At 39.9% G+C, this 72,089-nt stretch overlaps 5 protein-coding genes across 5 annotated transcripts in view; 3 read left to right on the top strand and 2 right to left on the bottom strand.

Moving 5' to 3' along the window:
- Positions 1 to 5,493: 5,493 nt before the first annotated feature.
- On the top strand, positions 5,494 to 8,345 carry LOC117470069 (homeobox protein otx5-A-like). The gene is made up of 3 exons (XM_034114592.1): positions 5,494 to 5,590; positions 6,772 to 6,923; positions 7,707 to 8,345. Exons 1-3 carry the CDS (start codon positions 5,494 to 5,496, stop codon positions 8,343 to 8,345), a joined length of 888 nt encoding a protein of 295 aa, XP_033970483.1.
- A 20,728-nt stretch (positions 8,346 to 29,073) lies between these two features.
- On the bottom strand, positions 29,074 to 32,509 carry LOC117470054 (histone H3.3A). The gene is made up of 4 exons (XM_034114578.1): positions 32,403 to 32,509; positions 31,241 to 31,384; positions 30,924 to 31,077; positions 29,074 to 30,450 (listed from the first exon to the last, which is right to left on the bottom strand). The coding sequence occupies exons 2-4, from the start codon at positions 31,366 to 31,368 to the stop codon at positions 30,322 to 30,324; spliced, it is 411 nt and encodes a 136-aa protein (XP_033970469.1). The 5' UTR covers positions 31,369 to 31,384; positions 32,403 to 32,509; the 3' UTR covers positions 29,074 to 30,321.
- Positions 32,510 to 35,035: 2,526 nt separating this feature from the next.
- LOC117470055 (histone H3.3A) lies at positions 35,036 to 38,225 on the bottom strand. Its single transcript, XM_034114579.1, has 4 exons — positions 38,088 to 38,225; positions 36,974 to 37,117; positions 36,314 to 36,467; positions 35,036 to 35,919 (listed from the first exon to the last, which is right to left on the bottom strand). Exons 2-4 carry the CDS (start codon positions 37,099 to 37,101, stop codon positions 35,791 to 35,793), a joined length of 411 nt encoding a protein of 136 aa, XP_033970470.1. The 5' UTR covers positions 37,102 to 37,117; positions 38,088 to 38,225; the 3' UTR covers positions 35,036 to 35,790.
- A 1,783-nt stretch (positions 38,226 to 40,008) lies between these two features.
- On the top strand, positions 40,009 to 49,574 carry nop53 (NOP53 ribosome biogenesis factor). Its single transcript, XM_034114577.1, has 12 exons — positions 40,009 to 40,232; positions 41,382 to 41,458; positions 41,595 to 41,694; positions 42,372 to 42,574; positions 42,972 to 43,027; positions 43,157 to 43,252; positions 44,467 to 44,568; positions 44,663 to 44,830; positions 46,896 to 47,071; positions 48,641 to 48,707; positions 49,083 to 49,159; positions 49,263 to 49,574. The coding sequence occupies exons 1-12, from the start codon at positions 40,027 to 40,029 to the stop codon at positions 49,321 to 49,323; spliced, it is 1,389 nt and encodes a 462-aa protein (XP_033970468.1). The 5' UTR covers positions 40,009 to 40,026; the 3' UTR covers positions 49,324 to 49,574.
- A 5,841-nt stretch (positions 49,575 to 55,415) lies between these two features.
- The window catches only part of LOC117469939 (gap junction delta-2 protein), a 43,801-nt gene continuing 27,127 nt past the window's right edge, over positions 55,416 to 72,089 (top strand). Inside the window, exon 1 of the mRNA XM_034114429.1 lies at positions 55,416 to 55,541. Within this exon, the coding sequence (XP_033970320.1) occupies positions 55,453 to 55,541 (89 nt within the window). The 5' untranslated portion in view covers positions 55,416 to 55,452. The remainder of the gene's footprint in view (positions 55,542 to 72,089) is intronic.

The following is a 72,089-nucleotide window of genomic DNA, read 5'->3' as shown; positions in this document are numbered from 1 at the left end:
AAATACAGTGTGTGTGTGTATCGAACAACATGATGTCAGAGGTACTTAACAGCTGGAAAAGTGTTTATATAATGCGTGTGTGTGTGTACGTTTTGGGACGGCATTAATTATTTAATAATGGAGACAATTGATTAGGAGCTTTTCATGTTTTCATCATCAGGGTGTGCCTGCATCATACACACAAACAAAGGCACATTGTAGAGGTTGGATTGCCAGGGAGGATGTTGGGAAAATGACTCAATTTTGTGAAACGTATTAGGAATAAAAAGGCCTTTATTTTCCGTTAATAAAAAGGACCCATAAGAGCTTCATCAAAAGTCTGACTTTGTTCCAATTTTAATTAAAAAACCCTTTCAGTTTTTGATCTGTTGGCTTTGGTTTTACAGCTGACATGAAAGTAAAACACGCTGATGAGAAACTCAGATTGCACTGAGAGCAGTGATTGAGTTTTTCCTTTTTTACTCTAATGATTGCTCTCTGAGTTGTGTTGTCATATTGAAAGACACGTAACACACGTTTGCTAAGGAGAAACGGAGCATATGGGCAAATGTTCTCCAACAAAGTGGGTCAACGAGGGGAATACAAAAAGAGTTTAGAGAAAATGAAAACTAAATGAAAATACAATGGGTGTGTTTGCCTCTGGGACGTGTATGCGTGCTTGTTTTAAAATGGGATGTTTGTGACATGCTCTCTGTGTGTGTGTGTGTGTGTGTGTGTGTGTGTGTGTGTGTGTGGGAGTTTAGATTAGATGCAGTAAGCCTCTTATGTGCTGGTTGTCCTTAATGTGCGTCTGCTCTGGGTCCTAGTGCCTCCAATCAACCACCAGCAGAAGCAGAAAGAAGTCGCTCAAACAAACCAAATCATCATGACGTGCACAAATAAAATGCATGCTTTTGATTATTTTAGATAAGGGTTAAACTTTTCAAACTAAATAATGACTCAAACAAATACAAACGATGCCATTAATACAATTAATTTCTGTCTCGTGAAAAACCATGAAGGCAGATGGGCTGGTTGCTTTTTTCATAATATCATCGCAAAGATAATACAACCTGAGCACAGTGTGTAACGTCAGGTTAGAAATGTGGGCCTATCAATTATTAATCACTTGGTTAATTGACTCTAAAGCAACATTCATATCCTTTTCTCTGCCATTTTATTTTACAATTAAACCATATTTAAGCGAAATAGAGCGCCAAGGATACGTTTAATTGCAGTGAACAAACGGCTCATATTTAATCTTAAGGAAGTGTGTTGTCCTCTGTGCAATTTCTCTTGATGGATTTGGCCTATTACTCGTTTAAATGCTCCTTTGACTATTTTTCGATACTTCGTATTATTTTTAACGTGAGCTTTTATTTAACAACGGCTAAAGAGACAGCTCCTCAAGATCACTTCCAAGCAAAAAGCCAAGTGCTAGGACTGACTTAGGTACGAAAGCTTTTATGTGCGCAGCTCCCCTCGCTTGGAACAGTCTTAAAAAATAATTGAAACTGAGCCATTTGGTTCCACTGCATGATTTTAAAGCTCGGATCGATGCTATGGTGAAATGCTCTTTGATACTTGTAAATGTCGATAGGTACGTCCTGTAATGTTACATTACATGTTACTTGTTAGACGCTTTTATCCAAAGCGACATACTCAATACTGTCTTGCCCAGGGACACAACGACATGCTGACTGCAGTGGGACTCGAACTTGCTATCCCCTGATTTGAAGTCCACCACACTATCCACTGAGCCACAGCCTCCCAATATATATAATATATATTATATGTTGTTTTATGTTTCATGTGTAACCTACTTGCTGCAGGTCTCTCTTGAAAAGGAGATCAATGATCGGGACCTACATGGTTAAATAAAGGTTTGAAATGAAATGAAATTATAACAAAATAAATAAAAAATAGGTTAACTTATAATTAAATTGGTAATGTTTTAGTCTTTTCACGGTCTTGCCATGAACTTTAAATAAAACGTAGCACGTAAACTTGGTAAAATGCATGGAAAAGTTTGTTGACATATAAGAGGCTATGCTATTCAAGGTTAAAGGCCTCTAATTGAAACTTAAGTGTGTTTTCCTGCAATTTCACTCCATGGATTATAGCTTAATACTCGATTAGATGCTCCTTTTTCCGTACTCTTATTTAACGAAGTATATGCTTTTATTTAATATAGGCTAAAGGGGCAGCTGCTGATAATTTCTGAGACAAAAGTCCATGTATTATAACTAAATTAATGAAATAAAAAGGTTAACTTATAACTGAATTGTTGAACAAAACTGTATCATTACTAAAAAACATTGGTCTTCCATTGATCTGTTGGTATGTTTAGTTTTTTCACTGTCTTGTCATGGCCTTTACATAAAACGTACACAAATCTGTAATTGTTTAAAAATGCATCATGTTGTAATATGAAGGAGGTGGCTGCTAAAATACTAGACAAAAGCCATAAATAAAATAAAAAATATTAGCCTAGAAATGATTTATGTTCTTAATAAAGCGTGTTTAAAGTCTTAGCTTTTAAATTAAACATTGCTCAAAACTGCTACTGCATTAAAGTGCGTGAAAATGCATGTTTACATATAAAGAGCACACATCAACATAAAACACAAGAGTCTGCGGGAGGCAGGTGCGTGAAGTGTGCGCGTTCACAGCTCAGTTACGCGCAGGGTCGCGCGCTCTGAGGCATATATCTGAGGTCTCTCCCGCTGTTTTTTTTTCTCCTCTTTCTCTCAGTTGGAGGTCTCGAGACATCCGTGACTCCGACAGAGTAAACTACACGAGTTAACAACCACACATCAACAAACAAACAAACAAACAAACAAACAAACAAACAAACAAACAAACAAACAAACAAACAAAGTGCGTACCTGAAGTGAGGCGCGTCCTCTGGAGACGGGAGGTATCCAAACGTCAACACACACAAACACACACGCTCTTACAGGCCTCAAACACTCACATAGCTCGACACACACTCACACTCACCTGTGCAGTTTCACTGAGTTTTAGAAAGCTTCACACACGCCGGTAAAGAGTCTCTGTCGCTGTGTGTGTCTTTATATCTCCGCTTTGGCTTTACACAGCTAGATAAACCCCTTATACAGTTTGGGCTGTAGCTATGGGTCTGTGTGTGTGAGTGTGTGTGTGTACGTGTGTGTGTGTGTGTGTGTGTGTGTGTGTGTGTGTGTGTGTGGATTTTAAACTATAAGAAATCCGATTCAATTAACCAGCGCAGAGAATCGGCTTTGGACACTGCATGTGAAATTGTCTCCTGGCAGAGGACACACACTATCACAGAGAGAGTGTGTGTGTGTGTGTGTGTGTGTGTGTGTGTGTGTGTGCTGTGTGTGTGTGTGAGCATACACACGGCCTGTGCGAGAAGAGTGTGTGTGGAAATTAATAAAACGATCAGACAAAATGTATTATCCTCAGATCTGACGTTTTAACCAGGATTTAACACTGGAAATATCCCTCATGTATAGCTGTTAGGCTAAGATTAAGAATATATATATATTTATTTATAGGTTTAATCCTGATAGAAACTATAACAAATAAAACCTGATGTGTTCTTTTCTACATCAAATAACTGCAGTACAACAAAATTGTTTTAAAAATATATGTTTTAGTGATTTAAAACGTACCTTTGAACTTTTTACCCAGTATTATTCTTTTTTTTTTATATCAAATATCTGTAATGTACAATTCTTAATTGACTTCAATGATCTACCAAACAATTGTAAAAATATTAATAATCACAAATAATAAAAGGCAGAACATTATTATTATTATTTGTATTATTATTATTATTATTTGTATTATTATTATTATTATTATTATTATTATTATTATTATTATTATTATTATTATTATTATTATTATTATTATTATTATTATTATTATTGACTGTATAGTGGGTGAATGAATGTGCCTGAGGGGGCATGTTGGGGATCAGAAGGGGATTTAATGGCAGAACAACGCGCTCTTTGTGTGCCTTTAATCCGGCCTGTACCCCCTCTCCGCCTCACTGTGGCTCTACCTCTGACTCCACACTCTGCAAAGGGTCGCCTAATTATTACTAAGGGGCCAATTTCGAAAAAAGGTTCATCACAATAAAAACCTGCAAAAGCCTCAATAAGACTAAAAGGGTTTTATATACACTCACATTGTTCTGTGAAGTAACTTGCCAGGTGCCAAACACTTAGTATTTCTGTCTTTATTTCCTTTTTTGTGAACTTATGCGTTGTTTAAATTGCTTTAAAAAACGGTTCATAACAATGAAACCTGATGGGTTACGAAACATTCACCATACTTGTGTAAAGTAACGCAAGGTGTCAAACACATTGTGTCTTTATTTCCTTTTTTTACGTTGTTTAAAACAACTTTTAAATAGTTATATGTAACAACAGGTGTCAGTGTGACTGCAAGTATCTTTCTTGAATCATTAAACGAGAGAAAATGAAGCGTAAAACTTCATATTCAGCATTATAGGCCCTGCGTGGATACATAACAGGTTGTGCGTGCATTTGCTTGAGCGTGGCCAATAGAGAAAGAGAGAGAGAGACAGAGAGCGAGGGAGAGAGAGAGAGAGAGAGAGAGAGAGAGAGAGAGAGAGAAGAGAGAGAAGAGAGAATAGAGAGAGACGCGCTCGAGATTAGGTGAGGCTCCGTGTGTCTACCTTGGGTTAAGAAGTTAACTTCTAATTAGCCCGCTAGCCTCCTCTTGCTCGCCTCACTTGTCCACCGTGCAGGTCCAAATCCTCTCTCCACACCAGTCTCCTCTCCTCAACTTAGGCACCAGAAGAAACTCTCCTTTCCAACCACACCGCCTCCCAGCTCCCATCAGCCCGCAGACGGTCGAACTGTTGCGGAACTGCCCCTGCTTTGGGCACCTGTCACCTGGTCCGAAACCGTGGATGCGCACCTCATGCCTCATTACGCACGACTTGGATGGAGAAACCGCACCATTGCAAGGGTGTCTATTAGTGAGCTGTCATTTGTTTATGTGGAGTCTTGATTTTTTAGCCTTGGGTTGATTTATAGCTATTGTTTTTGCTTCTTATCTTGTTAGAGGGAGGTTCAAATATAAACACAGTGTCTGTATTTTGTGTTTTACGCACCTGATCCAGCGCTTTTACACCTGACAGCACAGGTGTATACATCGAAGGCAGTATAGCTAAAGGGAAAAACAACTAATTGACAAACAACCCAAGGTAAAAAAAAAAAAACAGAGGGAGGGAGTAACAGAAAACATACGGGAGTAGGGAGAAAGAGAGCTGTGAGCTGAGAGCTCTAGAGAGATCGAGAGAGCGAGACGAGAGAGTAGAGAGACTGAGTAGAGAGATGAGAGAGCACGCGATGAGAGAGAGAGAGAGAGAGAGAGAGAGAGAGAGAGAGAGAGAGACACCCCCCTAGAGACTAGCTCGGAGACCCGGCCCCCGGCCTGAGAGAAGGAGAGAGAGTGAGGTAGTGAGGGAGTGTTTTAAAGCCAGCAGGAGGCATGATGTCCTACATTAAGCAACCCCATTACTCCGTGAACGGGTTAACGCTGTCCGGCCCGGGCATGGATCTGCTCCACTCCGCCGTTGGATACCCCAGTGAGTACCTTTAACTTGTTTTGTTTTTAAATACTTCAAATATGTCGTTAAATTGTAGTTTTCTTCTTTTTTTTAAAGTGTATTTTCTAATACAGAAACTGAAAAAAAAATGACAATCTTTTTTGTATATCTTGTGCGTAAAAGAACACATTCTCTTGTATTTAAAATTTTTTTTTTACAAGTAAGGTTATGAGTATGAATACATGTCTCTGATTCTTCATCCATCGGAACATGTGTTCACTTGACCTATAAATGCAACGGATTACAGAGTCAAAAGACAATAAGAAAAACGTGTGAAAGGAAACGCAGCTTGTTCTCACACCGACTTAACTTTAAACCAGTCTCCAATCTGTTGCTCTTATCGTGTACTAACCTATTTACTTAAGGATGAGCATTGTATTTTATTTGGTGCCATAATGTAGTTTCTATGAATGAACACTTCTTATATTGTTCGGATGGATCAGCATCTGTCACCTCCGAGAAGAAGAAGAAGAAGGAGAGACTTTGAGTAAAGGGACGCCGAGGTTTGGCACCGATGGCAGAAGGCGTGAGATAAAGCTTGGCCTTCTTCTAGCAGATTAGATTTTACATTTAAAATATGTATGGTTTTGGAGTCACTTTCGTTTCTTTGTTTTGCATATTTCGATTCAAACGGTCTCGGTTATGAAGCTATAACCACAACACCTTCTATAAATGTTCACGAAACCTGGTAAAATACACAAAACATCTTTGACTAACACTCAGTTTCTTCTAATACGACACGAGTTGCCATTATAATCCCACAAAAAAACATTTAATTATATTAAACTTCACCCGGTTAATTTCTAGACGTGTTCTGTAACATAATATAAATTAAAAATGACATTTTAAGCTATTTATAAAATAAAGAACCGGACTGTAGTTAAGTTTTATTCCTGCAAATTTAAGAGAAATAACTCTGATTATTTTACTTTTACATTTTTCGTATTCAAATAGCCTTTTAAATGTACTCAAGGGATTTTAATAGCAATGCGAGCACTATTTCCAATCTATTGACCCTGTTCATGTGTTTTACTTCTGAGTTAAACCTGCTGTGAACCAACACAGACAAAGCAATGTTATTTAAAATAAAAAAACAACCGAAGAATAATAATAAAAATAATAATAATAATAATGTTTTTCGTTTTTTGGTTTTTTTCTAGACACACCGCGCAAACAGCGTCGAGAGCGCACCACCTTCACGCGCGCACAGCTGGATATCCTCGAGGCTCTGTTCTCCAAAACGCGCTACCCGGACATCTTCATGCGCGAGGAGGTGGCCCTCAAGATCAACCTGCCGGAGTCCCGAGTCCAGGTAAATATTTAAAGAAATACAAAGTAAATGTACTCAAGTATAGTTATTTTTAAATGTTGAGGTACTTGTACTTGAGTGTAAATAAGTTATGCTTCTTTATACTTCTGCTTCAAAACAGTTTGAAGGCAAATATTGCACTTGTTTCCTCTTTTTCATTTATTTTACTTTACAGATGCAGATATAAGCTATTACAAAATGTTATTAAAAAAGGTTAAACATCCAGCAGTAGAATATGAAATACCTAAAATAAGCTCCACCTTAACCAGCTGTGATGAACACATTAATGCATCAATAATAATACACAGTAATGTAATATGTGATTCTGCACTGGGCCACCAAGTACTTTTACTTTTGGAACATCAAGTATTTTGATGCCAATGTACTTTTACTTATTTAAGATTTTGAATGCAGTACTTATACCTGTAACAGAGTATTTTTAAGATTTAGTACTGCTACATTTGGTTAAATAAAAGATCTTCCTCAACCTCTGTTTACAATGACGTTTAATGTATGTGTCCTCTTTTGATGGATGTCTTTTATAACAGAAAATGTCTGTATGAAAGCTTATTTTCTCACAATAGCAGCTTTCTCTTTTTTCATAAAGTAGTCATTTTATAATTCATATTTAATATAATATATTGATAAATGTCTTTTATAATAACTTTAAAGCACAGAACATGCCTGTGTAAGAGGTTATTTTCTCACAATAGCAGCTCCTATAGTCTTTTATCATAAAGTAGTCATATTTAATAATCAACCTCCTCTCTGATGCCATCCCTCCAGGTTTGGTTCAAGAACCGCCGTGCAAAGTGCCGCCAGCAGCAGCAGCAGAGCACCGGTCAGTCCAAACCGCGGCCCCCTAAGAAGAAGGCGTCTCCGGCCCGCGACAACCACTCTGAGGCCAGCGTCAACGCCCCCAACGGGTCCTACAGCCCCCAGCCGCCTCCACCCGGCACCTCCATCACGCCCAGCTCCAGCGCTGCCAGTGCCACGGTGTCCATCTGGAGCCCGGCGTCCATCTCCCCGCTGCCGGACCCCCTGTCTGTGTCCGGGACCCCCTGCATGCAGCGCACCGCCACCTACCCCATGGCCTACAGCCAGGCGCCGGCCTACAGCCAGAGCTACGCAGGCTCCTCTTCCTACTTCACGGGCCTGGACTGCAGCTCCTACCTGTCCCCGATGCACCCCCAGCTGTCGGGCACCGGAGGAGCCCTGAGCCCCATCACGGCCTCCTCCATGGGGGGTCCTCTCAGCCAGTCTCCAGCCTCACTCTCCTCCCAAGGGTACACGGCCGCATCACTGGGCTTCGGAGCCGTCGACTGTCTAGACTACAAGGACCAAGCTGCCTGGAAGCTCAATTTCAATGCCACTGACTGTCTGGACTACAAAGACCAGAACTCCTGGAAGTTCCAGGTCTTGTAAAATGTGGAAGAAGTGGGTCAATGGGGAGGGAAAGGGGGGTTAGAGGAAGTGAGTTTTAGGAAATGGAAGAGATCTTTGGACACAGAAATCAATGAATCAGCTGAAATAAATCATTTTGTGTGGAAGGAAACTGATCTGCTGATGCTCCGCTTGGTGATTGTAACAAAGAGATCACAGTGTAGGTTTAAGCGACATAGAAATCAGCCTTGAAATCATTGAGCGGCTGTGTAAAAGGAGAACAAACTTCCTATTTTTTGTACAATAAAATCAAATTAGTGACAACAGATTTCATTGTCCAGCTCTGTGGTATTGTGATGATTAAGATACAGTTTGTTACTGATGAGAGTTTAAAGTGAAATGCATTAGCAAAGGTGGATACTCCTCACATGCTGAATGCTTTCGGTTGATTACTCAATCATATCGAGCTGAAACTACTTTTCACATTTGAAGCAGATTGGGTGACGTACAGGTTTACTTTGCATAGACAGCCTTTGAAATGGACGTGTTAAATCATAAGAACTGACCCACGCTCATGTTTATTTCTTCCTTCTAGACTTTGTCTCGTATTTTCTGTGATGTATTTCTTTTATAACGCTGCTTTTCATCAGCGAGCTGGCTCAAGAAGCTTTGAGTCAAACATCTATTGAGTAGATGTCTCTAATGGCGCATTTCCACTACACGGCCTCGCTCGGTATGGCTAGGCCTCATTAGGACTGGCTCACTTTATGGCGCATTTCCATTACAGTTTAGGAACTGGGGTAGTATCTATAGTAACGCAGTGTAGGCGGAGCCGTGACGTCATCTTCAATGAGAACCCCAGAAAAACAACACAGCCGTTAGCTGTTAGCACTCAGAGCTCACAGCTCCTCATATCTGTTCAGAAACTAGACAAAAGTTAAACAAGTACAAACCACAGACTGTCTGTGTCATGGCGAATACAGTCGCTGGTTTATTTATGTCTGTATAGGCCGTTGTTGTGAGTGTGGACGGTCGGAGCATATACTGCGTTAGCTTAGCCGATCTCCATTCAGAAAACACGCATTTTAAAAGGTTTTTCGCCTGCCGTCTGTCTGCAGACTTGTCAAAGCATTAATTCATGGTTTTTACTAACCGGTATCAGTATGTTGTTACTTCGGCATCATTTTGAAACGTGTATTACAATTAAATCACGGTCAAATATGTTCATCTTGTTGTAGTTGTAGCCCCCTTGCCAGCGATTCTCTCTCTAGTTTAGCATACTCAGCCCGACTCAGCCTGTTTGTTGGCCCGGAAAAAACCTCGATTTTATGGGGCCAGAAAATCCGGAAATAGTACCCGCTAGCCGGTACTACGCCAAGTGGAAATGCAACCAAAAACGGGCCCCGCACGGCTCGGCACGCTTAAAGCGAGCTCTGCGCTGTAGTGGAAATGCGCCATAACAGGGTGGCCACTAATTAGAAACCATGTAAAAAATAAAAATAACTTTAGCAGACAGAAGCTGATGATTCCCAGTAGCCTTTGTGTGATACTGACCCTCTGCAGCCTGAGTGTGATAAACGCGGAGGGGGTAGAGTTGCTCACCGAAGCGACTGCAGTACAAACCTGTTGCCTTTGAGCAAATCATTAGCAGAATGGCTCGTGCATTGTTAGTTTAATAGGATCACTTCCACACAATTTGTGCAACAATGGTGGCATTGTGGCAGCCGAGTACTCCCCCCACCACCCACCCACCCACCCGACTCCATCTCACAGTGTTTGCATGAGGTTAGCAGATTGTTGGAGCAGTTTTTGAATGACTTTATGATAAAAAGATGTTGCTGGTAAACTGCTGCAGGAGGTATGTGATGGAGAGGAGGCTGCACCAGAGAAAGGGAAGGGTCTGGGCCGCCATGCAGCCCCCCTTTGCACAGAGAGTTTGGTGCCTCTCTCAACTCCAACCTGTAAAGATGTGATGGCTACCACTTTATGTGTTTGATGTATCGTTTGATTTTTTTTTTTTTTGTATTAGACTTTAACAATATTATGTTTCTTTAAAAAAAAAAAATTGTGAATTCGTTGAAGTAAAAATTGTGGTAATTTGTTTTGAAGTTCAGTATTAATATTATGTCTTCAGCTGACATGGACGTTGCTAATATACTTTTGTTTCTTTTGTAAATATTAAAACTTGAAAATGCAATCACGTCTGGTACCAGGCGCTCCACCCAACAGAATCTCTCTCTTTCTTAATTTCTAGAAAACTGCCAACTTTTCTTTGTTTTTGTTTATATTTTTCTGGTTTCTTCTTCTTCTTCTTCTTCTTTTTTTTCAAACTCAGGGGTTTATCCAATAAAAGTAGCAGTAGTAGGATACAATGCTGTTTATGCTTCTTTATCACTTACTGTACTTTTAAGTTTTGCATTGCTATAATCTTCTCTGCTTATTTTTTCTGACATGAATTATTTTGTATATTTCATTCGTCTCCTGTGTTCGACCAGTCTCACCACTACCATGCTAGATAGCCATGATGTTTCTGAGACATTAAACAACTTCATTAAAACACTCTGGGGTCATTCTGTTCTTAAGTCTGAAGTCACGGTTCCTCCGAAAATGCAACGTATACTTAAAGGGGCCCTATAAAGCTTTTTGGCGTTTTCCCTCTCATGTGTTGTATAGGTTTTAGTGCATGTAAATACGATACGATACGATATACTTTATTGTCCCCGTAAGGAAATTTGTTCTGGACTCCGTCCTGCAGTTCCGCATACATGTACATATACATGGACATTAAGAGACATACACATATCATCAGTCATACACCGTTTGAACAAACACAATACACAGACGCACATACTGACAATGGCGACCTATTGCACAACCCTCATGGCCAACATTTAAAAAGTACATTTCATTACATTTGACGACATTTCATTTCATGTGAATGTTAAGAAGCTTAATGGACATAGGTAGGAATGAGTGCTTATAGCGGTTCAGCCTGCTCTTGGGAACCCTGAATCTTCTACCAGAAGGTAGGAGCTGGAATTCTGGGTGGAGTATGTGGGTGGGATCAGACACAATTAGTGTTGCCTGTCTGATAATGGACTGCTCGTATATGATTTGGAGAGATGGGTGTTTTGGTCTAAAAAGGCTTAAATCCCAAAGTTTCTCTCCCCCCTGCCTGAAACGCCTCCATTGGACTAATTTGTTCACTTCTGTAACATAGTGACATCACTATGCAACACTCGGTTTCTATTAGCTAGCGCTCAAACACTTTGTACGTGATGGGTTAAGGGGCGGGACATCTTTAAGCGGTTTACCAATCACAACCGAGCTGGCCAGCTAACCAATCAGAGCAGACTGGGCTCTGGTTTCAGACAGAGGGTGAAAAGAGGTGCTGCAGCACAGGCAGTATGAGAAAAATAAAGAGCTTTTTGAACATTGAAGCATGGAGACATGTCGCAGTAGAGACACTAAATACTAACTTGAAACGTAGCACAATAAGACCACTTTAAGAAATGTTTACAAATAACAAACACAGAAGTAGGTAAAACCGAAATATGAAAAATGACCTTGGGAAATAAAATATGTGTATCAGAATTTAATTTAATGGGGAAATAAAAAGAGGTAGCATTGAACAAAAATGTACACAAATATTCAGAGGCAAGTTATAATGTAGTGAAGTAAAAAGTACAATAAATCAAATGGAATTGTTACATGGAAAGAAAATATTTAGTGTAGCTGACGCTCAAAGGTCCCTTATTTATTGTTTTGTCTTTTTTGAAGAGTGTTTAATGTATGCTTGAACTTTGTTTTATTTTGTAAAAATGATAAGAGTTGTCTTTCCGGAAGTCATGTGACCTCTAGCCCCGGATGTTCATATTGTGTTTGTGAGAGAGTAAAATGGCGCTAAAAGTGTCAACGATGTAATAACGTAATTCTACTGCTGGTCTACTAGGCGAACACGTTTTCACGGTGTTTCATAATTGTACAAATCAGAAAATAAACGTGATTGTGGACATCAGTTCGATGCATAATGTTCTTTCAAGACCAGAGTAGTTACATTTAGGGAACCTACAAGTACCTCAAATATGCAAATAAGTACAGTACTTGAGTAAATGTACTCAGTTACATTACACCACGGATGTTATCCATCATTTTTCAGCTACACTAGAAAAGGTAGAGATCTGGACTCAGTTTCTGGGAGCGTTTCCACTAATCCTTACAGGAGGTTGAGTGCGAGGCAGAGATGAGAGGCAGCAGGGCAGAGAGGACAGAAAACAGATTAGAACAAACAATAATACAGAGTCCCAAACTGAAGTACCCAAAAAGTGCAGATTATTTTGGATTGCTGAATGTTTCTGTGTGTTCCTGCCACCGGGTCAGAAACACAGGGGTCGGCAGGAGGGCACTGGAGGAAAGGTCTCAGGGAGGTTAGCTTATGGTGTGGTGAAAATCAGGAAAAATTGAACTTCAGGTACACATCTCAAAGACACAATACACCTGTGAGAAAAAAAATTCAACATCATTTTATTTACATAATACCCAATAGAACAAATTACACGTGTAACCCTTTGTCCTTAGACCCTTGCATAGAGGTAATGTGAATAGAATAAACAACATTACAACTTGGACAATCCAAATGACAACAATTTAAATGTAGACATATTTGAAATGTAGGCATCAAGCAGAACCACAGCCACAGACTCAGTTTTCATGGATTCATGATCCAAATGCAACTTTTAATAGTGGCAATGGGTCAGATAATAGAGCACCACAAAATGAAAGCAAGAAGAAAGACAAACACAACGGTAAAACAAACTGCTGTTCTGTAATAGGTACACGTAACACAATTTGATAGATAGATAGATAGATAGATAGATAGATAGATAGATAGATAGATAGATAGATAGATAGATAGATAGATAGATAGATAGATAGATAGATAGATAGACAGACAGACAGATAGATAGATAGATAGATAGATAGATAGATAGATAGATAGATAGATAGATAGATAGATAGATAGATAGATAGATAGATAGATAGATAGATAGATAGATAGATAGATAGATAGATAGATAGATAGATAGATAGAGTGTGCTCCTGTAATCCCCAAGCAGCAGCATATGGACTCAGAAGCAGAGAGATACAGACTCAGATACACTCAGGACTTAGAAATATGATTCATTTCTTTCCTCGCTCTAATCCCCAACAAACAAGCTGGTGGCCAGCCTGCTCCGGAGGCACACAGTAATCATGCCACAGGCTGCTGACCAGCCCCCCCCCCCCCCCTCCCTCCCTCCATTCATTCCTCCCTGCCTCCCTTCTTCCTCCCTCCCTCCTTCCTGCAGTCCATTTTCCTCTTAATCGATTCCTAATCCCAACGCCGCCAAGCATGCACGCGCCAAGCACACGCCAAAACACACAATTATGACACACACAGACACACTCACGCATACATACACATGCAAACAAACAATCATCATCACACCAGCCTGCAGGCAAAATGTAATTCAAAGACAATGGGACACAGAGTTCACAAATTCATTTTTCTTAGTTTTTTTTGTTTTGCTTGGGTTTCAAGATGAAAAGGAATCCATGATGAAACTGAGTTGAACTGAGGTCGTTTCAGAGAGAGGGACATTTGGTGCTGTTGATTGGAAACAAAACAAAGCCAGGACCAGGTCATAATGCTTTCTGAAAACCCTTTTTGTAGTCTGGTTTGTTCTTTTTAATTGAGGGTCAGTTCCCAAAGTCCCCGAGATTATTTCTCAAGCTGTCTCCGCCCATTCATGTGTAACACAGAATGGGTTCATATAACTCTTGGTAGCTTTGAAAGTATGAATTATTCGGACATTATTTAAAACTTTCTAGATTGTTTTTATATTTTAATAATAGATGATTAAGGCCAAAGGATGTACCATTCTATCCACTAGTCACAGCCTTTGATTGAGGGGCTGTCTCCAAAATGTCCTGTTCCTCAAAAAGGCTGCACTCTTTTAAATGGCCAGCAGGGGGTAACTCCCCTGGTTGCAAAAGGAAGGCCATCAACAAGAAGTCTATGAGAAAATTACTCCACTCCTTACTATAGTTTTTCATTTAGTAAACATTTTCCCAATACATTTATGGTCTCAGTCGCTAGTTTCCAGTTTTCTTTAAAGGTCACCTATCATGCTATTTTTAGGCAATAGCATATGTCTCAGATATATAAAAATATATAAAAAAACATGTCTATGAAGTGTTTTGCTCAAAATACCAAACAGATCACCCATTCTAGCCATGCCTCATATCCCTCTATTTCACTTCCTGTTTCAAGAGTGCTGATTTTGGGTATAAAGCTTTAAAAAATAAATGTTTTGATAAAAAATAAAAAGGAGGGGGCTGAGCTCATGCGGGACCCGGCAGCTACTGTCTAAACTAAATACTGCCGTGATGAAACGCCATATCATGGATTATCACAATATGGAGCTCAAAGGCTTTCTCTCTTGCCGGTTATACCACAAGGTGAGTTCCTTTTTATTTCCTGCTTCTTCACACACATGCTCTCCAGTACAGGTTAGCTCTGAGTGTTAGCGATGCTAATGTAAACATGCACCGACCATATTACATCCAAAACAGTCGGGCATTGTTTCTGATAGCAACGTTTCTGATAGGGCTGTGGGTGTAAAGCCAGCCTACATTTCAGATATTACGTCATATCGGACGCAAATCTGGATCAGCTCCGTTGTAGCCCCGTTTTTAGAGATTTGGGTACGGAGGAAAAGAGAGAGGGTTTTATTTTCTGACACTGCGTGAGTTCCCTGACACACCGGGGACACATATTGATGTATAAAAGACATAAAAAAGTGCATTTTGCATGATAGGTCCCCTTTAAAACAACATTATGTTCATTTTGTAAATTATGGTTCCATTTAGAATTTTTTTTGATAAAGAAGCAGCTTATAATATAACTGTGTTGCCACCATTGAGTTTGTGGACTTTGGATTTCAACCCTCGAGTTGGCATTTTGGCCATCACCATCTATTTTTGAAATCACTGTAATGTAACTAATACCGGAGCTGAACTGAGAACTGCTTTGTTTATTTTACAACAAATGGGACCATAATTCCCGGAATAAACATCACTCTGTATTTTCTGTATTCATAAAGACTTAAAACGTTGTAATTGGGGTTGTTTTGAAAATCTTACTGAGGTAATGAATCAAGCAAAATGTAAAGTAATTTTTTCATAGACTTCCATTCAATGGGACTTCCACCAGTGAACATCATTTAACTTCAATGACTTTAGTCCAGAGTTGAAAACTGTATTATTTTATCAACATGGAACTCAGTAACCTGCTCTTAAATGACTGTCTTACATTTGCATATCCTGGCACAATCATTTAAAAATAGAATATTTCTACAATTAATTGAACACAAAATTGGTTGTTTTATAAGTATAATATAAGTATTCATTTGTAGTCAATCAATAGAATCAGTTGTATTTTAGTTTGCCCCAACGTTGAACAATGTAAAGTTATTTAAAACATATCAGAACTGTTTTGAATTTGGTTTGAATGTTTTCAATTGGTTTTATTAATCAACCAATCTGACATTACATTAAAAACAGACTTTATAATTTGCATTAGTCATTAAATAAGAGTGCAGTAATGCTGCTAAATCACACAGTACTGCAGTGTAAGTAGGTGTGAGTGATCTGCAGATACTAGTGGTAACAGGATCAGTATTACAGTATGAATGGATCAACCAGCCTCTGTCAACCTCAGCATTCACTTCTGCTGGAGGCTTTACCACAGATTACAATTTAACACCTAGTTAATATGACTAATAGTAAAAGTCAGAGTTTAGAGCTACAGATTAATGATATGTCGAATTTAAGCTATGTTGTGGATTATGGGGTGCACAAATGTTATCAGAGGAACCCAGTGAGTGTTTTCATGTTTTGCTGATCTTGTAATGAGCCCTTTGCTTTTCAAAATTGGAGATACATGCAAAGGTCTCAATAAGTAACATTCTTTATCTTTGAGCTACTTGGGGGTTGAATGCCTTGCTCAATGGCTCAAATTGTAACATTGTTTGTAAAGTTTGTATTTCTCACTGTTAAAATGACACCAAAACTTTTTTTAAATAAAGCATTTTCTTCTGTTGCTTCCTCAGAAATGTCATGCCATTTTCTTTATGCATGTTACCCATATCTTCTTCCAGCATACCCACTTCATGCCACCTTCCCTTCCTTGGTGCCACCTTCCCTTCCTTGGTGCTACCTTCCCTTCCTTGGTGCCACCTTCCCTTCCCTGATGCCACCTTCCTTTTCCTCTTCCGCTCCACCTCTACTTGCAGTTTGTTATTCTTGCTGATCTAATTTAGAGAATGTCCCAAATCCTCTTAGTGTCCTGCTCCCTCAGCGCAACACTAAGTGAATTAGACAGGATTACAGTCTCCCTCTTCCTCCTCCTTCTCGTCCTCCTCTTCATCGTCTCCGTGTTCTCTCCTCATTATGCCACTTGCCCTATCCCTTCTCCACTTGTATTTCCATCTTTCTCTGGACATTTTCTCTTTTCATCGGCAGGATTAAAACCCTCTTCCTCTCCAGATGACAAATTGGTTCCAATGTTCCCCGCCGGTGACAGATGCTCTCGCAGGGCCCAGGGCATCATGGGACATAAAGTATCATTAATTAAACTTTGACCTCTTGCAAATAAAAATAGAAAAAAAGAACTCTGACATAACACAGATGAAGTGTACCAAACATCAGCATGTACAGCTCGTACACGGAGATGAAATTAAAAGTTAAAGTTAAGACATTATTCTTCCTTCTTTCTACTCGTTGTGTGAACCGGAAGAACCACATGTCCAGTCAGGACGTCCAGTTCCAGTTTCATACCAATGAAATCTAGACTAATCTGTAGTCTCACGGTTCACCCTGTTCTCTACCGTGTAAGTACAGGTTTAAATTGGTGTCCCCATTGTTAACCAAGATACTGTGAGGTCAATTAATTGTGTCAGATTACGTTCTCTTTGTTAAAGATTTCCTGTTACCATGCAGGATTGACTCTAGACTTTATTAGATACCTTATTTCCATTTATATAATGTTAGAATAGAATTGGGAGGGATGAACCCCTCTTTAATGGTCACACATGCAGAGCACACAGCACACACAGTGAAATGTATCCTAGTACCAGGAGTCTAGTACTAGGAGCAGTGGGCAGCTATTGTACAGCACCCGGGGAGCAATGGGAGAGAGGGGGGAAGGGGGGTGTCCGGTGCCTTGCTCAAGGGCACCACGGCAGGGCAGGAGGTGAACTGGGACCTCTCCAAGTAAAAGTCCACACTCCATATTTTAGATCTGGTCGGGGACTTGAACCGGCGACCCTACGGCTCACAGTCCAAGCCCCTACTGACTGAGCCACTGCCGGCATTGCTCTCGACAATAAGCAATTGGATTTTTCTATTGCCTTTTGAAATATTGCAGAAAATAAGCTCTGTGGCAAACAAACTTTCATGATCCTGACATGTTTTGGTAAGCAAGTCACCACTTTTATGTCGTTTTTTTGGAACTCAAAGCGAGTGGTAGAACTAAAAAGCTAACATTAGGCTATAAACTAATTACGCCACACTTGCATGACTCCCCGTCAAAACCTCTAAGCTTAAGGTGGTATTGTGTGCACAGTGAGGACATTTCTCATTTGAAATCCCCTTTTATAGATATGATGATGCTTAAAAGTGAGGGGTATTTACCGACCTATTTTATGTGTTTAACTTAATCCCTTTTTTGTACCAGTATACTGTAAAAAAAAAAAAGGAAGCTCTTTAACGAGGTGATCACTCTTTAACCTGTTTCACGCCTTCCCCCCGGTACCGGGCGGATAAACGCGTCATTTGCAGGAAACAACGTCTAAGGAATCTTAATATTGAATAAAACTATGAATGTGTTATATCCATGTAACGGGAAGAAACTCAGCTAACTGATCTTTTTAATTTTTTTTTTCAAAAAAAACCCCACAATGCTAGCACTCAGCCTCTGAATTAGCCTCGATCGAAAAAACGGGACCGACAAAGGCACATAAACTCACTCAGAACTCCCTTATTACTTATCCTAGATGCACAACCAAACACTATTTCTTGGTGTCCTGGAGACACTGAATCTAACGGTGCCCACCTCAACACTCAGTGATAAACATTCGCGACGCTATCAACGAAAGCGTACATCATCACATGTGGAGCCAAGAAGCTAAACATGTAAATATGGCTTACCTTGGTCAAAAGTGGTCTTCAATGGCATTAAAACGATAAAAAAACGATGCTGCAGTTAATCCATAGGTTCATCCTATGTGTCTGTGCCTTCTTTGAAATTATTTCTGATAATCCATAAGCAATACAACTCCGTTTTAGTTTCCAAACTCCAGAAGGAGACATTCCTCCAGTTTAGTTTCGCTTTCCACACGCGAAGCGGCAACATTTTTTCTTTACAATGTGTGTCTATGTGAGTCTCCTCCTTCGATTCTATTGGCTCTAACGGTCACAAGGGTATGTCAACCAACCAGATCGAGCAAGGGGGGCCAGAGATAGGTCAAATCCACCCAAATGACCCCAGATGGCCCAGTTTTTGGCTAAATCTCTCTAAAAAGGTCAAATTTCACTTGTTTTGCATCAATCTTGATACAGGGTACTTATTATATGTTGTACTTTGGATTCCTAAAGCTTTTAGTCTACTAACCCATCATCCAAGGGTAGTTTTCACTATCTGTAAAAAATAATTTTTGGACGGACACTATAATTTACAGTTTTTTACTATGTAAAATCTGAATTTTCTTTAAAATAAAAAACATTTATATTGATTCTGACACTTCTACATCCAACTCACAGGTTTATCATTACTTTGAGAAAAGATTATTAATTTAACCCTTTTAGAAGGGAAGATATGGTCATTTGTTCTGGGAATGTCATTTTCGAGCCTGAGACCTGAAAAACAGGCTCAGAGTGGAACAGGTTAAAACTGGTAACAGCCATGGACGTATGCACCGGACAATGAGAGGTCGCAAGTACACTTAACATCATTTTAGAAATTTAGGAAGCATTGATTTACAATTTTAGTGAAACAAAAATGTATTAATTCATCATACACTCGTGTTAGTCTAGCATTGTTTTCTTTATGTTGGCTATGAAATACTACCTCGAGTTAATACAAAGTTGATAAATGGGAATGTTTTTGTAGGACTTAAACCCAACAGTGAAAACAAATGACATGTTTCTCACAATAAGTGTGTATTTTGATTATTTATTTAAGTTTATATCTTCATTCTGTATGTTTCGAAGAATGTTGCAACTGACAATTTTAAGATGCTTCTCTTACAGATACTCTCAAAAGTGTATTGTATTTCAGATTTTGCACTTGAACTCTATATTTGTTGTAATCTGATTGCGAGATTGAATTAAATGTATTGCAACTATTGGCCTTTCAAGTGTCACATAGCTGAATCCAAACTTTAATATTATTTTCTAGAACAAATGGATGGAGACTTTTCTATTTCAGTCACTCTGCCAACAAGTTTTAAACATCAGCATTACATGTGGAGAGTAAGAATATTCCAAGTTTTTAAAAATCCAGCAGGTTTCTCTTTCCTCACCTTTTTGCCATTGAATGATAACATATATTCTTCATTGCTCAAAATAGACTTTATGCTATTGGATGTAACAACATTTTGAAAAACTAAGAGGTACTTTCTACATTAACACTCACGTATAGAGACTCTAAAGAAAAACAGACTGTGAGCTCCTGCTAAGCTTTTGAACTTTTCCCCTCTTTACTCCACACGTACGCCTGCTGTTTCCTTTATCTGATTTACTGCATTTTGAATACATCTTTTCACATTCTGCAAAAATATTTATCACAAACACTTTATTCTTTGAGAGCTCCACTTTGTCCAACATTAGGCCATTAGTTAGGACATTTGCATTTTTCAAATCCCCCTTTTAGTGTAAACCCCTGCATATCTTCATCCCCCCTTTATCTGCCTTCCTCTGTTCCTTTTTCCTTTGTCCCAATCTCTGAATATCTCCCTTCTCTCTTCCCTTCTTTCTCTTTCTCATCTGCAGGCCATCTAAACTACCCCCCCCCCCTCCATTTACTCCCCTCCTACATCTCCTCCCTCACTTTCAGTAATTCCAGCGTTGCCTCTCTCGCTTGCGTCGCTCACCCTAATCCAGCTCTGACCTCAATCCCGTGATGTAACGGATCATGTGATGTAGGGAAGGAAGAGAGAGAAATAAAAAAAAGGAGAGAGAGGGGACGTAAAGTGGGGAAACATGGTCTAATCCCCGATGCTGGAGCTACAGACCAATCACAAACGGATGGGTAGGGGGTCAAGGGGTGCCTCCATTAAGTTACAAAATGTTAGTCAGACACACACTGGTACACACACACATACCAGCACACACAACCACATAGGAGCAAACACACACGCCCCTTCTGGAAACAACAAGTCAACATGTTTGTTTCATCTCTGTGACTCAGTTTACATGCCAATTTGTCAGCGCACTGCCAACAACAACACATCAACCACTCTGTTTATGACTGACAGGCAGCCTCACACACATAAATATTTACTGTGGGAGATATGATTAAATTATATAAGCATTTATATACCTAGTCGCAGAAAAACACAGTTTTCTGTGTACTAAACCACAGGCTGAAAGGTGAAGTCTCTTATATACTCACATAGTTTTCAAATGATATTCTATAGATTTACATAAAAGCACAGTTAAATCACCATATAGCTGATCGTCTTAATATAATGAAACTTCAAAAATCATATAGTTTCCCTTCAAACAACTTAATTCCTCTTATTTTGTTAATGTAAGCACAAATACAAATCGGAGCAAATATCTTGCATGTGTAAACCTACTTCGCAATAAACCTGATTCTGATTCTAAATGTGGGTTGAATATAAATATACAATCCTAAATAAATATAACCTATACAAACCTTTTGAGAAATGCTTTTTATGTGTGACATGTGCTTAGTGTGTTGTCTTCTATGATCATTTAAACTTTTGTAAAGAGTCTTTAAGAACTGCTCCATGTATAAATGGAGCCTAAATAAAATCTAAGTTAAAAAATAATAAAAGACGTGTGAATTCACATACATACCTAGTTTCAAATGGCCTTTTAACACACTGTTAATCAGGTGAAATTGATTTAATTAACATAAAATGTGGTGCATGTTGAAATGTGTTTCTTTAGTTTTCACCTGCCTGTGTCTTGTGTCATGTAATGCCATAACTGGTCATTAGGGGGAGCTGTTGAGAAACAACACAGCATAATGACAGAAGAAAGAAAGAAAGATACTCTGTATGTTTGCCTCTCCTTCTCTCTTGTTCCTAGTAGAATAAAAAAATAGAGAAACACGTGGCCTGCAAGACACAGGCCAGTAATCAAGATGAGTCCCCACAATGTGAGTGTGTAAACAGATGTGTGTCCCCACAACACCCCAATACAAACATAGTTATACACACATTTTCTTGCCCACAAGGGGTAAGTTCAGTTTCAGGTAGGCTGTGGTCTTTGTGGTGTGTTCAGGCCTTTGTGTTTTGCCTTTAGTTTGTATGGTTGCTAGAGAGCTTAACCAAACACTATTGATAATGCAACTCCTTCACTCTCTGTTCTGTTGACATGAGTTGTTGACAGATATGTCAGCTGAGAGGCATGTTTGAATTTCTGTCTTGTTAGTTGACACATAACAACTTAACTCAAGATAAGTTGGATCACTCAAACAGTTCTGTAGACTTAAACTTGAATTAAGTGATACCTCTTTTTTTTGTAATTTTCACTGAATCCAGTTGTGGCAATTCCTCATTCTGTGGTGCTTGTTGTAATTTTTCCTTTTCCTAATTCATCCGAGCCAATTGTCCCAGTTCCCCAGAGTTAATTGGAGGGTTATTCAGATCACCTGTTGCACGGGGTATGGGAACTAGCTGCTAATTAGGAATTGTTGGTATTTAGGCCGTCTTTATTTTTGCTATGTAAACATTTCTGATTGAAGATGATTCTGAAATTCATGCTGGAATGAATAGAAAAAACAACAACAAGTAGGCAACAACCAGGTAGGCTTAACTATATATATTTTTTTGTGGTTGGAGCTGGTGCTCAGATATTTTCCTGAGGAATCTGTGATGCCACATAATTGTCAACGTTGTCACTCATAGCAACATTTTTCAAATAAGGACATTAAGTGTGGGGTCCGATTGTTTGCTGTGTGTCTATCAGGAATATTTATTGAGTGTCTGTTCTTGAATTGTTTATACGAATGGTATTTTAAGTCAAATAAAATATAATTAAGCGACTTTGAGCATGTTGTTTTGGTTTTCCAACTTCACAAAAGCAGTGGTTAAGTCTTACAGCACTCACCCATTTTACATACTGTATAGACACACTGTAGAATATAGTAGATATAACCAATCAGACATTATGTGCTGTCAGTGTCAGTTCTTGTTAAACAGTCGAGGTGGCTTTACTGAACCCTGCTGTGCGGCTAGTTGTCTTCCAGGTTGTGCTAATGGCTAAACACGGTTAATCCCTGGGAGCAATGCCCGACCCGATGCCCCCCCCCCCCCCCCCCCCCCCTCGGGTCCTGCAGCCCCCCCACTCACCATGTCTCTTTGTGCACTCCTACATTACATTAATCTCAGTGCTGAGCTCATCTAGTCTGAACCCACTCACCCCCCCCCCCCCCCCCCCCCCCCCCTGCCATGCCACTACCCTACCACCATGACTACAACCCCCACTATAAAATACCCCACCTGTACTTTTGTAACTTTTCAATAACTAACACTCAGAAAATACCATACGATGACACTTCATTGTCAGATCAAGTGCAACATTTTTCTTGCATCACAGCAGCTCTATTTGCAACATGAACCAAGGACAGATATTATGACACGATACAAGGACAACAGACATTTAACATAACAAAATGTGTGATTCTGTGTATATATATACATATTTGCACACATCTTTTTATATACATTTGTTTTTATATTCGGGATTGTGGGAAACGGTATTTCAATCTCTCTGTCTGTACACACAAACTGGAGGATTGACAATAAAGTTGACTTTGACTTTGATCACAATCACTGAAGAGAAAACAGGCTCAAGACCCTCTAACATACATTGGATCTGGGATTTAACTCTGTATTTGATTGGTGCACAACGGAGTGCTTTAGTCTCACTTTATTAAATCGTGGGACCCACTTAATATTCATTACCTGCAGATATAGTTTAGTTTTGTCGAAGTGCAGACAGCTTTGTCATTTACGGTTTGAGGGAAACATCATTTAAACTGGAGTTTGTTTATTTTCATTTGTTTGTTTAGAATTAAAGTCTGAGTAGATCAGCTTAGGGCAGATGTCGGGGTAAATAGACTTGTCCCATGTTTATTTATTTAAATCACGTAATGTACTTAAAGTGGACCTATCATGCTATATTTGAATAATATAGTGTAGGACCATACCTATATAAGGCATATTTATACTTTTTTTTTTGCAAAATACCAAACAGATCATGCATTTTAGCCATGCCTCATTTTGCTCAATTTGACATTTTTTAGCTCTGTGTTTGTAAGGGCAGATAAGGGCAGAACAGCACCATCTACAGGCCTGGCATATGTACTACAGCGTCTCCAGCGCTTTCGAACGGCAATGTCCGTGGCTGTCTCCTCCTGATTGGTGGAGTTGGCCCAATAGCCGTAGCGCCACCGTCCTGACGTCAGGACAGTGTTCAAATCTGGATCAGTTTTTATCAGATCCGTTGCAGCCCCTTTTTTAGAGATTTGGGTATGGAGGAAAATAGAGAGGGTTGTGTTTTCTGACACTTGGTGAGTTCCCTGGAACACCGGGGACACATATTCATGTATAAAAGACGTACAAAAGTGCATTTTGCATGATAGGTCCCCTTTAACTTACATCATATACATAACATACTTAACTTACATACATCACTTAAGTTACATGACAAACACATTTGTTTCCCTCAAAACCGTTGTAATTTAAAACCGAGTTGACTTTTGTCACTTTTTGTGCAGCACTGTGAATGAGTGCCAGGAAAGGCAGTTGTTGTTGCGGTTGAAATCAAATGTTTAATGTTCATTACGACTCTCCTTTGTGATGGCAGGCTTTTTAAATGTTGCCTTTTGGTAGAAGAGACACCATCAGAAATGTTTGGACAACACTTTGTACAAAGTTTGATTCAAGCGAACCCTGAAATATATTATATTTCAGATATTTATATTGTAATTTATGAGTTTCGTCACTTGTTTAATTAAAGATGCCAAATTAATACATTTTTATCATATGTTTAATCATAGAAATTAAAGAAGGAAAGGACTTTTTTATTTGTAATTTCCCAAAGCTGACATTTGGGGGTTTTCTCCAGACAATTTTGATATGATTTGTTTTTATTATATGCAAATACTAATCTCCCTTTCTATTTCTAATGGGATGGTACCTTCCAAAATATTGGAACGTTATTGGGAAACATTTTTGACCTTTTTCCTGAACTAGCCCCTTCAACACTGGACAGAAACAAACACTTTGTGCATTGTGAGTTTCCTTTTGCAAACATTTCATCCAGCAATCAACAATCAATGTATTGGTTTCTGATATTTATTCATATTTACCAAAAATGCCAACAAAACTCTTTAAGTGAGGGGGAGGAAGAGACGGAGAAAGATAATTGTGCCAAATAAGAGATATTAATAAAACACAATAAGGCTTGACTGATCTGTCCTTTGAAACACAAACAAAAAGCCCTCACTAACTTCTCTACAAATGCAAATAAAACAAATGGGTGGCACCAATCAGTGTGTAACAGTACAATTACCTACGTGTTGCAAAATGTAAAGGGTACCCCAAATGTACAGTCCTCAGCCTCAACATGTACAGGTGATGGTGTTTCATAAACATGCCGTAACGTCTACCTGTGTGTATCTTTGCTCTGTTCTCCACTCTAAATGACATGAATACATTCCTGTCTCAGCGACTACTCGTCCCACAGAGTTGTGTGCCAATTACGACCCCCATCTATCCACCAACTACATACTGTACATCTGTCTCTCTTCCTTCCTTCCTCCCCTTCTGTCCATAAGCCCCCTCCCCCCCCCCACACACACACACCGACACACACACTGTACCAGTTGTGTACTAATCTGGGGATGACCTCTCAACCTGCCCCCTCATCTTCCCCCCAACATACATCTCTCTCTTCCTCAACATCCATCCATCTCTCTCTTCCACACACACCCCATCTCTCCCCCCCCCCTCCTTCCCTTCCCCCCCCCCCTCTTCCAATCCCAGCACTGTGTTAATCTGGTGCTGGTTTGACGGTCAGCACTTTGAGCGGCAGACAGACAGATTGGCTTTAATCCCCTGAGTGCCACAGATGGAGCGCCACAACGCAGACCTTTGGGAAGGCGAACGCACAGTTGTGTACACACACACACACACACACACACACACACACACACACACACACACACACACACACACACACACACACACACACACACACACATACACACACACACACACACACACACACACACACACAAAGGACAACGACACGCAATTGGAAAATAAATAACTATGCACAGAGATGTGTTCACATGTACGGTCCCAGTATATGCTCTGCAATTAGGACAGCTACTGCTATTATACACTCACATTAGTGTATTCTCACGTGATGCTGCTCGTAAAGCTATGGTGCTCCATGCGTCTGAGGGAAAAGTCACAACCAGCAAAGTGGCAAATAATGACAGTTTTGTGGGTTGTCTTATTTTTTTAGTTGTGTTTCTGTTTTGTGACATTGTTTAAGCACTTTGAGCTGCATCCTGTGTATGAAAAGTGCCATACAAATAAGATATAAGTATTATTATTTGGATTTCTGGCTTGTGATTTGGCACAGAATTGATTTCAAATGACTTTGATTGGTTTTTAAAGGTCTTAAATGTCTTGGGTAGCTATTTATCAGATTTGCTCATTTTAGCCGGTCTTCTTATTTTATTCTTGTTGTATTCAGTCGTGTGTTAATATTAAGTATTCTTTATTTTAATCACTCTGTTTATTACCTGCGGGAGTGATTGTTGTTTTCGTGTTTATTGTTATGTTTTTGATTTGAGAAGCACTTTGTCTTACCTTCATGTATGAAAAGAGTAAATAATGTTTGATTTGAACTGACTTGGTGAAGTAACCACAGACCTGTTTCACCCGAAGAAATGTCAACTCTAATTCCTAGTTGGCATAATAAAAATGAATGAAAAATATATTTCCATATTGTCCCACACTTTGCCATCATGCTACTTATTGAGGCTTATTTAGAACAATACCACATACTTCTCCAGGGTTTACTCAAAGTGTTTGTGAACAAATCCTGAAAGAAACATTTCTTTGATATCCCGCTATGTAATCCTGCAGTTTAACTAAGATTTAATTTTCAAATTCAAAGAAGAAAACCATTTAATGTTTAATTATCTGGTTAACTGTGAGAACCAAGTTATTTCTGGTAAAATGTACATTTCTGTATGCACTTGTGACGAGATTATATTACATTAAGTATGACGCAATTGTTCAACAGTTTACAAAATCATCATATGTGGGTTATATGTAATAAATTAAACACCTTTGCAATAATAGCAATATATCTAACTCTAGTAATTTGACTGACTGAATTGACGTTGTTCGGCTTATCTGTATTGTTTCAACTTCCACAATAAATCGACTAACTACTAACGGCCGGCTGCACAGTGTTAGACAGTTTTTAGCACTTTAAAATGTGCTATGATTGAGACTGCATAAGATTTACTTTGCAAGATGAACCCTAAAAGCTCAAAGAAATTCTGGAAAAATGGGTGAAATGTCCCGCCTAGGCCCCACTCTAAGAGACAATGAATATTCAAGGGATAAAATACAAATATATATTGGTGACCAAGCCTTTACATGGACAATTCCTCCACCTATGTATTTTGTATTAAAATAGGATTGAAACAACAATAGATATCGCAGCCATTTCTCCATATACACATACAATTCAATTTGTGGCTATTAAAAAAATACGAACTATCAATCAGAAGTGACTGAATTGTGATCTTACTAACAATGACCCTCACCCTGAGTGTTTGTTTTGTGTGTGTGTGTGTGTGTGTGTGTGTGTGTGTGTGTGTGTGTGTGTGTGTGTGTGTGTGTGTGTGTGTGTGTGTGTGTGTGTGTGTGTGTGTGTGTGTGTGTGTGTGTCATTCAAAACAACAGGATTAAAGGCTGGTGTTTGTTTATCTATGTGTATTTCATTGTAATGAGTATACCCGAGGCCACAGTGACATTAGTATATATGTGTGTGTGTGTGTGTGTGTGTGTGTGTGTGTGTGCGTGTGTTTCATTGTAATGAATATGGCCGAGGGCATGGCTTTATCCCCTTGTAATCAAGGAAGTAGAAGGATGAAATGAAACACTGATGAAGGGAATGATGTCGAGCCACAGAAGGATATTCATTGTAATGCTGGAGTGTCACAAATGTGTGTGTGTTGAAGATGGGTACCTAACAACTGTCCAGATCACTTCTATGTATCATCAGACAAAACAACTGTAAAGAGTAGAATTCCTGTTCATACTTGACATGTAATTTGACATGTAAAAGTAGATATGAATTGTTAAGAGTTAGTAGAATAACAAAAGAGCAATGTATAATAATACCTGTAAGTGTATGTGTATTTTTAGAAGGAGAAAAGCAAAGACACAGGGATGGAAATTAAAGCTGAAGCCCAATTTAATATCAGTAGGAGCTTCATTTGTCAGTATGCAGTAGATATTACACAACATACAAAAAGCTCTACTGCCATCTAGTGGGGAAACTTTATATAGGTAAAAGAGAAATGTAGTGATCAAGGATGATTGAATATTTAATGATATAGTAGAGGGGTCAAACCATGCTTTATTTCATTGTATTTTGGAGAGGTTGATCATAGATTGTCAACATGTGCAGGCTTTTAGCATTTCTTCGGCGATGACAGAATATACAAATAAAAACCTCTGCCTTTTTGTAACAGCTAACAAGAAATGTGTTTAACTTTTGGCGCTAATTTAAACAAAATTTAAAACAGAATTACAAATGGTTTCAGCTTTATATTGTTACAGGGTATATGCAGGAATCCTGAAGTCAAATGTAATACCTTTTAAGACCTTTTTTAAGACCCTTTCCATACGTTTGAAGACCTCATCGCCACTTGGAGTTTTAACCGGTTACATTGGCGACACACTTTACCTCACATTTACTATATACAGTATTGATTGTCCTTCCTCCTTATCTTCCAACCATTTGGACGCAAACTTGCATTTCCCCATAACGATGTTGTTTAACAACCGGCGTAAACGGACCTTCGCGCGCTATCAAGCAGTGAGCGCGCGATGTCCTGTTCAGATGACGTCAAATCCAATGGGATGCCATAAATAAACTACACAGAATCACACTACACACCTACGCAATGATTACATTCAGGCAGACTGTAGAATACAACCTCTTTGGACAATTCATATACTTATTGAAAACAAGCTACAAAATGTAATACCTTGGAAAATGCCGTTTAATACTTTTAAAGCCTTAATTTTCGCTAAATTGATTTATCAACTTTTAATACTTTTTAAGACCCCGCGGACACCCTGTGTTATGTCTTATTATAAAAGTGGGTATGATAAAAACAGATACAATTTCCACGTAAAGCACTGAGACAGAGTGTGTGTAACATCCATTTATTACCACCTTATATGACAAATCTGGAAATTACAAACATTGTTTAATTGTAACATTATTCTCAACATTTCAAAATAAGAAAAGAAAAGACAAACAGGAAATCAAATTGAGCAAAAAAAAAAATTAAGTTAAAAGGTGACGAGTCAACCTGAGAAACGGCAAACAGACGATCAAGTGATCCGGAGGGGACGTGTACAGAAAACACAACTAGTATTATTTGTCATTTAACACTGATTTACAGTACAGTTTCACATTTTAATCAGTTGTTTTTTCATTCGTTTTTACACTTTGAGAGCTTTTTGGTTTTTACTTTTACCAACCTTTGTTATAAAAAGGTCCGTTGTTAGAAAATAAAACACTGCTACAAAAGTATTTGTTTGAGCAAACTTGAGCTTTGGCTTTAAATAATTAGATGAAACCAATTTGAACACCACAACAACAGCTGACTCTTCTGTCAGGTAGGAACACAGCGTCTACAAGAGGATGGTGCCAAAATGAGTTTCACATTTATGTAGAAAAAAACAAACAGTTCAAATCGTTTTTTTGTTCTCTGTAGGTGTTTAATTCTGAAGTATCCCCCCCCCATCTCCACGTCATCAACAAATGGTTTTAAGTGGCAAAAGAAATCCTGTGCATGACACTCATTTGGATGGAAAACATCAAACCTAGCATGATGAATGAAACCAATATGATGACCAAAAAGATGCTGATGGGTTGTATACAATATGCTGTGGTGATCAGAGCTCATGCACACACAGGGACAGATCATCCATCCTGACTGACGCCCTGCAGAGGATGGAGCGCAGGAGGAGAGGAGGGGGGAGCGTTCATGTAGCACCCTGCTGCAGAGAAGAGACCCCCAGCAGACACAGACCCATCTTCTCCTCCTCTCTGTCCCTAGCGAATTTGCAATGTTCTAGTTTTTTCTTCCTTATTCTATCCACAAAACATCCTTCACATCACATCGTCACAGACAGTGCAAACTAGGAGACGTGTGCTCGAGGAGACCTCATCACCAAAGAGTCGGTACATGCACAAAAAGAGAGTACCCTATAGTTCTGCTGCCGAGAGCACTATGAAAAACACGACTATACACTTTATCCATCATATAATCCCTCTACACACTACTAACACAGGGAGGGAGAGAGAGAGAGGGAGGGAGAGAGGGAGAGAGAGAGGGAGGGGCAGACTGGTGAAGGAAGGGCAGGAAGAAAGACAAGGAGGAGAGTGTTTAGGCACGCTCCCCGCGGATACGACGTGCCAGCTGGATGTCTTTGGGCATGATGGTGACACGTTTGGCGTGGATGGCGCACAGGTTGGTGTCCTCAAACAGACCCACCAGGTAGGCCTCGCTGGCCTCCTGCAGGGGGGGGAACAGGGATGTCAGTAGAGCAACAATGATTGTTTTATCGGTCATGTTTGTCTTTTATGGTTTATGGTTGATTTCATTAGTCCCTGCGACTAAAGCATGGAACCCAATGTACGTTTTGCACAGTATAATAATAAAATAATAGTTATTTCCCCTACATATTAACATTTTAACTTGTTTAACATGAATTTGTGTCTCAAGTGTAAGGAAAGAACTGTAACTACATCTTTACTTTTAGCAGAACATTGTCTGAGCTTATATGGACAGACATCAATTTGAGGAAAGTGAGTGAAGTGTATCAGAACATTGTATGATAGTAGTGCTTATATGGATAAACATGAATTTTCGACACTGTATATTTGTACGCCATTAATAGTGTTTTATAACACCGCTTTGTCTCTGGTTTAATATCCTCTCAATCATTAGCCAGTGGTCAAGTGTATGGATCTGATTGTTTTTCTGACCTGCAGAGCTCCGATGGCAGCACTCTGGAAACGCAGATCGGTCTTGAAGTCCTGGGCGATTTCTCTCACCAGACGCTGGAAGGGCAGCTTGCGGATCAGCAGCTCAGTGGACTTCTGGTAACGACGGATCTCACGCAGAGCCACGGTACCGGGCCTTCACAACACATAAACGTGAAATTAAGTGAACTGTTGAATGTTTATTATGTCAATCACATTTAGATCAAATTATGTAAAGCAGTGTGTTTACAGTCTTGGGTTTAAGACTGTCTTGTACCAAAAGACAATGTTGTTGATCTTTAAATATCATTCAGTCTCACCTGTAACGATGGGGCTTCTTGACTCCACCGGTGGAGGGGGCGCTCTTACGGGCAGCCTTTGTCGCCAGCTGCTTACGGGGGGCTTTGCCTCCAGTGGACTTACGGGCGGTCTGCTTGGTACGGGCCATGGCTACTAAAGATCACCTGAGGGCACAGGACAAAGTTGGCTTTGGTAAAGAAACTACAATGCATTTTTAAGCCACATGTGCAAAAGAATAGTGTGAAGGGGAGGGGATGGTCTAAAGGTGATACTTAATATCACCTTTAGAAGATAGTTTTTAGTATCCACATGTTATGTCGTTCTCATTTTACATAATCATCTATTTTTTCTGTTGTCTTTATCCCGTTTACTGAAAAATAAATTCAAAATTTGGTAAGAGATTGCATGTAAATCATTGGGTTTATTGCTGTATTTTGTAGGCTTAATACTCCAACCAAAGTAACTTCTTAAATCGTGATTATTAACCGTCCATGCACGTAAATATAAGCATGATATAAAACGTTTTTTAGTAGTACCGTGCAACTTAATTTAAGTTTACTTTTTTCGTAGTAAAAAAAGTAAACACATGACAATCCCTTTAACAATCGGCCCTACAGACGTCAATCAAACACGAACGACGATACGATTGGCCGACAAACCATTACGTTTCTATAAATACAACGCTTGAGCCAATCCGCGTGTAGAGTCTAGAAAGTAGGCGGGATTAACAGTTGCCTTCCACTGTTGCTAGGTCCGCCTCTCCCCCGCTCTGGTGATGGCGGCGGTTTGATGCGCAAACGGGATAAAGACCAAGGGCTGAAGTGCACAGGAGTAGCACGTAAACAACTTCAATTTTACTAAAAACCGCAGTGCAAGCGTACCGGGAAATATAAGAAGAACACAGAAGACATTTCAGGGAACTCATAGATAAGGATATGAGAGGTGAACGGTCCCTAACGGCTGCGTAAAACCGAGCTCACGGGCGCATAATTTGAAAATGCATCTCAACGGAAAGAAACGGCTACATTTCAACCGTAGCTTCAAACGCCGTGTTTGTTATTTCCCCACGCGACAAAATAAGAGCTTTTTCGTCCTTAAATGTGTCCAGAAATGAAATAAAAACACAACTTAAAAAATTCAAAGTTCGTTAGTGAAATCTGTGATGTATTTTGAGGGGCTTACCTGGGGGGAAAAGTGAGTAGAAGTGGCGAGTAATGTTTGGCTTGTCTCTTATTTTCTTCTTCGTTTCCACAATGGGGAAGCAGCGTCCAGCGGGAAAATGGCCGCCGCGTCAATCACATGTCCCACAATGCAACAGTGTTGTCAACATTTCTGTTGTTTAGTTTGGTCAGATTTTGAATAATAAAATAATAATAATAAAAAATATCAGATTTATTTTATCGCTCTTAAATTGGGGCATTTTTGTCGTTACAGCAGCATGTAAAACAAAGCATTGCCCATAATAAGAAATGAAAAAGAGTAGAAAATAAACAACTATAAAAAGTGTTGTGAAACAGTAGGAGATAGCATGGACAACTTGCTATAAATACTACTAATAACAAGCTAAGGGAAGTGTAATTTCAAGATATTACAAGGAATTAACCTGGTACAACTTTTTAGAGAAAGATTCAAACTTAATATTGAAAGTAAGTGTGATTACATTTGTATTTAATTAATATTTCTCAATGTATTATTGAATTCCTGGGATGAAATAGCCAATTTTCTAAGAATAAAACAAGAGAATATTGAACTAAATAGGCTATTTTTATTGCATTGCTTCAGTTGGGAGCAGATTGAATATATTACACTGTATGTAATTCAACTATTTATTGTTTATAGACAATAACATTTTCATATTAAAATGTAGTCAGTATCTACAGTAACTTGTTTGCACTTTATGACTGCATTTTTACAAAACAGCTCCTTTTTTTATCACGTTAAAAGCACCAAAAAAAAGCTATTAAGTCATTGAACTATTAGAATGTAATGCATAACATTTTAACATGGTTTAGTGTTTTCCTATGTATATGTCTGCATACTGTATGGTTTCATCAGAATCAGAAACGGGTTTATTGCCAAGTAGGTTCACACATACGAGGAATTTGACTTGATGTCGTGGTGCATACATAAAATATAAAACAAAGAATCTTTAAGGACACTATAATAAAATATAGTTAAATAGCAATAAAATAAAGCAGTAATTTACAGCGAAATGGAATGCAATGAGTTATAGAATATGAAATAAGAATATGTGCAGTAAGCATTATTTGAACATTGTGTGCATTAATGTAATGCATATAGAGTCTACGTTGTGTCAGTGGGGGGGCCGGGCCTTGTTTAACCCTTATGTTGTGTTCGGGTCTCCCGTGACCCGTTTCAAGTTAAAATTATATATCACCTACGCTCTAGTTTTTTTAATTGGAACAAGGCTTCATGATATCCTCCACAACAGCTATATAAACACTACAAAACTGATTTTGACCATTTTAGCCTAGTCTGAAGGTCTCTAAAAAAAAAGTGTATAATTTGGTGTTGGGGTCTGGGAAGACCCAGCAGAATTGTTTTGGGTGACTCGGGGTCAAATTTGGCCCAATCAAGATTCATCTTTGACTTTAGAGACCCCAGCCCCACCCCTTCATCCACTGTAACAATAATTTTTCGCAACATGCACCTGGTCTCCCATCCCTCTGGCCCCCCTCCCCCCACGGGAATTCGACCTTTCTCAAAGAATATGTACACTAACACTTGAACCTGAACACACACATGCACGTGTGCAATATGTGGTGTAATGTGTTTTGGGCCATAAAATAAAATTACAACAGGATTGTACGGTTATGAATGCATTATAAGTTAGTTATGATGTAGTTAAAACAATATTGGATGATAGTCATTTTTTGTGTGTGTTTTGGACTGAGATAAATCATGGGTCAAAATTGACCTGCGAACACCATGAACGGTAACAGCTTTCGAACACAACACAAGGGTTAAGAGGCCGGTAGCGGAGGGGAAGAAACTATTCAGGTGGCGAGAGATTTTGTTCCTGATGGAGCGCAGCCTCCTGCCAGAGGGGAGGAGGGTGAACAGTTTGTGTCCAGGGTGGCAGGGGTCGGCCACTATCTTCCCTGCCCGCCTCAGGGTCGTGGAGGGATGGCAGATTGCAGCCGATCACCTTCTCTGCAGAGCGGATGACACGCTGCAGCCTGCCCTTATCCTTGGCTGTGGCTGCGGCGTACCAGATGGTGATGGAGGAGGTGAGGATGGACTCGATGATGGAGGTGTAGAAGTTCACCATCATTGTCTTTGGCAGGTTGAATTTCTACACCTCTGTATATGAACATGTGTACAATAAAGAAATAAAATAGAATAATGAGGTTTGTTATGGTTATGTAATAGTTTTATTTTATTTAAAAAAATGCTATTTTAGAAAAGTGTAGGTTGTTTAGAGGTGACTTCAGTGCATAACATTCATGGGATACTGGTTACAAAATAATAATATTATTACACACGTCTCCTAGTTTGCACAATAATAATATTAAGCAGTGACTGATTTTTTTTTTTTACCTCAACTACTTTATGCAATTTCCAAAAAGTTGGCAACTAAGAATAATTTATTCTGAGAAAGATGCATGATAATTACAACGTACTAAATGCTTAAGATAGTAAATATTAGTGAATTGCTGTAACCATCATTCTAGGTAATGATTCATCTCCTTGCTTGAAAAATGACATGATGAAAGCAGTGGTAGATACATCAAGAGAGGTGTTGTTTTTCAGCTCAAATAGGATATTTCATAGTAGATATTCACACAAAACAGTTTATTAACCACACAAATCTGTTTATTATGTTTGTATGTGAATTCCAGAGTACAAATATTTTGCTCTTAAAAATGCCTGAAAACATAAATCAAAAACACAGTAGAAAAAAAAAATAGGTTATATCAACCTGAGAGAGGAACAACAAGTCAAAACATTACCTGGACATAATAACGTGGCTGAAAATCAAAGTATGATCACCATAGGTCTGCTACATATACGCCGCTTGCATTCTGCCAAAAATGCAGTGTCATCATAGCACAATGACGTTTTCTAATTGACAACCAGAATCAAACTATAGTTTTTTGATACATTAAACACTAACAGTAGAAATACACCATTGTTGTAAAAAAGAAAGAAGAATCACTACTTTGACCACACATCTCTATTTAAAGTAAAGAAAAGCCCATTATATCAATTTAAATGTCTGTGTGAAGATGAAGATGTCTTAGCCTTAATGAGATTTCCTGTGCACATTTGATATCGCAAACTATTCTTGCATTGACAAAACACCCGATGCATGGAGATAACAAACATTGATGTGAGCTAGCTAGTTAGAAGTGAGGAGTGAAGATATCTTGAAGGAAACTCGGCTACTAGTAGCACCAAAGAAGACATGATCACACATTTTACGGTTATCACAATCATATGATATATATATATAGGACCTCAAACCAAACTACCAACTAAGTATAGAGGGAGGAAAAGAGTGGTGACAGGGGACAAGAGGACAGCATATAACAAACCAGGAAACATTTTAAGCGCGCTCCCCGCGGATACGACGTGCCAGCTGGATGTCTTTGGGCATGATGGTGACACGTTTGGCGTGGATGGCGCACAGATTGGTGTCCTCAAACAGACCCACCAGGTAGGCCTCGCTGGCCTCCTGCAGAGAGGGAAACACGGATGTCAGTGGAGCAACAATTATCGTTTAAATGATTGGTCATGTTGGTCTTTTGAAAGTGTATTATGGTTGATCTTCATCAGTCCCTGCAACTAAGGAATGGTACACAATGCGCGTTTTGTATAGTATAATAATTTTGCCCTACATATTAATGTTAACTTGTTTAACATGAATTTGGGTCTCAAGTTTGAGGAAAGTGAGTGAAGTGTATCAGAACTTTGTATGAGAGTAGTGCTTATATGGATAGACATGAATTTTCGACACTGTATATTTGTACGCCATTAATAGTGTTTTATAACACCGCTTTGTCTCTGGTTTAATATCCTCTCAATCATTAGCCAGTGGTCAAGTGTATGGATCTGGTTGTTTTTCTGACCTGCAGAGCTCCGATGGCAGCACTCTGGAAACGCAGATCGGTCTTGAAGTCCTGGGCGATTTCTCTCACCAGACGCTGGAAGGGCAGCTTGCGGATCAGCAGCTCAGTGGACTTCTGGTAACGACGGATCTCACGCAGAGCCACGGTACCGGGCCTGGAGAGCAGAGGAAAGGACATGTTCAAATGCACAATTTAAGGTGGGAGAAGCTGAGCTGAACTGCTTTTACAAAAAGTTATGTTATCCTTTCCGATTTTAACCGAACATATTAATCGTGTACACTTTTTTCATCTTCACCTTGCACCTCTGCAAACTGTTTAGGGGTATTGAGTGTTTGAACCCAAGTATCAGTCTTTGACCAGAGTGAGACCAGGGTAGAAAATAATCTATTTTTCCAAAATGTAATCCACTTAACAATCTAAATACGGAATATAATGTACATTGCCTATTGTTTTTTATGAGAAAGTTAATAAAAAAAGTTAAATGTTAATAAAAGGGAAGTAAAATACATCCCTAAAGAGTTTATTTGGGGCTGAAGGAAAACTATTGGTGCCCACCTGTCAGTTGAGTTTTGGTTTATATCCACATATTGAACAAGGGGCATAAAACTGAAGCATCCTCTGTGTTTTCCAATCTTTCCAAGACACTGTATGGACTCTCACCTGTAACGATGGGGCTTCTTGACTCCACCGGTGGAGGGGGCGCTCTTACGGGCAGCCTTTGTGGCCAGCTGCTTACGGGGGGCTTTGCCTCCAGTGGACTTACGGGCGGTCTGCTTGGTACGGGCCATGGCTACTAAAGATCACCTGAGGGCACAGGACAAAGTTGGCTTTGGTAAAGAAACTACAATGCATTTTTAAGGCACATGTGCAAAAGAATAGTGTGAAGGGGAGGGGATTTGAAGGATACAAATGTACTTTTCCAGTTTTATTTTTGATTGAATTAGAATTGTACATCTACTCATCATTAAGAGTGGGATATAAAACCATACATCAGCAGCACAAGCGTCTATTTGTTGTATGTATTATATCCGAGACAGCTTATGTAATGAATGACGTCCGTAAAAAGGACAGCAATAGTGTCGAATCATGGTAGACCTTCCTATCATGTGAACCAATCAGATTGTGTAAACAAGCCATGGAGGCGGGATATTTCGAATTTGTAGACCAATCATTTAATTTCAAATAAAAGTCGAACCAATCACAGCACGATGACGGCAAGCAAAATCCCGCCCCTTGCGCAATGGACGTGGGTTTGTTCGATTCTTTACACTACGCACCCCGGTTGCGCACAAGGCCTGATATTTTATTCAGAATGAGCTATAACGAGGGAAAACCAAGCGTTCCCGCCCGCGTCGGCTGCCCGCTGTCGGCAAACGAGCACACCTAAAGATGATGGCTGGCTGGCTGGCTAGAAGAATGTAAACGGGAAGGAAAAAAATCGTTGTACCAAACGAGGAAGGTGGTTATAAAAACGACGGAATTATATACAAACCGCGGCATTAAAGTGGAATATAGTTTTTGTAAAAGACAGTAGACATGTCAGGGGATCAATTGGTGAACAATATTTTGTCAGATGACCCCTCACTTTAGGCGCATTTCCGAGTCAAATTTGACCGAGATCACAAGTGCTTTTAAGGTCCCCCGAGCAGGCAGATAATAAGCGACTGCTCTGCGTTTTCTTTTTCACCAAAAATAATGGGAAAAACACGTTCATCCGAAAAATAACACAACATTAAATGAAAGATTGGACTTTTATCGAAATGATGAGACCTACCTTTGCAAACTTCGTGAAAGATAACAGGTCAAAAATGGGAATTTATTCTTGAGTCTCTAAAGCGTTGTTCTTCTCGCTATAAAATGAAGGGAGGAAAAAAAAGGAAAAAGAACATAGGAGAGCAACAGGAGACACATTTCCCATGATGCACCTGGGACAAACATATTACATACATGCTGCAACATGGTAAACAGTTGCATGGTCACTTCCACATGCAATGTCATGCAAAATGTTGTCTTTATTCCGATTTTTGACACTTTTGTTAGGTTATACTAGTTGTTTTTTAATTGCATTTATTTTATTTAATATAAAAAACAACCAAAAACACTTTTAATATCAGAGAAACTGAATAGAAACAGAGTGGATGTCACTGTTGCAGACTTTTAAAACTATAATCACAGTTTTTTTTTAATGTAATTTGACACTTTTGTGAATTTATATTATTGTTTTTTTATTAGATTTATTTTATTTGGAAAAAAAAAACAACCAAAGCACTTTTAATATCCGAGAAAACGAATATTATTAAAGTGGATTTCAGTCTTGGAGACCTTTTAAACGATATTCACAGTTTTTAATTATGTAGTATATACACAATTGTATTTTAAAACATATTCAACACTTATGTTATTTTATTATCTTAGTGCAATGGAAAACTGTCTTTATACTCACACAAAAAAAATATATCATAGGGTTATAAAATGTGAAACAGATAAGAAATGTTTAAACTTTTATTTACTAGGAGACAGCAAATGCAGTATTTACACTGCCAGTCCTGCAGGGGGCGCTCTTTAATTGTAAACACATTGCAGAAAACTAATGGTGCAGAGAAACATAAACAAGACAACACAACACAACTATTATAACAAATTGGACGACAATACGTCAATATTATAAAATCACAATTAGTGAGAATACTTTATGTTTCCTTGTGTTCGACAGTATTGTTACTTTTTCACTCCAACATAATGTGGGGGGAATTGTTTACAGTCTCCCACAACTATGCTATTGTGCTGCAGTTGTGGACTGGAGAACTAAATCAATAACTCCCAGGATCCAACGACAAACTATACATATAACAAAAGGAAAAAATAGTGCAAATACAAACATGTTACACTGAAACTAAAACCTAAGATGTTCATTGACAACAACTGCACGATAACTGCACATGCAAAGGTTTAGCTTTTTGTTAAAAGTGGTGGGGAACATATTTAAACAGTCTAACCATAAAACATTTGACACAATGTCATTTGGTGGATCGGTACAAGGTGAGATACTTGATAATAATAATAATAGACAATTACCAAGATTGGGGAAACTATATGAATCATTTTGTTAAACTGATCAGTGCATAGTGATTTTATAACGAGTAAGTACATTTTTGTTGAGCTTTTGGCAATGCACATTCATTCATTTGATATATTCATTTAGCATTTTATCTTTTCTTATTGTGTAAATAAGCCTCAGTGAATGATTTTACACGAGTTAGTTGTTTTTCAGAACATTTAAAACAAAACAAGCTTTGAAATAGTAGTGGGGACACAACAAAAAGTGGTGGGCACATGTTCCCAGAGACCCCAGTGTTAATAAAACCTATGTGCATACAGTATAACAAGAAAGCCTTTGATTCTTATGAATGGGTGTATAATACCCAAACACATTGGTCTTGCACTATTTTTATATATTTTTATATTTATTTGTATTTGTTTTAATATTTTACAACTTATTTATATTTATGTTGCATTGTTGGAGGAACCTGGGACTTAATATATTAATCACCATATCGATACTGTTGCTACTGTGCATATGACAATAAACCAAATCTTTGAATAAAGGTATAGTAATTCCCTCGCTGTCCTGCAGGGGGCGCGCCTGCAGCGTCCCTCGCGCATATAAAAACCCGACACGTGACGTGTTTTCTTTCCACCATTCCTCCTCCAACATGGCGGCCAACAGGAGGATGAAACGCATGGCGTCCTCCCAGCCTGGTTTTATTAAGTTAAAGTCCGTTTCGGGCAGCGATATCCTGGGCACCACTCGGAGAAAACGTCTGAACAAGAACAAGAAGAAGAACTGGAACAAAAACATCGACATCAACGATGTGGACGAGTTTCTGGAAGACATCCGACACCAGGAGAGAACCACAGGGTGAGTTCAGCCATGTGTTGGGAGAAACAACCGTGTGGTATTTACATGTAACAAAACTCTTACAAATGTCGAATGTTAAACTTCATTAGAGGACATTTTGTCGGGTTTTAACCGTTTGTGACCCGATGTCTGGCCGTCGTTCCCCCCACATAACCGTTACAGGTTTAAAACCGTGTACTGTGTTTACAGCAGTTAGCTAGCTAAGCTAGTCCTGTCTTTTGGTGTCTTGTTGTTGTACTACAAACTTTGTCACAAAGGAGTTGTTTTAAAAAAAATAAAAATAACTTCAGTCATACATTACCACGATTGTAAAGTAGCTTATGACATTTACTCAAGTACAATCTCGAAGTTAATTTTACTCCACTACATTTACTTGTACAATTGTAAAATGTCGCTTCTATATATAATATATCACTAATGGAGGACATTTTTCTGCACAATTACTACTTCTCTTGATTACTGTTACTTGCGTGGCTCTTTTTCTGAGTGGAACAATCTCAGTAGTACTTCCCCCTTTCTTAATTAGTTTACCATGTTACAAATAGATAAAGTGAAATTCATGTCGAAGGTCTTTTTTATTTTATTTTTTAAAACACATTGTCCTGTTCAAGATCCACAAATAAGGGTTAACAGGTTTTGTCTTTTGGTTCATTGTTGATAAACCGGATAATGTCACTGAGTTCCAGAGTTTGCCATCACTTATATTGGACATTGAAACTGGAAATGTAGATACTACAAAAATAACAAGATGTATGCCAAACAGTCCCCTAAAATAACATGTGCAAAATTAAATGTAGAAAATGATTTTTTCATATCATTGTTTATATTTATTTGGAAACCCTTGCAATGTTGTGAAATATAAAAAGAAGGATCTGCCAAAATACACGCCATGCCACGTGTTTTGCCTAATCCTATACAATTATACACGTCAACCAAGGAAAGTATGTCAATTACTTCAAGTCATGTTTTGTCTATACATTTCGTGCTAAATATCTGTGCTGGTTGGTTAGCTTTTGTGCAGCTCTTTTTGTTCAATGCTTTATCTGGATATCTTCAGTTTTTGGAAAATAGGCAATTCTTTTTACATTTACTTATGTCTATAATTTATTCATGATTGATTGGTAAAATGATATGGTCTCTGTTTTATAGGGGTTTGCTTTCGGAGAAGACGGACGAAAGTTTGTTCTTTTTGGATGTTGGACCACCAAAGAAAGCTGAACGGAAAGGTGAATATATATATGTCCCTCGGGCCTACTGTTGGGTCGTGCATTTCCCAAAGTAAAAATCAGTTAGGTGGTGGTTTTCTCACATCCCAATATGCCTAATTCTGACTCAAAATATTATGTTTTCCCTGGGCTGTAGTGGCACCTGTCGAGGTGAAGATGAGGAGGGGAAAGCCGGTGCGTCCTCTGAGAATCGACCTGATCCTGCAGCACGACTCCCTCGTTCCAGCACCTAAAGAGTCAGTATCCACCACTAAGCTCTGAGCTTTACCCTGCTTATGCAATTTCACTAATTGCAATTACTGTCGGTTTTATTTTTCAGAACTATACTGGATAGCATGCACAACATACGTTTGGAACTTTTCTTTAGTCCATGTTCATACATATCAGAAAAACATTCTATACTGCACTTCAAGTTTAAAGAAAGCCATTAAGCTCATTAATTTGTCGTAAAACACATTTATCTACACAAAACTAATCACGATCAGTATCTGTAAAGACTCTAAGGTGGTAAGGGGTTTTGTTTATTATATTAACTCCTCCTAAGCTACGTACTCCTGCCTGCCCCACACATACTGACCGCACAGATTTTGGAATGAAAAACGATTTTAATAAATTTCTCATTTATCTCATCCAATAAAGTAGAGCCTTGCTTTTATTGTGTGTCCTGTGATGATCACATCCTTGCGCTCCCAGTATTTCCTTCATTGGGAATGTGAAGATAACTTATAGGAGCTCAGGAGACAGTTTTGTTAACGGTGTCCTGGGATCTGAGGACATGTACACACACACATTATGAAGTGTCACTAACATTCAAGAGTGATGGTTTTGCGTAAACTCTTCACATCTCTTGTTACCTCGTTCCTTTACATCCTCCTGTCTCACATAATTGTCTCTTCTGCCTTTACCCCCCCAGTGTGCTATCCTACCAGCTACCTAATGCCAAGAAACTCCGCCGCATTGCCCAGAAGGCTGAGCATCTGGCAGCCAAAGGCATAGTGCCACGGAGGCAGAAAAAGCTGCTGAACCTACGGGCGCCCGAGAAGACAGAAAGCAAGGCAGTGACTGACGCCAACAACAACCCCGAGAGAGACTTCTACGACATATGGGCACCAGAGAGTGAGTTTTCGGTGTATTTGTGTGTGTTTCCAGTGATGATTGCATCCTTGCGCTCACAGTATTCCCTTCATGGGAATGTGAAGACAAACATGGAGTTCAGGTGATCGTTGTGTAAACGGTCATCTGAGATCTGAGGATACACATGTAGGAGTTTGTTAAGATGTAAAGTCCCTGTGAACTGATGGTGATCAGGTGAATTCAAAAAAGGAAATTATCGTTTTTTTAATAGTTCATATAGTTGGCGTTTGCAGTGCAAAACACGAGGCTCTGTTACCGCCTGGAAAGTTAATATCTTTCTGGGAGCTTTACACACTCAAATGTAGATCACAGACATTTTGTCCGTGTCTTTACTGTGCTTATATGATCTAATTTGGAAACTATTTTCTTTTCATTGTAGTAAAAAGTACAGCTGACCCCTGGTACCTTCAACAAACGCGCAAATCGCGTGTCAAGGTGAGAAGTGTTTTTTTAGCAATTCAAGTGACCTATTTAATAACATTCGAGCAGAGCACTAGTATTTTATATTACACATGTAGTGGTTTGACTTCGACTAATGTGGTGTCATCACTGTTTTTCTCTCAGCGTCCAGAGAAGTTGAATGCGAAGCCGTCTGCGCTTCCTGCTGTGGAGGTGATCGCTCCTGGAGGATCTTACAACCCAGACTTCTTCTCCCATCAGGTAAGCGACAACTCGACACGCTAGAAAATGGCATGGCGTCAACTTCAATTAGTCATTTAAAAATCCTGAATTTCAGAGCAGGATTGCGCATATTTCTTTCTTGGGATTGCACAACTCTTAAAACGAACAAGTCTAGTGGAGTGGTGTTCCTCACACAGCAGACATGAAAATGAAGCGCGAGGCCTTTTTGACTGATGTCATGGTACCGTAGATTAAGCCCTTAAAACAGGAAACCGACTACTATCATAACTTGGGCGTAAACCCTGAATGTGATGCGCATTTTCCGAACTTGCTCCTCGCCGAGAGAAGCTTGATTTTTGAAGATAAGAGAGCCCTCAAAAAAAAAATGCTAAGGGCATTCAGATTCAGCTAAAAGAGATCATACCACTGAGAGGACAAGGATAAAGAGCCAACAATTACAGCAGTATCTCTTAAATTGGAGGACTCTATGCAACCTGAGGTAAGAATAGGACAAGTAGGAACTGTTAAGTACAGGGTGTCCACGGGGTCTTAAAAAGTATTAAAAGTTGATAAATCAATTTAGGGAAAATTAAGGCTATTAAAAAGTATTAAACGGCATTTTCCAAGGTATTACATTTTGTATAAATTGTCCAAAGAGGTTGTATTCTACAGTGTGCCTGAATGTAATCATTGTGTAGGTGTGTAGTGTGATTCTGTGTAGTTTATTTATGGCATCCCGTTGGATTTGACGTCATCTGAACAGGACATCGCACGCTCACTGCGCTCAGGTCCGTTTACACCGGTTGTTAAACAACATCGTTATGGGGAAATGCAAGTTTGCGTCCAAATGGTTGGAAGATAAGGAGGAAGGACAATCAATACTGTATATAGTAAAGTGTGTCGCCACTGTAACCGGTCAGAACTCGGAAGTGGCGATGAGGTCTTCAAATGTATGGAAAGGGTCTTAAAAAAGGTCTTAAAAGGTATTACATTTGACTTCAGGATTCCTGCATATACCCTAAAGTACCCAAAATGTATGAATCCTCCAATGTAAATAATTCATTTGAGGTTATTTTGGAAAAATATTAGGCCTTGAACAAGTGATGAGGCTTTTATTTCTTGCATATTTTTGAATGTTGCATTTATCCAGTAACAAAGCAGTTTTTTATTTTATTAAAATGTCCACCGGTATAATATACGTTTTGTATGACCTGCACTAAATGCTAATCTCTTCCCTCACTATATGAACACAGGCCTTGCTGCAGGAAGCCCATGATGTGGAAGTGAAGAAACAAAAAGCGGAAGACAAGCTTGTGAGGCAGCTGGCGGTCAACAAAGATCACCTAGCAACAGAGGTGAAGATTATTATTGCTCATTCAACTTTCTTTTTGTTAATGATCAGGAAGTAAGTCTGATTTGATCTAACGTGTGTTTGTTTGTGTTCTGCAGGAGACGATCTTCAGAGAGCAGGTGGAAGGCCTGGTAGAACAGGAAGATGATGATAATGATGAAGAAGCAGGAGCTGAGGATGATGATGGTGTGATAGTAGGAGCCATCGCACAGGCCTTGAAGAAGACGGAGAAAGACAGGAGGAAAGAGAGGGCAGAGATACTCAAGGTACGGGCACACAATGTAACCATTATGTGTATATCAGTGGTGTCCATTATGAAAGTTGTACACGTATTTGATTGTTCCATGATGTGATGGCAGCTGTGCTTTTATTCAAACAGAATTTCTATGAATGATTGATAATGTGGTTTGTATTCCGATTTTATTTTGGGCTCACTAGTTACAGCTTTTGAGCGGGAATCTAAAACATTTTTATCGATTGTAAGCAAAGTTATCTAACTATTGCATTTCAGGGTCTTCAGTCTTTTAACACTAGAACCGCCAGAGGTCGCTGTATACCTAAAACCGCCAACAGGTCAAATTTACCCGCTATTGATTTTCAAGGTACAATGTTCTTTTATCATGTAGAACAGTGAGTTTTGATCGCACAGGGATGAAACTTATACAAATATAATCTGTGGACTCTCAGCTTTTCAGATTATATAGTTTGTGCAGATAGCATGAAGTATAAAATATCGCTACCAGTGCTGATTTAAACGCTTGGTATTAGGTACAAATCTCTATCCATCTCTATCCATCTATATATATCTGTCTATCACTATATCTGTCTATCTCTGTCTATCACTATATCTATCACTATCTCTATCTCTCTATCTCTCTATCACTATATCTGTCTATCTCTGTCTATCTCTGTCTATCTCTGTCTATCACTATATCTATCACTATCTCTCTATCACTATATATGTCTATCACTATATCTGTCTATCTCTCTGTCTATCACTATATCTATCTGTCTATCACTATATCTATCTCTCTGTCTATCACTATCTCTCTGTTTATCACTATATCTATCTCTCTGTCTATCACTATATCTATCTCTCTGTCTATCACTATATCTATCTCTCTCTATCTATAAGGAACCGCAGTAGACAAAAGGTGTTGCTATAGAAACACGTCATGTTTACGCTGCATTTTCTACGAGGTAAATATTACCCGCTGGCGCTAATGGGTATAAATGGCAATTTTTTTTCAATCTCACTTTATATTGACAATTTTTAACAACAGAGGGTGCTACATAACACACTTTCAGGAAAAGTAACGGACTGGGAGACTTGAATATTTTGTTGAAAAAAAGTTACATACAATCAAAAAACAGCTGCGGGTAAAATGTACCCGTTCTAGTGTTAAGCAAATGTGGGGAATTCTTTAGTTTTGGTTATCATGTGAAGATAAATTAAAACAACTTTATTTATTTTTTTGTCAATGCATGCCAACATTTTGGCTGTAATTGTGACGGGGGCATTTCACAAACTGATTTGATGGTAAAATCTCAATCGGAACACCTCAAGTCAATCTATAGCGGGAACATTTACAATGTCACAGCAGCAAGGTACAGATAAAAGGAAAAAGAGTAGTCTTGCATATTAAATAAGTTAACCACACGTTGGTAAAAATAAACAATTGCGTAAAAACAAAGTAATCCATGATATAAAAGGAAAAACAAGTGAATATAAAAGTATTAAGGCAGCTGGTAACGTTTATTATATGAACTCCTGCCTGCCCTACACATACCGACTGCACAGAGTTGGTCATGGAAAAACCAATTTATACGTTTCTCATCCAATAAAGAGTTTTAAGAAAATATACATTTCAAAAAAATCAGCCTTGCTTTTAGTGTGTGTGTCCTGTGATGATCACATCCTTGCGCTCCCAGTATTTCCTTCATTGGGAATGTGAAGATAACTCATAGGAGCTCAGGAGACGGTTTTGTTAACGGTCTCCTGGGATCTGAGGACATGTAAACGCACTAAGAGTAGACTTGCATATTAAATAAGTTAACCACACGTTGGTAAGAATAAAAACAAAGTAATCCATGATATAAAATATATATATAGCATTCTTTAAAAGTATTAAGGGAGCTGGTAACGTTAACAAATTGTTCAAATAAGTAAATTGCAAATATACCATATAAACAAAACTCAAATGTCCAACCTGCCTCAATGAACAGCCTTAGTGGCTCTCCTGGTTTATGGCTTTTTTAGCAACAACTTTCAAAAGGTTGCCACATTGTATCTTCTCCACCTGACTGTTTCTCTTCCTCTTCCCATTATAGGAGCAAAGTCGACAGGCCGACAAGGAGCAGACCTTCAGGCAGCAGCAGCTCTTCCAGCTGCGCTCCATAAAGACCTCCATCAAACAGGACGAGGCGGACACCAAAGTCAAACAGATTCAGCGCAAAGCCAACCAGGAGGCCGAGAAATCTCAACCCAGACGCCTCGGCAAACTCAAGTACGCACCGAGCGCTCTCCTCACAGCTAAAACTTAACATGTTAAATTACACTTTCATAATGTTGGGGGACTCGTAGGACCTCTGCACAAACTTTGAACATTTTTCAAGTGGTGAAAACACCAGTTTTGCCTTCGAGTGTATATGAAAGCATGCCAGAAATAGATTTAATATGTCCTGACATGAGGTGCTTTCACACCGGAGTACTTTTCCCAGTATAGTTCTAATAGTTCTTGAAATGTTGCGTTCACACCAAAAAATCCGGAACTAGAACTTAGTTCATGAGAACCTTTTTAGTCCCTGCTAGAGAGGTGGTACTTTCCTTTCTGATTGGCTGGGCGGATTGCAAACTACGCCCCGTAAAACTCAGAAATGTTTTGTGAAACCGCCATTTTATTTGCTGGCATTAGCATTGTTAGCATTAGCCCCGCGCACCAACAGAGAGAATAATTTATGGCAACACAAAATAAAACATGGGAGATGAGGAGGTGTCGGCGTTCTGGCGATTTACTCGGAAGGCTTCAGTAGAAGCTGCTGGGAGTCCCAGCAGCTTCTACTGAAGCCAGTCCCCAACTCCGGGGACTTCCGGCCGGGGACTCCGGGTGGCAGTATACGCCGTGAAGTGGTTTGCGGCCTGCCAGTAAACCCAAATTTGCCTAATCCTCCCTCAGGGACTTATTCCGGTGTGAACGCGATCTGCTCTTTAGTTCATCAGAACTAAAGAGTTCTAGTGAACGAAGTACGGCGAAGTGCTTGGTGTGAAAGCGCCTATGTATGTAAATAAAAAAATACCAGGATAGTAAGATGTATGTATGCCAGCATGCTTTTCTGGCTTATCGGGGGATATATTAGCCAGTGGTTCAATGTTATGACAAATGAGTGTCCCACTTGTATGCATACTTAAGATGGATGGATTGCACATTTCCAATAATGCAAACAAACTACACAAATGCCAACCTCTTTCAAGCCCAAGCTAAATCTCAGATGACCCTGATCTCAGATTTTAGGCAACAAGATCTCTACTTGGGGCTGTTGCTCTGTCTTTAGCTCAGGTTTCAATTGTCCTGCTGTAGGATCATATAACGCCACTAGAGGTCATCATATCTGAGGGTTAACATGAAACCTTCTTCATGTGTATGAAAAAGTCTTCCTATTGTAGATGTGTTGATTTCCCCTTCAAAGAGGGGTGTTTTCCCCCCCCCCCCCAAATCTTTGTGATACAATTTTTTCCATGGGATGTTTTATAAATCCTTTCTGCAACATTACAACTGTATTTTAAGATTTAAATGATTATGACAAAAGTATGAATTGTTAAGGACTTTGTGCCCAATGTTTTGATAACCCTGCAAGTTCCAGTTTGGCCCAAGATCACATATCAAGATATCCAAAACTACCACATTGTTGTTTTTAATTATTATAATGTATTGTACATTATCCAATAATGTTGGCTGTAAATGCAATATGCATATGTAATTGCCATTGCATCCTCCAGTGCCCTTTCAACACACTTGTATAATGTGGCTTGATTTAGATGCATTCACTAAACGGTAGTTAATGTTTCTTTTTTGCAGGTTTCAGGCTCAGGACCTGGAGGTCCAGCTGAGTGACGAGCTGGCCGGCTCCCTGCGACAACTCAAGGTACTTCACTTGTTTTAAATGTTCACGTGCGTATCCACTGTTAACCTGTCAGTGAGGACACGGGTCTTTTATCTGTAATGAGTTTTGCGTCCTTTACTCAGTGTATTGTCTTTATTCTAAGCTTTATCCTGTTCTCTAATACTGCCACGACCCACTTTCCCCCCCGGGCATCATTACAGTTTCATGTGATCTAATTGCTGGTGGAAAATTCCCTCTTATCTCCTGCCTTTGTCTCTGAATAAAACTCAAATCAGCCTTTGTGATGTGAAAGGGATTTTATAATTTGGGTGGGAATTGTGCAGAGTGATATTTGTCTCACATGGATGGCTTTTCTCCCCCCCCCCCCCCCCCCCCTGTAATGCTGGTACTCTGCAGCCAGAGGGCAGCGTCCTCAAGGATCGCTTCAAGAGCATGCAGAAGAGGAACCTGATCGAACCCAGAGAAAGAGCCAAGTAAGGACCTCTTGCATAACGTCTCCTCAAAGCCTCACCGTGTTTTACAGATTAAAACGGTGTATGTTTATTAATGTTTCTACTCTCCCCCCCCATCTCTTAGGTTCAAGAGGAGACTCAAAGTGAAGTATCAGGAGAAGAGGGCTTTTAGAGAGATCACTTAAATGCCTGCCCTCAAACCACAGGAGCTGAACTCAAGAGGCTGGGCAGCGTTTTAAAGCCACAAAGACATCATAATGGAACGGTGTATATACGACTGAATGAGGGGCCCGTTTGACCCTTTCAGACAATTTCAACTACTCACAATTTAATATGGAAAATCAATGATACGTGAAAAAAAAAATATGAAAGTGTTGGATGTAAGTGTAGTGCATTTGCTCTACTGGTTTCATGTTTTAATATATCTTTTCACACATATTGTCTCATTGAGTTATTTAAAGGAGCTCTCTGTCATGTCTCCATGCTTTAATGTTCAAAAAGCTCTTTATTTTTCTCATACTGCCTGTGCTGCAGCACCTCTTTTCACCCTCTGTCTGAAACCAGAGCCCAGTCTGCTCTGATTGGTTAGCTGGCCGGCTCTGTTGTGATTGTTCAACCGCTAAGAGATGGATTGTAACCATTGCAGACCATTTAAATGCACAAAAACGTACATGATACATTGTAGGAAAGGGAAAACTCAAGGTAATTTTTCTGTCATCTTGTACCAAACTCCACCTTCTTGTGTCACTTCAAACATGGTGATGGCCAAACTGTTAGACACCTTAAACCTACTCTCTACTCAAGGTATATGTTAACATAATAGGGACCACTTTAATATGACTATCAGAAGGTTTTCTAGAACACAGCTCGGACCAAGTGTCAGTGGGTGTTTCTCAATCGCGAGTAAAGCTGCTTCAGAGCCACTATTTCAAGCATACTACGTCATCGAGTGCCGCCGAAGTACTGTTCCAATCTCCAGCATACTTGGAAATCTACCGAGCCCGGCGTACTCCTTTTGGAGAAATATCGAGGCTGCACATAAGTAGACTCCGCGGTCTTAAAATCCCCACAATGCTTTGCGCACGGACCAATTTCCCCAAATCTGTGGCGGAAGATGTAAGGCAGAGCCTCTCATATGACGCACACCTGCACACTTGCTAGCCTGTTCCACTCTTTGTTTTCCAAATGCCATGAAGTATTCTTGACTCGCTTCTGAAGCAAGATGCTCGGCAGACATGTGCTACCAAGCAAGCGTACTCGCGATTGAGAAACACCCAGTGTGTCACTACTTTGCTCTCACATCAATCAACAACTTGTATTAATCCCGCAAGGGGCAATTGGTTATGAGCAGCAGTTTATGTCATGCACAGAGGCAGGAACATACAGGAAGAAAACGCACAGATACACCCGGGAGCACAGATGTGGATCATTCCAATTTACACGATAAATAGTTCATAGTATCACAATGATAAATAATCAAGCTAAAAGTCTTTCAAGAATTTAAAAGTTTTAGTGCAGAAGGGATGAATGAGTGTGCTCTCTCGGTTAATAATCCGTCTGAGTTGCAACGAACAGCTTGAGTGAGTAACTCGGTCAGACGTGTGAAATGTTATCATCTCCTGCAGGGATATTGGTCATGTCTAGAGACTGCTATCAGTATCCCTTATGGTTTTTCACAGGCCCTTCAAAATCTTTGAGAAATACAAATTTGATGGAAACAAATCAAAGAATGACGTGTTGGAAAATAGATTTTGTCATGGGCCATATAAAAGTGCCTGCATTTATATTTTGTGCAGGACTTGTAAGCTATTTTACAAACGTATATGCTGTGTTAGAGAAGGCAAGGGATTGCATTACGTCAGCCATCAATCGAACGTAGCACCGTAAGTCTTTACACATTTAAAAGTCTCGCTTTTTAATTGTCAGGTTTGCAACAAGAGATAACTTTGACCCAAATCTGAAACTAGGTTGTGTTTTTACAACATTGGTCTTGGAAAATGCCATTAAAGGTTATATTGTGCCCTGCATCAATCAAATCAGCTTTTGTGTCATAAATCATTCAAGACATGTGATTTTTCCAGCAGTTTCTGTGTATCTACTCTAAGCTGCCGTGACACTGAAGCAGGTGCAGCAAAAAGTGTTGGACGGTGATTAAAAAGTTAAGAGCAGAAGCGACAACTATGCATTTTTAATCCTCGTAACGGGATTACTTGATTAAGTGGAGATAATTGAAGTAGATTAATGCATTTTTTATTCTTAGGTGAAAAAACCCCAGACAGATGGGCTTGAGGAAGTTGGCATGTGATAATTGATTCCAACCCGCTGGCTTAAAACCATAATTGCCTTCAGTGTCATGCTGGTGTGAACAAGGACGTGCACTCACACACACACATGCACACACACTCTCTCCCACGGTGCCTGGAGCTACGCCAAAGCCTCTTATCCCATAATCAGTGTGAAAATGTAATCTTTACCTTCAGAATCCTGCAGAAGCCCCCCACCCATCTTGCCACCTCACGATCAGTTGATCCCCTCGTGTTTGCAAGACTTGGTGTGTGGCGTGAACCCTGGACCACCTCTAATTTCAGCCGCTTATCAAAGCCTTCATGCCAACTACCTGCTGATGAATTAACCTGCAGACTCGTAAAGCCACAGTTTGGCCCCCGAGGACCCTCGTTCATTAATTTTCTAATTATAGGATATAGCGCAAAATGCCCTATAAGAGTCGTTGATGGGGCTAATGTGAATTCTTTACATTCACCACCACATAACGCCATTGATTGAAACTCTTAACAAAAAACGACCCTGTTAATGCACACTTGGAAGAAATGTACATTCTTGTTGTGCGTGTCTAACCCCCTATACCGACTTTAAATGTGTTTTACTTTGATGTTTTATTGATGAAGCTGACTCTTTTTATACATCTACCGCTCCACTTCTTTATCCATGCACAACGTGCCTTGTACATGAAGTCATACCCACAACATATGAGGATTTTCGGCAACTGAAAGTCTATGGGACACTAACAAAAGAGTTTAAATGCAGTATGATAAAGCCTTTTTGAGACTGTACATTGCTAACATCACAGCTAGCTAACAGTGAGTATACTTTGATATTGTTAGTAGGGCGACAGCGGTAGTGAGAACGTCTTCAAATGGAAAGGTTGTAGGTTCAATCGCAGCCCTTGAAATTAACATGTCGATATGTTCTTTGCCCCAATACTTAACCCCAAGTTGATCCTGATGACCAAAGGTGTGTGTGTGGATGTTAGCTTCCCATAGCTACATTGCATGGTAGCCCCTGCCTCTGTATGAATGTGTGAATGCTGACTTGTTTGTAAAACGTTTTGAGGAGACGTAAAAGAGTGCGCTATATAAATGAAGTCCATGTATTGTTTAGTATTATTGGCATACTAACAATATTTACTGTTGGCACAAAAAAGTACGCCTGTGGCATTAAGCCAATTAGTTTCAGATATTTGTTGTTAAATCTTGAAATGATAATGGCACCAAAAAGACTCTAAGGGAAAAATGAATGTGAAACAAACACCATGAAAATGTATTGAGTAGTTTTACCCCAAACCACAGACATCAACATGATGGTGTTGCTTTAACAAAAGTGACTTTGATTCATCCTCTGTGGACCACGAATGTCTGTGCGAGAAATCAACCCAAAAGCAGTTGAGATATTTCTGTCTTCACCAGAGTTGTTGACAGACCAATTGGATAGATATTGTATTGTTTGTAGGAGCAGGGAATTGGTGTTTTATCAAAAATAGTATACAGAAAGAAATATGTGGTTTCTTGTCAACCTAATGGTGAAGAAACCCCACTATGATTCATCCTCTGTGGACCATGAATGTCAGTTGGAAGTTAAAGAGTAATCCATCCAATAGTTGTTGAGATATTCTAGTCTGGATCAGAGGGATGGGCCGAGCATTCATTCCAATATTGTATAATTTAAAGAGCAGGAAATGGTCGTTTTAGCTCAAAATGAGATGTGGTCTCTTGCACGCTAATGCCAGACGGTGGCAGATTGCAGCAAGTTTTTATTTTTTCTCCGGTATTCCTCATTCTTTCATCTGTTGCCAGATTGTCTCTGCATGGGGTAGGGAGGATTACATTTGTTGTCGTGCAGTCGCTCCTTACCTCCTTAAGAATAGATTACTCCTCCTCCGATCCTGGGATCTGGGGAGCAATGGAGGAAGCCACTGAAACACTCAGCAACTGCACTGCATGTTGCTGGTGTGTGTGTGTGTGCATGTGTGTGTGTGAGAGGGTGTTTGACTGAATATCATCTTGTGAAGCTTGTTTGACACGCAATGTGGCCTAGCGTTAGCAGATACTGTATTTGCACAGTATCATGTGAACACAATGAAGTTCTTGCCTTTTTGTTTTACACTTTGCAAACCTTTTAAAGAGGCCCTATTATGCTTTTTGGGGTTCCCCCTCTCCTGTAGTGTGTTATATAGGTTTTGCAAAGGCTAAAATCTCTCCCACATACTCCCTCCTATTGGCCTTATTCAGTCATTATATTGTGTCCAAATGCTTAAAGGTGGGGTAGGTAAGTTTGAGAAACCGGCTCGAGATACACTTTTTGTTATATTCCATGGAATGCTCTTAACATCCCGATAGCAATGAATATCTTAAGTGCTTTGACAAAAAATCCATACAAAAATGTCATCTGTGGAAGCCGTAGTACTGTAAAAAGCACGACCAATCATCTGAGCCGGCCCGGCTAAAATGACTGGATGGCCTACCTGCCTGTCAGCCTTCCATCTGTGCACAAACTTATCTCGTGCCCTCATTGGTCATGTGCGCATTGGTGTGTGTTGGAGGAGGGGCTCTGTAAGGAAGTGGCAGATTTCTTCCGGCTGTGTATTTTCAAATTCTAGCGCACTCGAGCCGGTTTCTCCAAAATTACCTATCCCACCTTTACTCACTGATTGTTTTTAATATCATCGCAAACTGAATATGATTGGGGGTTTATTTTCTTAAAACATTTGATAAACATTGTCCAAAAACAGAACTTTCCCCAAAATGTCAACAACATATGTCATTCAGGTTTAATTAATTAAGATGTGTCTTATCAATAGAGGTGTAACCTGCCTGCCCAGCATGTTAAATACATAATAAAAGGAATCAATAGATTAATTGATAATGGAAATAATAATGTATTTCAATATTTTCCAATTTCATTTATTTCTTACACAGAAGATGATAAAAAAAAAAACATAGTTGGAAGATAAAATCATGAGCAATTAGAGAAGAGTGGAACATGGGTTTGTGTGGTTAGTGGTGGAGCAGTAAGAGGAGGAGGAGGAGGGATAAACACAGTGATGGAGAGTGAGTGAGAGGGGGGAGGAGCCTAGAGATGATTCCTCTCTCTAATCCTGTACACACACACACACACACACACTGTCTGACTGCCTACTGGCTCAGAGAGAGAGACGGAGGCAGGTGGAGGGCGCAAACGGAGAGAGAGAGAGAGAGAGAAACCAAGTGGATAGGGGAAAAACAAGATGAAGGGAATAGAGGAAAGCATGCAGACTGAAACCCAGAGAGGAGGAGAGAGGCAGTGAGGAGGAAGAGGAGCTCTGGAGAGACCATTCGAGCGGCAGAGGGAAGGAGACGGAGGAGGAGGAGGAGGAGGAGGGAGTGCGATGCTTCAGTCTGCCTGATACAAACCAGGAGAGAAGGAGCAACAGAGAGGAAGGGGGGAAAAGGAAAACATTGGGGAAAAAACCATAGCGGCACGAAAGAATAGAAGAGGATGGAGGAGCGAAGAACAAGCAGAGACACAGACCCCTGGTTACTCAGGAGTGTTTGGAGCTGAGTTACTACGAGATGCTGTCAGAGAACCAGTGTGTGAGGGCGAAGTGATGGATGTGTGTTTGCACAAAGTACCGCGGCTCCTTGAAACTCACTAGAAGTGTGTGTGTGTGTGTGTGTGTGTGTGTGTGTGTGTGTGAGAGAGAGAGTGAGAGAGAGAACATATGCCGACCAGCTGTTTCAGGAGGTAAACAGGGTCAGGTGCACCCAAAGGAGGTGCATTAACAGAGAATAACACACACAGAAAATAGGTGTATGCACATAGAGGAGCTTCAGTCCAACCATCTCAGGTGCAGTTACGGGCGTGTGTGTAACAAAAGGTGCCACTGAGCTTCCTTGAAAGGTTGCCTTTGACTCATCTTTGTACACCGGACAAGCCACTCCCTACCTCTTCTCAAGCCAACAAGTGGACTTGAAGACTCAGAAGACTCTGGTGCCCGGCTCACAGCAAAGTCCCCTTCCTGATTTTCTGTTTTCCATTGGATGCTCCTGACTCCAAACATGGGGGAGTGGACCATCCTCGAGCGCCTCCTGGAGGCTGCCGTCCAGCAGCACTCTACTATGATCGGAAGGTGAGTTCTCTTTTAGTTTGTACGTCTTTTTACGTGTTTGCATGCATACGGTATTTGAAATGTAAGAATGCCAGTGCATGCAGAATGAAAATCCCTCCCTGCTCTCAGTCATTAATCCGTCTGAGTGACAGGGACGACACTATGAGTCCACACAGAGGATTTGGACATCAGTAGATCCAGATCACTGTGAGGACATCTTACCTTAAAAGTAAAAAATCCCTCTATTCTCTATGCCGATGTCTCCACTCTTTCTCTCACGTTAGCATCAAGTCTGCTTCAGAAGCCATCCCGTTACACAAGTGTGCCTCATTTCAGCTTCTCCACAACCCCTCCTTCCCCTCTTTCCTTTCACTTTCCTTCTCCATCAAGTATGAAGTCACTCCACAATCTTAAAAAACAAGTCACGAGCGCAGGGTCACGGCTGTTTATGATTTATGCATCATACTACATGCCGAGATGTCTTGTATTTTAGTTTGAGTAACTCAGTCTGCCCACAGAATAGCAATTATTGATGAGAGTTTTAGCCACAGAGGCACATCAGCCCTGCAGACGGTATTAAACATGATGTTACATCTAGTAACAAGACTTATTCCTGAGTTTGAGGTTTTCTTGGGACATCTTTGCAAACCGCAGCTTCAGCACGGGTTCATGGGAGACTTTCTCAATTAGCACTTTTAAACCAATCCCCTGGAGCTACTGAATTGTGAATTGTATCGTGTTTGTGACACTGAAGTGATTTTGAGTGTTGTTCTTGTCGGTCGGACGGTTAGTAAAGTCGTTTCCTTTGGTGGTGTGATGAATGATTGGTCAGCGTTTGCTTCCCTTTCTTCATGAGACACTGGAAGAGCCGCTCATCGACGGGGATAGTCATCCTGGCTGCAGGGTCTCTGAGCAACAGTGAGAAAGAGTAGAAACAGAAACAGAGGAAAATGAAATCGAGGAAAAAAAAGTGTATTGTGCAAAGTAGATAAAAGATAAGTCCACAGAGTGCAAGACATGAGAGACAGATGACGTAAAAAGAGTGAAGGCGGGGGACGGCGAAGAGCAATTATTCACAGACAAGCGAGCAGACACATGGCCTCGGTCTGCAGGGCGTTGGTAGGAAGCCAAGAGGACCGTCTCGTCACGAGATGGTGCTGCGTGTCACGACCTCAGCGGGGCGTCCAGGACACCCAGAGGCAGGAAACCTCAGATCATCTTCACGCATATTATATCCAGACAGCAGGAAGGTTCAGATGTTGTGAGGAGCCGCCCCAAACCTTTTTTGAAATGTCATTTCCACTGTGTCTACTTACATTTGTTTAGGCTCAATACAATTGGTTTCTTTCACAAGCAACTTACTATAAAGCAACACTTCCAATTTTAAAACTGACAGTTTTGGTATCTTTCTCTGCTCAATTTCAGGTTCATATTTGTATTTTTTGTGTCTCTGCTGGGACATGTCTCCATGCTTTAATGTTCAAAAAGCTCTTTATTTCTCTCATACTGCCTGTGCTGCAGCACCTCTTTTCACCCTCTGTCTGAAACCAGAGCCCAGTCTGCTCTGATTGGTTAGCTGGCCGGCTCTGTTGTGATTGCTCAACCACTTAGAGATGTCCTGCCCCTTAGCCTATCACGTACAATGTGTTGGAGCACTAGCCGATAGAAGCGCGAGTGTTACCTAGTGATGTCACTATGTTTAAGGGGAAGTGTGTACTTTGGGATGTTAGCCTTTGCAGACCATGTACATGCAGAACAACCATTACAACACACTACAGTGAAGAGAAACCCCCCAAAACACATAATAGAAACAATATGAAACTGATTTGATGTGCACAGATGTCAGGTGTATCTCTTCAGCTAACAGTGATTGGCACAAGCATACTTCAGTGTGATGGACACTGACTGTGGAGATGCTTGACCTCAAGTTGACATGATGAGTGATGTAGTGTTGGCAGTAGACTCTTGTCCATTGGTGCTAAATTAATGATTAACTACGTCATTAGGCAATACTTAGGCTTTCTTTGCATCAAATTACTGAATCTATCATGATATAATCAATATTTCTTATTCCTCTCAATTAAAACTTCTCCAGTATAATTGTAAAGCCGATTGTAATCATTAAATATTTGAGTTAAGTATGTTTTTCATCCTGGGTTTTTCATCTTAAGGTCACTCACCGCCATTTGAAAAAGAGGCGTTATTGAACGGTCTGATGGGGCGGTTTCCAATAACCTAACTTCATTTATCACATACAAAAAAACTAAGTTAAAGTGGACCTATCATGCTATATTTAAATGATATATTGTAGGGCCATACCTATATAAGGTATATTTATACGTTTCTGTTTTCAAAATACCAAACAGATCATGCATTTTAGCCATGCCTCATTTCGCTCTATGTGCTGTTTGCTGTCTACGGGTCTGATTCTGCTGACCACGCCCCCCTACAGGAGAGGGGAGACGTGCTCTGATCAGCTGCTGGGCTGTCAGAAGAGGGGGAGAAAAAGAGATCTCCGTCCTCCGTGTTTTATTATATAGAGTCGTTATTCATTTGTTTTAAAGCTCAATAAATAACAAAGAAGACCTTTGACCGGCACTTTTCTAATTTTGGCCGGAAGATTTAAACTTTAACGGACATCTTGACCGGCGAAAGTAACTGAAACTGAAACTCTGCCGCACGGTCCCCTCGTTCCTTGGAAGAGGCGGAGAGGTGGGTGTTTGTCATCTGCTGGTGGACTAACCGGAGAGAATTACAGTGCTTGCCTCAAGCAAGCGTTTGCAGCGGGAGCAAACGCTTGCCTCGGGGAGGGAGAAAAAAAGCCACAGCGGAGAATAAACAGAAGGGTAACCATGGTAACTATGGGCGGGAAGTCTTCTTCGCTGCTTTTGTGGCAGACTACAGCGCCACTTACAGGCCTGGCATATGTACTACAGCGTCTCCAGCGCTTTCGAACGGCAATGGCCGGCCGTGGCCAAACCCCACATTCCCCTGATAGGTGGAGAGTTGGCCCAATAGCCGTAGCGCCACTGTCCTGACATCAGTAACGTGTTCAAATCTGGATCAGTTTTTATCAGATCCGTTGCAGCCCCTTTTTTAGAGATTTGGGTATGGAGGAAAATAGAGAGGGTTGTGTTTTCTGACACTTGGTGAGTTCCCTGGAACACCGGGGACACATATTCATGTATACAAGACGTACAAAAGTGCATTTTGCATGATAGGTCCCCTTTAAGTTCTTTCACAGCCAGGTTATTTTTGGCTCATTGTAGTCACAGCACAATTATCTAAAACAGTCGTTGTAAGTGTAATCACAGTTAATTAAGCTGCAATTGAATATGTTTTAGCATTCGGTTGCTGTAAACCACATGTGTCAAACTCAAGGCCCGGGGGCCAAATCAGGCCCCGGATTTAATTTCAGCCAGCAGGATAATTTTTCATTACTATTATATCTGGCCCGCCGGTATATTGCACACACACCTTCACTCAATCCTGAGGGTTTCCTCAGCTCAGAGCCTGACCGCAAACATTGATGAACTTGCACCAACTCTACAAATTGATTTATTTGAGTGGTTTTCAAGGTAGATTTGTTATTAATTGGATGTTTGCTCGACAGCACATCCCTAGATATGCACCTGTTCATTGGAAATCTAAAGCTGCATTGCTGCTCGGACATTTCACCAACATGTCCAGTTTGTCAAAAGGGATAAAGAAATGGAGGATGTCATTCATAAATCATGCAATTAACCTCTTGAATGGTGTTAACCGGAAGCTCTCCTAATCTTTTAGTATTTCCGATATGAAATGAAAAGAGGAAGTCAACCATGTTTAGCTTGTGTTTGACAGCCTGCACGTTCCCACATTAAAGTGCCCTTCACTACATCTGGCTTTTCTACAGATCTAAACCATCTAATCTGGGACATCTCAGCTGACATGAATTTTTATAAACGCACGCTAATACTCCCCCAATCCTAAATCCTATTGGTCCGTCCACTGAGATGAAATGCGTCTCATTGGTTGGCGCAGGTGTCGCGTAAAGCATTGGACAGGTCGCTGTCCCGGAGGCCATCCCAGTGTGTGTGTGTGTGTGTGTGTGTGTGTGTGTGTGTGTGTGTGTGTGTGTGTGTGTATGTGTGTGTTCTCATGAGCCTCTCATGATCCCCTACAACAGCCTGCGAGCCTGAGTAGATTTGTCATACATGAGTCACACACACATTAGGGGGAGTATAACACTTGTTGTTTGGGTAAGATAACGGCTCCAGAGATTCCCTTCTACGGTCAGAGGTGTGTGTGTGTGTGTGTGTGTGTGTGTGTGTGTGTGTGTGTGTGTGTGTGTGTGTGTGTGTGTGTGTGTGTGTGTGTGTGTGTGTGTGTGTGTGTGTGTGTGTGTGTGTGTGTGTGTGTGTGTGTGTGTGTGTGTGTGTGTGTGTGTGTGTGTGTGTGTGTGTGTGGAAATACTCAGACTGTGTGTAAAACGTGAGCACGGGTGTACTTTGTGGGCATATCACATGTGCTCCGATGGGTTTCAGCAGCCTAGTGTCTGTGTGAGTGTGTGTCTGTGTGTTCACCTGCTACCCGTGATTAATTCCCCCCCATTACGGGCAGTGGGGCAGGTGTAAATGGACTTCCCCCAGGACCCTCTGATGGACTGTGGGCCCAGCGCCTGTTGGTACACACAGCCTCTGATGAAGCACTCTCTACCTAACTACTGTCAACACATCACTCATGCAGTCTCTCCCACTCCCATAGGCTACTGTACCAACTGTGCTGGCTGTCATTGGTCAGATTTGGACTGCTAAACATGCAGGTGCATCCTCCCACCCCCCTGATATTGATCTCCAATAATGGACTAGGAAGCGGAGCTCGATGGGAGACAGTCCAGTTAATGGAAACGTCTTTAGCCCTGTCCATTTGCAATATAAATTAAGTAATGTGTTGCACCGACTGGAATGTTAAGCGAGTGATAAAAGCTTTAAGTACCTCATTGACTTTACTGCCCAAATAAAATAAAACATGATTGTAGAGCAGCAGACTAAATATTTATTCTGGCAAAATCTTTCTTTAAAAGACATTAGCAGTGATTAACACATTACATTACATTACATCACATCACATGTCACTTGTTAGACGCTTTTATCCAAAGCGACTTACATACATTCAGTACTGTGGACAATCCCCACAGGAGCAATTTGGGGTGAAGTGTCTCAGGGACACAACGACATGCTGACTGCAGTGGGACTCGAACTTGCTATCCCCCTGATTCGCACTAAGTTCAGCGCACAATCCCACTGAGCCACAGCCTCCCCTTACACCTCAAGTACAGGTGGCTGACGTTTTGGCCGTCACCTCGCAAATCTATTGGCTAGTGCTCCATTGCATTGTATGTGATACAATGCAATTTCTCACAAGTTATTTCAGATTTCTTTTATATACGATTTTAGTCATTGTCTGAATTGTACAAAGGGTGATGACAACATGCTCTAGAAATCACCACTCTAAAAGCCACGGGAAACCCTACAAAGTAAATCTATTCCCACCTGCCAACGCTGCATAGAGTGGCTTTGATTGTTGGAATATCTGTTTTGGAAAAGTAGAAAATTGTCGTATACGCACCCCCTCCAATTCCATTGTGTGAAAGGGGGATTGCAGATGCTGTTGCTTTATACGACAAGCACTTTGTTGAAGCGTACTGAACCCTTAAAATGGCTTTGAAGCACTAGGTGCACATTTTGGCATACAGTTATTTGAGCTGTTCTTTAACAGTTGAATGAATCCCAGCATGCCTTTTGCACTTTACAGGGGGTGACGATGAAGTGTGTGTAGGTGTGTTTCTGCAGGAGCTTCACACCTCATTCTGACATAGACCACCTCGCTCAGCACGGCTCCCCTGGGTCAATTTGGTTTTGGCACTTACTGTAGGAGCCCTCAGCTTGTGTGTGTGTGTGTGTGTGTGTGTGTGTGTGTGTGTGTGTGTGTGTGTGTGTGTGTGTGTGTGTGTGTGTGTGTGTGTGTGTGTGTGTGTGTGTGTGTGTGTGTGTGTGTGTGTGTGTGTGTGTGTGTGTGTGTGTGTGTGTGTGTGGGTGGGTGTGGGTGGGTGGGTGGGTGTGTGTGGGTGGGTGGGTGACCTAGCATTACTATACTTGTGGGGACCTAAATCTGTTTACACAGTCACGTGTGGGGACTCGCCTCCCTTATGGGCACAAAATGGAGGTCCCCATGAGGGGTATCATTGATTTTAGGGTGAAGACTTGGTTAGGTTTAGGGTTAGGGTTAGGCATGTGTTGGTTATGGTCAAGGTTAGGATAAGTCTCCAGGAAATGCATGTAAGTCATGTACTGTCCCCTGAAGTGATGTATACATGTGTGTGTGTGTGTGTGTGTGTGCTTGCCACATGCACTCTTTTTGGCACAGTCGCCAAGCCAGAAACAATATTTGTTAGTGAGCAGTGTGTACAAGCGGCTCAGCGTGCCTGTGTTTGTCGACAGGTTACAGCTCTGTCGTCACATGACCTTTAGATCATCGTGCTTTTATTTAGCAAATCCCAGCGGAGCGCTCTCAACCCCCACGGAGGTGATGCATGATTTTGTTTGTGCAGAAGGCATCTTATCTGGCAAATGTGTGCCATATTGCACAGAAGAAGAAGAAGAAGAAGAAGAAGAAGAAAGCCAGAAAGAGGCTCGCTTACGGCAGATTCCCCTGAGAGATTGTAAGAAAAAAAAAAGACACTTTACAGAAGGCGTAGTGAAACCTCCCGACATCTATTCACTTTGTCCCTCTCTGTCTCTGCTTTCACACTTTTTCCATCCATATGTAATGACCCCCGGGATGCTGTTGGTCGTGAAGCGGGTATTAAAATGACCTCACATTCTCAACTGGGGGGTAATGAATCAAATGAATGGGAGACAGATGCATGCATTTCCTGCCTCATCTGAGACTTTTATAACAAATATACAGCGTCCACCTGCTGATAACACATCATCTGGCAATGCTCCTTGGACTGATAGTGGGATTGATCTGTTATAGCTGCTAGTGATCCTGGAAATGAGCCCCAGGAGCAGGAGAGAGCTGCTCTGTCGTCGCTCTTTCATGACTGGAGTACTATAACCAGCATCCATAGGGACTGCTGGAGATGCACAGTTGTTGCTGGGGGAGAAAACGTAGAATAACTGCACGTAATTATGCAGCCTGTGTTCTCATTTCTTTCTGCTTGCACCTCATGTACACTTCCCTCCCCAGGCTTTTCTCTCGTTGCTCAGCTGCTTATTCTACCACTCTTGATCCCCACAGTCCACATATGCTAAGGTCAGGGTCGACGCGGTGTGAATGAATCCGTTGGCAATTGTGTGTGTGTGTGTGTGTGTGTGTGTGTGTGTGTGTGTGTGTGTGTGTGTGTGTGTGTGTGTGTGTGTGTGTGTGTGTGTGTGTGTGTGTGTGTGTGTGTGTGTGTGTGTGTGTGTGTGTGTTTATATCCGACTTTATGTAGTAATCTTTATCCTGTGTTTCAGTACACATAGTAATACCACAGTGTAGACATATTCACTGTTCTACAAATAAAAGTCCTGCTTTAGACATTTTATTCATAAAATAGTTCACAAATATAACAATAGTACATTTTTTCACAGTGGCACGTATTCAATTTGACTTATGTAAATACTACTGGGTACAAAATAAATGAAATTAAATGATGAAATTACCGCAATACGTCTTTTTTTGCATCCAATAACTGAATCTGCCACTCAATTGAATATTTCCTCTTAATCGTACCTTAAAGTCACTCGCTGTCATTCATATGTTTAATCCAACAGTGAATGAATGAACCCGTCTGCCTCACAGTCCTAAGAGCTGCAATGCATTGTGGGGCAGTTGAGGAAGTGTCCATTATTGTAATTTCTCAAGATTTGTTGCTAATGTAGTAAACATCCGGAGATGTCTCGCCTAAGTAAAAGTAATGTATTTGCACGATGGCCCATTCCATGAAAATATTGAAAAAATTCAATATAATTTGTTTTACTATATTTACTGTCGGTTCAATTTCCCCAAGGGATCAATAAAGTGTATGTTAAGCTAATAATACTTGCTATATTATTTGTTGACACTTTTTGTGTTATCAATATAAATCTGAATCTTTAATGTAACAAAAATTGGCAAATCAATGTAGTAAAAAAATACAATATAAGCCTCTGAATTTTAGTGGAGTAGAAGTACAACATAGCAAAGAATGGAAATACTCAAGTCAAATAAAAAGACCTTAAACATGTAGTTAATACGTTTATAAATGTACTCAGCTGTCCACGGTTACATCAATGTAGTGCATACCTAACTCAAATACAATAACATGGATGGTCAAAGAGAAGAGAGAAGGGATGAATGACTAAAGAGATTAATATATAATATAATATATAGATTAATAAAGAATTAAACAGAGGTCAGAGTTCAGATGGATTTCACCGTGCCGGGCCTCGAGGAGGAACTGTCTCTGGCAGCATGACTCAGTGAAGCTAACAGGTTTAGTGTTAGCACATGGCTGGAGGACAGAGCAGGTCCGTGTTAGAATGATACTGGAGGGTAAGCTTAACCTGCACATAACCCTTAAACGCAAGAGAGCAACCCTGCAACAAGAAAACCCCTGAACCATTCAACATGTTCACACTGGATCATGTAAACTAACCATGTAGCTATTAGCTGTGAAGCTAGCGTAGCAACTTGATGGGCGGATTTGTGCTCACGTCACTAATCAGACGTTTCTTTTCCATGACGGTGCTTTCAATGCGAGAAAAACGATAAATAGAAACAGGGCGTCCGACAAAAGTCAAACAGGTTCAGAATCAGAATCGAGTTTATTGGCCAAGTACGTTAACAAATAATTTGCTTTGGTGTAAATGGTGCACACATAAACACAGTAGGGATCAAATTCGAAAATCGGACAGCCCTGGCGAATATTAATCGATTATTCGCCGCCGCCAAACCCAGTAAAACAAACTGGTGGTGTGACCAATGGCCATTTACAATTATTAATACTATTACTATTATTAGCATTAGTCTATATTTTGGTTGAAACTAAGCCAGGAAAAAAAAGAAAAACATAAATAATAATAAAAAAATATATAAATAAAATCGAATTTTAAAAATATTTTTCGACTATGGAGACTGTAACGAATATTCGAAAAATCGAATAATCGCTGGCATCCCTAAAACACAGTAAGAGGAATACGTTGACGAAAGGTGCAAAACAAATAGTACTATTAAAAACCAATACAACAAATAAAAAAATTAAGAAAAATACGAATACACAACAAATAAATACATTGAAACTGAGACAAATACTAGAATTGGAAGTGGAGAGCTGTACAGATTTTCAAAGAGGAAGCGTTGAACAAGAATGTGCTAAAATACAGTGAAATGTTAAGGATTTACAATATTAAAATAACTTGTTCGCATGATGTACATCAATGTAATGCAAAGACGTGGTGAATTAGGACGTTCTGAAAGAAAACCATTATATGTATATTCATTTTGTCGCTGATGCCCAAATTGCATTCAGTTAGAACACGGTGTTCGAAAGAAATTTTTTCTCCTCAGGAATTATTCTGTAACTTTTCAGTGAAATCTAAGTTTTTTTTGTGAAAAGGAAAACGATTGATGGTTGAAAGCTTTGAAAGTTCTTCCCTGCTGATGCATTCAAAGACCTGTGATCTCATGTGACATCTGAGGGGTGAAAATCACCCGTGAGATGTTCAGCACGCTGTCAGAAAATCAATACTTGAACATGGCAACATGAAGAGCATGTCCCTGTTCTGCATTACCACATCTTGACAACACTGATGGGATTCATTATTTATCTCAGGCAAGTTCTACATCTCAGCAAGAGACATCTCTTCCTGTTTTTGACATGAGCTGTGAGCATCGTAGGAAAATAGTAAATAAACTTTTATGTAATGCAAACTATGAGTGATTGGAATATGATATATTATAAATTATTTATCTAATATATCATATTCCAATCACTTGTATATAGACTCTTATTGCACTATTTCACTATTTTTCTTTTTGTATTTACTTGCACTATTTTTTCTGTTTATCTGTTTTTATTGTGTTGCACTGTTGGAGGAGCCTGTGACCTAAGAATTTCATCGTCATAACAAGGTTCAAGGTTCAAGGTTCTTTATTGTCAAACTAACATAGCTACAGAGTAATTATGTCGTTGAAAATCTTAGGTCACAGGCTTCTCCAACAATGCAACATAATAATACAGATAAAACTACACTGTAGCTATGTTCGCATGACCAATAAAAGCCTTGAACCTTGATAAAAGCCTTGAAACTACATATAATCAGGGTTGGGAGGGTTACTATAAACTGTATTCTGTTATCAATGACAACTTAAAGGTGGGGTAGGTAATTCACTTCAGAAACACTTTTTGTTATATTCCATGGAATGCTCTTAACATCCCGATAGCAATGAATACATGAAATGCTTTGACAATAAATACATAAAAAAATATCATCTGTGGAAGCCGTAGTACTGTAAAAAGCACGACCAATCATCTGAGCCGGCCCGGCTAAAATAACTGGATGGCCTACCTGCCTGTCAGCCTTCCATCTCGTGCACAAACTTATCTCGTGCCCTCATTGGTCATGTGCACGTTTGTGTGTGTTGGAGGAGGGGCTCTGTAAGGAAGTCTGAAGGAAGGGGCAGATTTTTTTCGGTTGTGTACTTTCAAATTCTAGCGCACTCCAGCTGGTTTCTCCATTCTTACCTATACCCTACCTTTAACTGTTAAACCTGTAACCTAAGTAGCACAATATAAAATAATGTAACCTAATTACTTTGCTCTACTTTTGGATTACCTCAATATGAAATGCAATGCAAATAAATACGGCTGTTATGTAAGACAACAGAACGAAGTTACCTCAAGAAACCAAGATATTTAGGATAAAAAAATGTGTCCTCTGCTCAGAGATTTTATCTATATGAAAACCTGCCTTTCATGAAGCATATTCAGGCAGCAGCCTATACACCAACAATGAAACACATATACTACAGTTTAAAAAAGCAGAAATACAATCTGAGCTGACAGAAAATGCTCCGTTTTAGTTTAATACACACAGTTAAGCTCACACACACTATTGTATGAACATATAGGTTCACCTGCTGAATTAAAAACTGAACATATGAAGCAAAGAAAGTGAAAACCATAATACTTAAAGTATTATCCTACAGAACAGTACAGCTTGCAGAGAAGAGATAACATTTCCTTTTCCAACAAACAATATATGCTCTTTTTAAGTTTTTGATAACATGCTAGTTATCCCTATTATTTGGAAATGTAACAGTAATCTGATTAAATATTTTTTATGTAACTGTCAGGATATATATTGACCTTTTTCTGTATCTTGATAACGTAATCCCGTTACTCCCCAAGCCTGCGTATAATAGTTATGTTAATGAAGTATTAGTTCCATACATATTAAATGCCTGCTTTATTACAGAGTTGTCAGATCTCATAAGGCCTTAGGATGTAAAGTCTAACCATGAATTATTAATGGTAAAGTGTTGTGTATCGTGCTGCAGGTAACACCGTTTTCTCATTGATTAACATTCTTTGATCAACACCAACGTGACGAGAAAGTTGGTATAGTCTTTTTGCCTTTGTCTTGTAACAATCCATGATAAGAGATAATAATAATAATAATAATAAATTTATTTTATATAGGCGCCTTTCAAGGCTCTCAAGGTCGCCGTACAAATACATAAAAAACAAGATACACAATAGATAACACCAGCATAAGAAACATAAACAAGACAATGCAGTATATAAATCAATCAAATAACCAAATAAATAAAAAACAGAGGATGTGTGATGGATAATGATCAGGGTGGATATGCGAGTGTGAAGAGATATGTTTTGAGGCGTGATTTGAAAATGGGGAGAGAGTCAGTGTTGCGGATGTCAGGTGGGAGGGAGTTCCAGAGGCGGGGTGCAGAGCGGCTGAAGGCTCTGGACCCCATGGTGGTTAAACGGAAGGGGGGTGCAGTGAGGTGGAGGGAAGCAGAAGACCTGAGTGTGCGGATGGGTGTGTTGATGTGCAGGAGGTCGGAGATGTACAGAGGAGTGAGGTTATGGATGGCCTTAAAGGCGAGGAGCAGAATCTTAAAAACTATACGGGATTTGACGGGGAGCCAGTGAAGTTGCTGAAGAACAGGAGTGATGTGGTTAATGGAGGGGGTTCTGGTAATGATGCGGGCGGCAGAGTTCTGAACCAGTTGAAGTCTGTGGATGGATTTGAGAGGGAGACCAAAGATGGCCAACTTCTCCAAATGCTAACGAAAGGTGCTTCAATGCTTCCTCTCTTGTCTCCTTTTAATATAGAGTACACTGACACAGCCTTCACTAAAGGAAAGGAGATAATGGCGTCCCAAATTTCCATGCAGTAGCAACATTTTAAGCTACGCACCATTTGGCCGCCAATATCATTCACCGTGTTGAATTGTACCCAATATGGATAAATTAAATACATCCTTCTTCGGAAGTGTGATTACTTTTTGGACAGGAATCTTTATTACGTTTGTCACTGACTTCAGTTGCTCAATAAACATTTGTAGCCAAGTGCACTTAGATTTCTTCTGTCTTTTCCTACGTCTTTATGAAATCTCCTTCACACTATTCCTTGACATCATGACGTTGGTGGTTAGTCAAATACATGAAACGTCATTTTTTTTACTACTCACAGCCTTGGTCAACACTTTCTTTGGTGTGAAACCGCTCAATGAACTACATCTCCCGTCTCGCACCACACACCAAGACGGCCGTCACGTTGGCACATTTCACTTCTTTCTTTCAGAATGAGGCGGAAAGTATTAAAAGAGGTGAAAATCACTCCAAGTCTGGGCATGTTGAGAGCTGTACATACACACAAGGGGAGTTAGTCGGTTCGTAAGAGCCAGCATGCGGGACCGGGATTCTGGGATTTGTAGTCTTTCTAGTTGCGTATTTTTCATAGTCTTATATTTCAACAGTTTTACGACAAACTGTGACTTTTTTGACATGGAAATTATTTTTTAAGATTGACAAACATCATATGTGTAATTCGTGGCACAATTCAAACGGGATCGAAAGATAATCTTTCTCTCCCCATTGACTTCAATACATACTTTTTCCGAAATAAGGTCCCATGATGGGCGGGACTTCGCCTCTCTATAGTCTTTGAGTCATTTTTAGATCAGATACCAGTGCAGCAAAGACTCCTATGGCAGATGTTGTTTTAACAAATGTTAACAAAACACAGCGAGACTGAAAATATCTGACTCTCTTAGGCGGTTAGATATAAACAGAACTACATAAAATATGAAGGATAAAATAAAAATAAATGGCCAACTTTGATCTTTGTTGTGTACAAAGTGAAGCTGCCGGCTTTTGAAGTGTTCCCAGTTGGGTCTATTTGTGTAAGCTTGTGGTTTATTTATAAAATCTGCTTTTATTGCACATGACTAAAGGCATTTTAATGTTGGCATCTTAAAGTTGACATCCTCGTTTTGTTTGATTGATCATTATGTCTGTCGGCTGATAAAAAGCGCTCCTTTTCATATCTCCATGGATCTCCTTTGCTCTTTCTCCCTCAGCCTTCTCACTTTATCTGCCTCCATCTCATTGTTTGAAGATGAAAAGCACGCTCTGTTGCCATTGATTTATCCTCCTTCCCCCCCCCCCCCCCCCAAACCCATGATCCCATCATCGGCTGCATCTTCACACTTTAATGTGGTCTCTAATGAACAAACTGAGGCTGCAAGAGTCACTTAGCCCACAGTACACTCATCTCTCCGAGTGTTTGTGACGAATGTTCCTCAGAGGCAGTATCAGCTTGTTCACAGTGTGATTGACTCAACATGCATAAAAAAATTGTGAGTGCACACAGTCACACCTTGCTCACACACACACACACACACACACACACACACACACACACACACACACACACACACACACACACACACACACACACACACACACACACACACACACACACACACACACACACACACTCCTTTACCAGATGGTCATCCAAATATACAAACGTGCGTAAGCAAACTTGCAGCGTGGTTAATATATTTAGTCATCACTCAGAGGCAGAAAATATACACACAGACAGGCTTTTTCACACATACTGCCAGAGCCGTCACAGCCCTCCACTTTGCATATGAGCAACCGGATAGAGTGTGACAATACATTCGCACCTCCCCTCACACACACGCACACGCACACACACACGCACAGTCACGATCCCACATTTTTTTCAATTAAGCAGTGAAGTCGAGCTGCATTTGACTCTCGGCAATATGCTGCATTCACACAACTCTGTTAGCCAATTATGAATAAGCTAACGGCCGTTTGGATTACAGAATCATGTGGGAGTTGTGGCGGATTTTTACTGGGGGAAGATGAATCTCAGTATCACAATATAATGCTGCATTCTTGTCATATTGAATAGATAAACCCCACATAGAAACCCTACACCTCAACAACCCTTACAACCTTTGGTGCAGAACAAACTATTGAGATGTAACATGTTCATTAGTAGACTTTAGAGGTGCTGGATTTTGTTTCCTTTGGACAAAACCAATGTAGCTGTTTCATTATTTTTCTAATTCTTTGTGCTAAGCTAAGCTAACCGTGTCATTCAAGTGTTTCATGTGTTCAAAAAGCAAATCAAACACAGGTCCAAACAGCAAAACCAATGTGGAACTGCCTTAAAGAGACCATGATATGTTTTGAGGTGTTTTCCCTTTCCTGTAGTGTGTTGTAGGTTTTTGTGTATGTAAATCTGCAATAGTGACATCACTATGTAACACTCACGCTTCTATTGGCTAGCGCTCCAACACATTGTACATGATAATTATATAGAAAGTCTATTAGCAAATGACCCAACTTCTCACTTGATTATTACCTCACATTACATCTTCCTGACAACTTCATGGTCTCTGTGGGGGAAACTTCTGAAGCAATTGGAGTCAGGACTCAGAGAGAAACGAGGAGAGCTGGAGCTTTGTTTGGTTTTTTCTTTGAGGGAAATAGTTTTTTTGAAGCTGTTGTTGGCCTGTGGAAAAATGTAATCATAAGAAATGACTCGGGAAAAGCTGCAGATAGAGCCATAAGAAATGAATGCAACTGATTATTTAATGTTTAATGTTGTTTTTATAGGCAATCATTGAAGCTTTGTTAGTTCCAGGTTTAATATGTGCAATAAGTTCATTTAAATAATTTTTGCAATAAACATTGAACCAGTCCGGCCCTCGAATAGTACCGATTTTTTAATTTTGAGTTTGACACCTCTGCCGTAGACCTATGCCATGGGAAAGGAGACAGTGAAAAGAGAAAATGATGAACTGTGTCAAAGGTTGAAGACCTAAGCGAATTATTCCCCAACAGTCTCTATCGCTATTATTCATGTCTTATTCAATACAGCATCCATTTTGTATATTTCGAGTAAAATAGATGATATATCAAGGCGTGCTTTAGGTCACGGCTACCTTGAGATTGAGAGACTGATGGGGTTTGAATTCATTGTAATGTTTGGTCACCTTAAAATGTCCCGTCCAGTGCTCAATTCATCACATTCAGGGATTTGGCTGTTACAGCTTTACTTCATATAGTATGGCCAGTAACTCATGATGACTAATGTTAGCAAACTTACATTTTCCATTGGTCTATAATTACAATTTGATGCCACAGTGACCCCCACCTCCAATTAAAGTTATATGCTTTCGGAAAATGGTAATTTTGACATTTGCTGAACATTTCCATGACAACTGGCTCGTCTCGTTTGCTGTGGTAGAAACACTTTATAATGAATTTATGAACTCAGATAAAGTAAAATATAATGAGTAAGAAAGTAAGAAAAGTAGAAAATAAGATTAAACATGTTCTGTATGACACATTACATTAAAGTACATCAGCATTAAGGCTGCAAGTTACAATCATTTCAATTATCAACAATTCTGCCGATTATTTTGTATAAATTAATCGATTAATAAGAGGTGAAAAATGTCCACCCCAGCTTCTCAAAGTTCAATGTAATGTATTTAAAGGTCCCACGTCATGGCCATTTCTACTGATCATAACTCCATTGTTGAGGTCTACTAGAATAGATTTATATTGTGCAATTTTCCAAACTCACATTGGTTTCTCATACAGCATTTCTGTATAGTATGTGTATTCACTCTCTGTCCTAAACGGCTTGTAGGAGCTCCTGCTTCATAACACACAAGGGGACGGGTAATAACCAGAAAAGCATGACATGGGCCCTTTAATGTATTTTTTGTGATTCCTACACTGCTCATATGTATCCAAAAATGCGTTGAATAAATCTTGCTTTAATAAAGATAATCAAGTTATTATAACGTCCACAATCATATTTCCTAAATAATCAAGGTGTGAAACGGTTGCAGTCAACAAAAAATACAGCGACCCTTCACCATCTCGTCCATACACTCCTCAAACAGTCAACAGCTGATTATAGATTATATTAACAATGAATGTTGCCCATATCCATGCGACCCAGGGGCGGACTGGGACTA

This window comes from Trematomus bernacchii, unplaced genomic scaffold (assembly GCF_902827165.1).
Source record: "Trematomus bernacchii unplaced genomic scaffold, fTreBer1.1, whole genome shotgun sequence".
NCBI lineage: Eukaryota > Metazoa > Chordata > Actinopteri > Perciformes > Nototheniidae > Trematomus > Trematomus bernacchii.
This window is presented reverse-complemented; position numbering and strand designations above follow the sequence as displayed.

Excerpts from the sequence above, each read along its gene's own strand:
- nop53 (XM_034114577.1), top strand. The coding sequence starts at position 40,027 with ATGGCGGCCAACAGGAGGATGAAACGCATGGCGTCCTCCCAGCCTGGT. Across the intron at positions 41,695-42,371 it reads CTCGTTCCAGCACCTAAAGA|TGTGCTATCCTACCAGCTAC; the intron begins GTCAGTATCCAC and ends TTACCCCCCCAG. Across the intron at positions 44,569-44,662 it reads AAGATCACCTAGCAACAGAG|GAGACGATCTTCAGAGAGCA; the intron begins GTGAAGATTATT and ends TGTGTTCTGCAG.
- LOC117470054 (XM_034114578.1), bottom strand. The coding sequence starts at position 31,368 with ATGGCCCGTACCAAGCAGACCGCCCGTAAGTCCACTGGAGGCAAAGCC. Across the intron at positions 31,078-31,240 it reads AAGAAGCCCCATCGTTACAG|GCCCGGTACCGTGGCTCTGC; the intron begins GTGAGACTGAAT and ends TGTGTTGTGAAG. Across the intron at positions 30,451-30,923 it reads CTGCCATCGGAGCTCTGCAG|GAGGCCAGCGAGGCCTACCT; the intron begins GTCAGAAAAACA and ends CCCCCCCTGCAG.
- LOC117470069 (XM_034114592.1), top strand. The coding sequence starts at position 5,494 with ATGATGTCCTACATTAAGCAACCCCATTACTCCGTGAACGGGTTAACG. Across the intron at positions 5,591-6,771 it reads CTCCGCCGTTGGATACCCCA|ACACACCGCGCAAACAGCGT; the intron begins GTGAGTACCTTT and ends GTTTTTTTCTAG. Across the intron at positions 6,924-7,706 it reads TGCCGGAGTCCCGAGTCCAG|GTTTGGTTCAAGAACCGCCG; the intron begins GTAAATATTTAA and ends CCATCCCTCCAG.
- LOC117470055 (XM_034114579.1), bottom strand. The coding sequence starts at position 37,101 with ATGGCCCGTACCAAGCAGACCGCCCGTAAGTCCACTGGAGGCAAAGCC. Across the intron at positions 36,468-36,973 it reads AAGAAGCCCCATCGTTACAG|GCCCGGTACCGTGGCTCTGC; the intron begins GTGAGAGTCCAT and ends TCTGCTCTCCAG. Across the intron at positions 35,920-36,313 it reads CTGCCATCGGAGCTCTGCAG|GAGGCCAGCGAGGCCTACCT; the intron begins GTCAGAAAAACA and ends CCCTCTCTGCAG.